The sequence below is a fragment of the Gopherus evgoodei genome, chromosome 8 (genome assembly GCF_007399415.2).
Source record: "Gopherus evgoodei ecotype Sinaloan lineage chromosome 8, rGopEvg1_v1.p, whole genome shotgun sequence".
Taxonomy (NCBI): Eukaryota; Metazoa; Chordata; order Testudines; family Testudinidae; genus Gopherus; species Gopherus evgoodei.
In genome coordinates this window covers 113,632,345-113,702,478 of record NC_044329.1, presented here as the reverse complement: position 1 = coordinate 113,702,478, position 70,134 = coordinate 113,632,345, and the positions used below count along the sequence as shown (strand labels likewise).

The 70,134-nt window shown below is 52.0% G+C and overlaps 2 protein-coding genes and 1 pseudogene across 4 annotated transcripts; 1 reads left to right on the top strand and 2 right to left on the bottom strand.

Moving 5' to 3' along the window:
- The first annotated feature begins 17,216 nt into the window (after window positions 1-17,216).
- LOC115656975 lies at window positions 17,217-17,305 on the top strand (annotated as a pseudogene).
- Window positions 17,306-32,258: 14,953 nt separating this feature from the next.
- LOC115656543 (E3 ubiquitin-protein ligase TRIM56-like) lies at window positions 32,259-42,440 on the bottom strand. Its single transcript, XM_030573361.1, is given in 3 exon segments — window positions 32,259-34,585; window positions 34,587-35,544; window positions 42,389-42,440. Coding segments are annotated over 3 exon segments (2,082 nt in total). The 5' UTR covers window positions 42,403-42,440; the 3' UTR covers window positions 32,259-33,475.
- Window positions 42,441-44,080: 1,640 nt separating this feature from the next.
- On the bottom strand, window positions 44,081-65,585 carry C8H1orf210 (chromosome 8 C1orf210 homolog). 3 transcript variants are annotated; one of them, XM_030573761.1, is made up of 6 exons: window positions 65,501-65,582; window positions 62,632-62,764; window positions 57,597-57,697; window positions 52,713-53,220; window positions 50,182-50,337; window positions 44,081-47,232 (listed from the first exon to the last, which is right to left on the bottom strand). In XM_030573761.1, the coding sequence occupies exons 3-6, from the start codon at window positions 57,681-57,683 to the stop codon at window positions 46,916-46,918; spliced, it is 1,068 nt and encodes a 355-aa protein (XP_030429621.1). In that variant the 5' UTR covers window positions 57,684-57,697; window positions 62,632-62,764; window positions 65,501-65,582; the 3' UTR covers window positions 44,081-46,915. The 3 variants fall into 3 exon arrangements, with proteins under 3 accessions (XP_030429621.1, XP_030429622.1, XP_030429623.1); XM_030573762.1 differs by having other exon boundaries at window positions 65,540-65,582; XM_030573763.1 differs by lacking the exon at window positions 62,632-62,764 and having other exon boundaries at window positions 65,540-65,585.
- Between the last annotated feature and the right edge of the window lie 4,549 nt (window positions 65,586-70,134).

Sequence of the window (70,134 nt, the reverse complement as noted above, 5' to 3'; positions counted from 1 at the left end):
AGTCAGGCTGAATCAGAAGCACGAGCTAGGATGATTTATGGCCCAGTCTAGTGGGCTGCAGTTTAATCTGGCAGTGGTTTCAAGTTGGTAAGCATGATAAAGGAAAGCCTGACTAGGGCATGAAGGCCCCATTAACAGACCTGTCTCCCTTCTCCCTCAAACACACAGGCTTGTTCCCCCCATATGCTCCCTCCCCCTTTCATCTGTGTACATGCCCTCCTTCATGTAATGCAGACCTGTGTAGATCAGGTTTCAGCTGCATTAACCTGGGCACACTCTACATGCACTTCAGCCATTGCACCTTTCCCTGCTCCTCAAGGGGGCTCACAAGAATGATGCAAAGCGGCCGGTGCTCTTATATGTGATGTTAACTGCTCTATTTATACAGAAACCCTCATGGTTTTTGTATAAATAAGGTTTTCATCAAGAAAGTTGGTGGTGATTGGACATCTAACATAGCAAATGTCAGTGAAAATGAGGTAGGATCAGAGCCTAAAATAGGAAAAGAATAGGTTAAAAATTACTTAGACAAGTTAGATGTCTTCACATCACCAGGACCTGATGGAATGCATCCTAGAATACTCAAGGAGCTGACTGAGGAGATATCTGAGCCATTAGCAATTATCTTTGAAAAGTCATGGAAGAGATTCTAGAAGACTGGAAAAGGGCAAATATAGTGACAATCTATACAAAGGGAAATAAGGACAGTTTGGGGAATTACAGACCAGTCAGCTTAACTTCTGCACCCGGAAAGATAATGGAGCAAATAATTAAGCAATTGATTTGCAAACATCTAGAAGATAATAAGATGATAAGTAACAGTCAGCATGGATTTGTCAAGAATAAATCATGTCAAACAAATCTGATAGCTTCCTTTGATAGGGTAACAAGCCTTGTGGATGGGAGGAAGTGGTAGACATGGTATATCTTGACTTTAGTAAAGCTTTTGATACTGTCTCACATGACCTTCTCATGAAAAAGCTAGGGAAATGCAACCTAGATGGAGCTACTGAAAGGTGAGTGCAAAACTGGTTGGAAAACCGTTCCCAGAGAGGAGTTATCAGTGATTCACAGTCATGCTGGAAAAACATAACAAGTGGGGTCCTGCAGGGATCAGTTCTGGGTCTGGTTCTGGTCAATATCTTCATCAATTATTTAAATAATGGTATAGAGCGTACACACATAAAGTCTGTGGACGCTACCAAGCTGGGCAGGGTTGCAAGTGCTTTGGAGGACAGGATTAAAATTCAAAATAATCTGGACAAACTGGCGAAATGGTCTGAAATAAGTAGGATGAAATTCAATGAGGACAACTGCAAAGTACTCCATTTAGGAAGGAACAATCAGTTGCACACATACAAAATGGGAAATGACTCCTTAGGAAGGAATATTGCAGAAAGGGATCTGGGTGTCATAGTGCACCATAAGCTAAATATGAGTCAACAGTGTGATGCTTTTGCAAAAAAAAGTGAACGTCATCCTGGGATGTAGTAGGAGGAGCATTGTAAGCAAGACATGAGAAGTAATTCTTCCACTCTACTCCGAGCTGATTAGGCCTCAACTGGAGTATTGTGTTCAGTTCTGGGTGCCACATTTCAGGAAAGATGTAGATAAACTGGAGAAAGTCCAGCGAAGAGCAACAAAAATGATTAAAGGTCAAGAAAACATGACCTATAAAGGGAAGATAGAAAAAAATTGGGTTTGTTTAGTCTGGGGAAGAGAAGACAGAGGGGACATGATAACAGTTTTCATGTATATAAAAGATTGTTACAAGGAGGAGAGAGAAAAATTGTTCTTCTTAACCTCTGAGGATAGGACAAGAAGCAATGGGCTTAAATTGCAGCAAAGGAGGTTTAGGTTGGACATTAGGTAAAACGGCCTGTGAGGGTGGTTAAATTCTGGAATAAATTGCCTAGGGAGGTTGTTGAATCTCCATCCCTAGAGATTTTTAAGAGTAGATTAGACAAACACCTGTCAGAAGTAGTCTAGATAATACCCAGTCCTGCCATGAGTGCCAGGGACTGGACTAGATAACCTTTTAGGTCCCTTCTAATCCTATGCTTCTACAAATACCAGCCCTTTCCCTGAGCCTCCAAGGCTGAGCTCTACCAGGTCATGTGTTGCCCCCAAGTGAGACTAGAACTAGCTCATGATTAGGGCTACAATTTTGTCACAGGGGTCATATGCATGACAAAACCTTAGCTTTATTTATGATTGCACCTGTCCCATCATATGCATCAGCTGTACTACAAACATACAGTACTGGGGGTAGAACTAGGGATCTTTGTCTGCAGATGAAAGCCTCTACCTGGTAAGCTAAAGAACCTGTGGGCTGCTGCTAGCGGTGGTACTTTGGTCAGCCCCTAGAGCACAGCAGTGCAAATATACTGTGACAAAGTTTCTCCTCTACCTTGGTGGGTCCTGCACTTATTGGCATACTTGCTCACCTCAGTGATCTTCCCCACAGTCTGGATCAACTCCTCCTGTGTCTGATCAGGAGTTCGGAGGTTTGGGGGGAACCAGGGCCCACCCTCTACTCCGGGTTCCAGCCCAGGGCCCTGTGGATTGCAGCTGTCTATAGTGCCTCTTGTAACAGCTGTGTGACAGCTATAGCTCCCTGGGCTACTTCCCCATGGCCTCCTCCAAACACCTTCTTTATCCTCACCACAGGACCTTCCTCCTGGTGTCTGATAACACCTGTACTCCTTAGTCCTCCAGCAGCACAGCCTCTCACTCTCAGCTTCTTGTGCCTCTTGCCCCCAGCTCCTCACACGCACTTCCTCTCCTCTGGCTTCCCGCCTGCCTGACTGGAGTGAGCTCCTTTTTAAACCCAGGTGCCCTGATTAGCCTCCCGTGATTGGCTGAAGGTGATCTAATCAGCCTGTCTGCCTTAACTGGTTCTAGCAGGTTCCCGACTACTCTAGTGCAGCCCCTGCTATGGTCACTCAGGGAGCAGAAGCCTGCTTCTCCTGGGGCCAGTACTGGCTCTCCTTTCTACAGCTCTGCTGTAGAGGAAAGAGGGAGAGGGCTGCTGCTGCTGGGCACTGGGCCCTTGCTGCTGCTGTTTCTGCTGCTGTTCCTGCTCCTGCTGCTTCCCTGGCTGGGCTAGACACCACCACCAGCCCCTCTCTCTGCTGTCTGTTTGCTGGCTGGCTGGTGGTTCCCCCCCCACCTCAGTTACTGCTGTTATTCCACCTACAGCCCCTGGGGGGGGGGGGGCTGCTGGCCTGCTTCCCAGAGAAGAGGGGAGGAGTAAGGGACCCCAGCTCTTGTTGCTGAGACCACCACCCTCTGAGCGGGGTCCCTCCTGCCTGGACGCCAGACCACCACCACCTGGAACTGCTGGGCCTACTGTGGCTGTTGCTGGGGAGCTGTTGGTGCCCGGAGGAGGAGAGGAAGGAGAAGAGGACCACCCGCTGCTGGAGACAGTATGCAGACCACTATGGAGGGGGCTTTTCTGGACTGAGTCTTTTTCAAACTGTGCTCTTGTGGTGGGGGTTTAGACTGTGTCCGCTGGGGCACCGGGGGTGTGGCATGGAGCCTGCCCCCAGTCCATCCGTGTCCCCTTCGCCCCCACCACCATCGTTGCCCCTCTTCCCCTAACCCCCGCTGGCTGTTTTCCTTCTGCTTTGGACTCCTGCCTCTGGGACTGAGCTGCTCGCCTGGCTCACCACGCCCACTTCCACCATTTGGGCCTGCAGCAGCAGCAGCCAACCACTGACTTTTTGGCACAAGTGCCTGTGGGTGCACCACCTCCCCCCTCATACTGGACTGACCCCCTCCCCTTTGCCACATTTGTCCACCCCACCTATTTCCCTCTGCCTGCCTGATAGTTCTGCCCCGGCCCTGTAGCTGTCCCTGTGGTCCCTCTACCCCAATCTCAGCTTGCCCTTTCCCCTCACCCTGTGCTCCCCCAGCCCTGATCGGTTCCCCCCCATGCGCCCACGCCCCCTCTCAGGCGCTTGTGCCCTTCCCCATTTGGTTTCCCCTTGTTCACTGCACTCCCCCCTCTGTCGTTGCCCCCCCGCTCCCCTAGTGCAACTGGAGGAGCCGGAACCCCCCTCTGCGTTGGTGCCCTGCAACAATCCCAACCGTAGTCCTTGGTTGCTCCCTACGCCCCTTTAGCCTTCCCCTTCTGGCGCCCTCCTCCCCTGCCTGCAGCCTAGCGGGGAGGGTGGCCGCCTCCTCTCCTTCCCCTCCCCTCGCTGTTTGTCCCCCTCCCCGCTCTCGTTATGGCGAGGGACGCGGCGGGGGATGCGGCGGGGGAGACCCCTCGCGATGCTCCCACTACCCCTCCTCCACCTGCCCCCGTGTCCACTGCCCAAGCCTCTACCTCGACCGCCGCTGCCGATCCACCTACCACCGCCCCTGCTGGGGCACCGGCGGCGGAGAGTACTGGGGAGACCTCCGTTGCTGCCACGTCTCTCGCCCCTTCTGATTCGGGGGGAGCCCCCCCAGCCGGTGGGAAGGGTCGGGGTGGGAAGAAGGGTAAGGGCCCCGCTAGAAAGGCCAGGCCCTCCATGGCGGAGACTGCCCCCGTTGCCGCAGCCCCACTACCGGCTGCGGCGTCCCTCCCCGCTGTTCCCTCCACCAGCTCTGCAGGTGTCCCTCCCTCGGCCCCCAGGGCTTACGCCCAGGTGGCGGCGGCCCCCCCGCCTGCCGCTGCTCCTCCGCCCGCTGCTTCTGCCACCATCTACAGCGGCCGGGGCCCCTTTCCCACTTTGACCAGGAAGCACGGCGTCCGTTGCCTCCTGGTGCCCGCCTCGCCCCACGTGGAGACCTACGTGCGGGCGTTGGCCAGGGTAGTGGGGCCCACGGCCATCGTGGCGGCCTCCAAAATGTACGGGAAGGTGGTCTTCTTCCTGGCATCGGAGGCTGCCGCCCAGGAGGCGGTAGAGACGGGCCTGGCGGTGGGGGGCGTGTTCGTCCCCCTGGAGCCGTTAGAAGACCTGGGGGTCCGCTTGATCTTGACCTCCGTCCCTCCCTTCCTGCCCAATGCCGCCCTGCTGCCCGCCCTTTCTGCCCTGGGACGCCCCATCTCTGTCATCAGCCCTCTCCCCTTGGGCTGCAAGGACCCCGCCCTCCGTCATGTTCTCTCGTTCCGCCGGCAAGTGCAGCTTCAACTGCCGCCGGCGGCGCGTGGCGGAGAGGCGCTCGAGGGGTCCTTTCTGGTCCCTTACCAGGGAGCCCACTACCGGGTGCATTACTCGACGGGGGAGGCCCGGTGCTACCTCTGCCGGGCGATGGGGCACGTCCGGAGGGACTGTCCCTTGGCCCAGCACGGAGGAGCGTCCGGGACCCCCGAGCCCTGGCAAGGCGCCGGCCCTGTCATCGCCGGTGCCCCTGGCTGCCTAGCACCCGAAGCTGCCCCTCCTCCTTCTTCTCGGTCCACCTCTGTGGAGGAGGGTGTGGCGGGGCTATCGCCGGCCGTGGGAGAGGGCTCGTCCCAGGGGGAATCCTCCCCGGTTTCTGCTGTCCCACCACTGCCTCCTCGAGTCCCCGAGCCATTGCCCTTGCCCCCCGAGCCGACCCCTGTTAGCCAGCCCCCGGATGATGCCATGGAGGGCTGGTCCTTAGTGGAGGGGAAGCGGGGCAAGCGGAAGGCTCGAGTTTCTTTCCATGCTTCGGATTCGGAGGCCCCCCGGAAGAGCAGGAAGGGGGGCGCCGATGTCGAGTCTTCCGCCTTGTCCCCTGATGACTCCCAGTTTGTGGTGCCGGCTGGGGATGCCGTGGCAGCACCGGAAGGTGACACCGCCCCTCCTCCGGGGTCCCTTCCCGTGGAAGCCCCCGAGGGAGCCTCTCTCACCCCCTTCTCACTTGGCGCCTCTGCGAGCGCCGCGGTGGGTATCGCCTCGGGTGCTGGCAGGGAGGGCCCTGGGGTGGTGGACTGTGATCTCCCTCCCATCTACGCAGAAATCGAGGCCCTGGGTTTGACCCCGGTCACGCAGGGGGAGGACGACCCTCTGCCGGCGGGCCTCGATCTGGGTGACCTCACTACATCCCCCCTGTCCCTGGGTTCCCTTCCCCTACCCGCTGTTTCTGCTCCCACCTCTGAGGGTCCCCTGGACTCTTCCCTCGACTCGGCTGTGGGTGGCACTCTGTTGACGGCCGCCGAGCCCCTTGGGGCGACGGCCAGTGCCCCGCTGCCGAGACCTGCTTCCCAGGGGGTGTCCCTCTTTGGTGTGGAGGACCCGCCCTCCTTCCCCAGCGGGGACCCCATTGACCACCATCTCTCTCTGGGTGCCGAGGCTGCCGCACGTGCCACAGTGGCTGAGCCCGGCATCGTTAGGGGTCCCCTGCCAGCTTCCCAGATCCTTGATCCTGGCCAGGAGGAGCCACCTTCTGGCGTCTCACCTGTGGAGGCTCCGGATCCTGCCTCTACCTCCTTCCCGGATTCTCTCCCTGATCCCCGCCCTACTCCTGTCGGCCCTGTCCTTGTCCCCCCCGCTTCCTGTGATGTCAGTGCTGCCCCTGGCAGTACCTCCCAGGGAGCGGGTTCACTAGCTCTTTCCTGTCCCGACCCCCTAGGGGCTGCTGTTCTCCTTCCACCACCCCTTCTTGACTCTGAGAGCGGGGCGGGTCGTGTGGCGTCGGTCCATCTGCTGCCACGTTGGGGATCTGCCCCCTGCCTGCCCGCCTTGGTGGGCCACGGGGCTGTGACGGGGGCCCCACTGGGGGCCAGTCCTCGATCAGTGACCCCACCCCCCCATGTGCTGAGGGAGGAGCTGCGGGAGTTCCTTGAGGACGTCCGTGGCTCCCGGAACAAAGTCCATCTTGCGCTCCAGCGGTGGGGGGATTTCCATCAGGTCCTCCGGGCCGCAAGGGCCCTCATGGGGGAGGGTAGGAGGACCGGGAAGCAGGCCGCCGTGGTCTACCGGCGGGTCCGTGCCTTCCGTGACTCCTTGCTTACCTTCGGGGTTGGTCACGGATTGCTGCGCGGCCTGCCGGAGGCCGTGGGCGTGTCTGCCAGCGAGGATCCCCCCCAGCCCTCCTCATGGCGCCGATCGTCCTTGCCACCTTGAACACCCGAGGCTGTAGGATGGGTCTCCGCAGGAGCCAGGTGCTCTCCTTCCTCCGGGAGGGGGGGTACTCTGTGGTTTTCCTGCAGGAGACCCATACGGATCCGGCCGCTGAAGCTAGCTGGCGGCTGGAGTGGGGGGATGGGGCCTACTTTAGCCATTTCTCTGTCTGCGCGGCTGGAGTGGCGACCCTGTTCTCCCCCGACCTACGGCACGAGGTGCTAGGGGTCGCCGAGGCTGTGCCGGGACGCCTGCTGCACCTCCGGGTCCGCATGGAGGGGCTTGTGGTTCATCTCGTCAACGTTTACGCCCCGACATCGGGCCCGGAGAGACTACGTTTTTATCAGCAGGCATCCGCCTTCCTTGGCTCCCTGGACCCTCGTGAGTGCCTGGTCCTGGGAGGGGATTTTAACACCACCCTCGAGGAACGGGACCGCTCGGGGACCGAGCAGTGCCCGGCAGCTGCGGACGTCCTCCGGGAGATTGTCGACCGCCACTCCCTGGTGGACGTCTGGCGCGACCACCACCCAGACGACGTCTCGACGTTCACCTTCGTCCGGGTGGAGGCCCATCGGTCGTGCCACTCCCGGCTGGACCGTATTTACCTGTCACGTTTCCACCTTTCACGGGCCCACTCCTCCAGCGTTCAGCCGGCCCCCTTTTCGGATCACCATCTTGCCACCGTGACGGCCTCTCTCTGCGCGGAGAGGCCGGGGCCGGCCTATTGGCACTTTAATAATAGTTTGCTGGAGGATGTGGGCTTTGTGGCGTCCTTCCGGGAGTTCTGGCTGGCCTGGCGAGGGCAGAGGCGCGCCTTTTCCTCGGCGCGGCGGTGGTGGGATCTGGGGAAGGTGCGCGCCCGGCTCTTCTGCCGTGACTACACTCGGGGTGCCAGCCGACGGAGGGATGCGGCGATAGGGCAGTTGGAGCGGGAGGTCTTGGAGCTGGAGAGGCGTCTGGCCGCCAGCCCCGAGGATCCATCCCTCTGCGGAGCGTGCCGGGAGAAGCGGGAGGAGCTCCGGGCTCTCGAAGACCATCGGGCCCGGGGTGCTTTTGTTCGATCCCGCATCCACCTCCTTCGGAAGATGGATCGCGGCTCCCGCTTCTTCTACGCCCTGGAGAAAAGGAGGGGGGCCGAGAAGCACGTCACCTGCCTCCTGGCGGAGGACGGCACCCACCTCACGGATCCGGCGGAGATGTGCCAGAGGGCCAGGGCCTTCTACGCCACTCTTTTCTCCCCGGATCCGACCGATCCTAACGCTTGCAGAGTGCTCTGGGACGGGCTCCCGACGGTCAGCACGGGCGACCGGGACCGGCTAGAGCTGCCTCTCACTCTGGCCGAGTTCTCGGAGGCCCTCCGTCGCATGCCCACCAATAAATCTCCGGGCTTGGACGGGCTGACCGTGGAGTTCTACCGCGTGTTCTGGGACGTCCTCGGCCCAGATCTGGTCACTGTCTGGGCCGAGGCTTTGCAGAGCGGGGTCCTCCCTCTCTCGTGCAGGCGAGCCGTGCTGGCCTTATTGCCGAAGAGGGGAGACCTCCGCGACTTACGGAATTGGCGTCCCGTCTCGCTCCTCAGCACGGACTACAAAATTGTTGCGAAGGCCATCTCGATGCGGCTAGGGTCCGTGCTGGCGGACGTGGTCCATCCAGACCAGACCTACACCGTCCCGGGCCGCACCATCTTTGATAACTTGTATCTAATCCGGGACCTTCTGGAATTGGGGTGTAGGGATGGTCTGTCGTTCGCCCTCCTGTCCCTGGATCAGGAGAAGGCGTTCGACCGGATGGATCACGGGTATCTCCTGGGCACTCTGCGAGCGTTCGGCTTCGGACCCCTGTTTGTGGGTTTTCTGCAGGTGCTGTACGCTTCCGCGGAGTGTCTGGTCAGGCTCAACTGGACCCTGACCGAGCCGGTCAGCTTCGGGCGGGGAGTGCGGCAGGGGTGCCCCCTCTCGGGCCAGCTGTACGCTCTGGCGATCGAGCCCTTCCTCTGTCTCCTCCGCAAGAGGTTGACGGGGTTGGTGCTTCGGGAGCTGGGGCTGCGGCTGGTCCTGTCGGCATACGCTGACGATGTGCTCCTCGTGGTCCAGGACCCGGGCGACTTGGCGCGGGTGGAGGCTTGCCAGGCTGTGTACTCGGCGGCCTCCTCTGCCCGGGTCAACTGGGTCAAGAGCTCTGGCCTGGTGGTCGGGGACGGGTGGCAGGTGAGCTCCCTCCCACCTGCGCTTCAGGCCATCAGGTGGAGCGCGGGTCCGCTGCTCTATCTCGGCGTTTACCTTTCTGCCACGCATCCGTCTCCGCCGGAGAACTGGCAGGATTTGCAGGGCAGGGTGACGGAGCGGCTCCGGAAATGGACAGGACTACTCCGGTGCCTCTCCCTTCGGGGGAGGGCACTGGTGCTTAATCAACTGGTCCTGTCCATGCTCTGGTACCGACTCAACACCCTGGTCCCGGCCCCGGGTTTCCTGGCCAACCTCCGGACTGTGATTCTGGAGTTCTTTTGGCCAGGGACGCACTGGGTCTCTGCAGGGGTCCTCCACCTGCCCCTGGAGGAGGGGGGGCAGGGCCTGAAGTGCTTACGCGCTCAGGTCCATGTCTTCCGCCTCCAGGCCCTGCAGCGGCTCCTGTTTGGTGCGGGTAGTCCGGCGTGGAGCGTATTGGCGCACGCCTTCCTCCGCCGCTTTCGAGGGCTCCGATACGACCGGCAGCTCTTTTACCTCCATCCGAGAGGTCTTCCGCGAGACCTCTCCGGGCTGCCGGTCTTCTACCAAGACCTCCTCCGGACCTGGAAGCTCTTTTCAACGACCAGGTCCGTGGCAGCAACCGTGGGGGTTGACCTCCTCGCGGAGCCCCTGCTACACAATCCCCAGCTTCGTGTGCAGGTGGCGGAGTCCCCCACGGTGTGCCAGAGGTTGGTCTCGGCGGGAGTCACCAGGGTCGGAGACCTCCTGGACTACGACCGGGGAGACTGGCTGGATCCCCTGACGCTCGCTCAGCGCATGGGGCTCTCCAGACCTCGTACTCCCCAGCGCGTACTTCAGGAGGTGAAGGCCGCTTTACTGCCCGCTGCTCGGGCTTACCTCGACCGGGTCCTGCGAGAGGGCACGCCCCGCCCACCCTCCACCCCAGGCCCCGTGGACATTTTTATCGGGCCCCTGCCCCGTGGACCCAATCGGCCCCCTCACCCTTTCACTGCCAGCCGGCTGCATGATCTGCAGCCGGTTTTGTTCCAGACCGCGCCACGGAAACATCTGTACTCGCTCGTGCTCCATACCCTTCACTACCTCACCCTCGCATCCCGCCCCGATACCAAATGGCGGGACCTCCTGCCGCCTCTCGAGGGTGAGGAGCCCCGGTGGGCCAACTTGTACTCTGCCCTGGTCCCGAGGCCCGCCGGGGATATCAGTTGGAGGCTCCTTCACGGAGCCGTGAGCACGGGCGTGTACCTGGCGCGGTTCACATCTGTCCCTAGCACCTGCCCTTTCTGTGGTGAGAAGGAGACCTTGGCGCACGTTTATTTGGAGTGCGCCAGGTTGCAGCCCCTGTTCCGGCTCCTCCTGAATATTTTCCTGCGTTTTTGGTTGCACTTTTCCCCTCACCTTTTTATCTACACGCTCCCCATCCGTGGCCCCACGAAGTCGCGGGATCTCCTTCTCAACCTCCTCTTGGCCCTGGCCAAACTAGCCATTTACAACACCAGGGAGAGGAGGTTGGCCGACGGGATTTCCTGCGACTGTGGGGCGTATTTCCGTTCCTCCGTCTGCTCACGCATCCGGGCAGAGTTCCTCTGGGCGGCGTCCACTGGCTCCCTTGACACCTTCGAGGAGCAGTGGGCGTTGTCCGGGGTTCTCTGCTCGGTGTCCCCATCGGGTTCCCTTCGTTTAGCCCTATGACCTCACTCCCGATCCTGTTTTTTTTTTTCATTAGTTGTCCCCCGTAATTATTTGGTGTCCCAGACCTGTGGGTCCTCCCCTTAGGCTAGGGGGAGGCCCTTTAGAAGTGGGCGGGCTTTGCCCGCCCACCCCACTGGATGCCAATAGGCCAGTACTGGCTCTCCTTTCTACAGCTCTGCTGTAGAGGAAAGAGGGAGAGGGCTGCTGCTGCTGGGCACTGGGCCCTTGCTGCTGCTGTTTCTGCTGCTGTTCCTGCTCCTGCTGCTTCCCTGGCTGGGCTAGACACCACCACCAGCCCCTCTCTCTGCTGTCTGTTTGCTGGCTGGCTGGTGGTTCCCCCCCCCACCTCAGTTACTGCTGTTATTCCACCTACAGCCCCTGGGGGGGGGGGCTGCTGGCCTGCTTCCCAGAGAAGAGGGGAGGAGTAAGGGACCCCAGCTCTTGTTGCTGAGACCACCACCCTCTGAGCGGGGTCCCTCCTGCCTGGACACCAGACCACCACCACCTGGAACTGCTGGGCCTACTGTGGCTGTTGCTGGGGAGCTGTTGGTGCCCGGAGGAGGAGAGGAAGGAGAAGAGGACCACCCGCTGCTGGAGACAGTATGAAGACCACTATGGAGGGGGCTTTTCTGGACTGAGTCTTTTTCAAACTGTGCTCTTGTGGTGGGGGTTTAGACTGTGTCCGCTGGGGCACCGGGGGTGTGGCATGGAGCCTGCCCCCAGTCCATCCGTGTCCCCCTTCGCCCCCACCACCATCGTTGCCCTCTTCCCCTACCCCCGCTGGCTGTTTTCCTTCTGCTTTGGACTCCTGCCTCTGGGACTGAGCTGCTCGCCTGGCTCACCACGCCCACTTTCACCATTTGGGCCTGCAGCAGCAGCAGCCAACCACTGACTTTTTGGCACAAGTGCCTGTGGGTGCACCACCTCCCCCCTCATACTGGACTGACCCCCTCCCCTTTGCCACATTTGTCCACCCCACCTATTTCCCTCTGCCGCCTGATAGTTCTGCCCCGGCCCTGCAGCTGTCCCTGTGGTCCCTCTACCCCAATCTCAGCTTGCCCTTTCCCCCCACCCTGTGCTCCCCCAGCCCTGATCGGTTCCCCCCCCATGCGCCCACGCCCCCTCTCAGGCGCTTGTGCCCTTCCCCATTTGGTTTCCCCTTGTTCACTGCACTCCCCCCTCTGTCGTTGCCCCCCCGCTCCCCTAGTGCAACTGGAGGAGCCGGAACCCCCCTCTGCGTTGGTGCCCTGCAACAATCCCAACCTTAGTCCTTGGTTGCTCCCTACGCCCCTTTAGCCTTCCCCTTCTGGCGCCCTCCTCCCCTGCCTGCAGCCTAGCGGGGAAGGGTGGCCGCCTCCTCTCCTTCCCCTCCCCTCGCTGTTTGTCCCCCTCCCCGCTCTCGTTATGGCGAGGGACGCGGCGGGGGATGCGGCGGGGGAGACCCCTCGCGATGCTCCCACTACCCCTCCTCCACCTGCCCCCGTGTCCACTGCCCAAGCCTCTACCTCGACCGCCACTGCCGATCCACCTACCACCGCCCCTGCTGGGGCACCGGCGGCGGCGAGTACTGGGGTGACCTCCGTTGCTGCCACTTCTCTCGCCCCTTCTGATTCGGGGGGAGCCCCCCCAGCCGGTGGGAAGGGTCGGGGTGGGAAGAAGGGTAAGGGCCCCGCTAGAAAGGCCAGGCCCTCCATGGCGGAGACTGCCCCCGTTGCCGCAGCCCCGCTACCGGCTGCGGCATCCCTCCCCGCTATTCCTTCCACCAGCTCTGCAGATGTCCCTCCCTCGGCCCCCAGGGCGTACGCCCAGGTGGCGGCGGTCCCCCCGCCTGCTGCTGCTCCTCCGACCGCTGCTTCCGCTAACACTCTGGCCGAGTTCTCGGAGGCCCTCCATCACATGCCCACCAATAAATCTCCGGGCTTGGACGGGCTGACCGTGGAGTTCTACCGCGTGTTCTGGGACGTCCTCGGCCCAGACCTGGTCACCGTCTGGGCCGAGGCTTTGCAGAGCGGGGTCCTCCCTCTCTCGTGCAGGCGAGCCGTGCTGGCCTTATTGCCGAAGAGGGGGGACCTCCGCAACTTACGGAATTGGCGTCCCGTCTCGCTCCTCAGCACGGACTACAAAATTGTTGCGAAGGCCATCTCGATGCAGCTAGGGTCCGTGCTGGCGGACGTGGTCCATCCAGACCAGACCTACACCGTCCCGGGCCGCACCATCTTTGATAACTTGTATCTGGTCCGGGACCTTCTGGAATTGGGGTGTAGGGATGGTCTGTCGTTCGCCCTCTTGTCCCTGGATCAGGAGAAGGCGTTCGACCGGATGGATCACGGGTATCTCCTGGGCACTCTGTGAGCGTTCGGCTTCGGACCCCTGTTTTTGAGTTTTCTCCAGGTGCTGTACGCTTCTGTGGAGTGTCTGGTCAGGCTCAACTGGACCCTGACCGAGCCGGTCAGCTTCGGGCGGGGAGTGCGGCAGGGGTGCCCCCTCTCGGGCCAGCTGTACACTCTGGCGATCGAGCCCTTCCTCTGTCTCCTCCGCAAGAGGTTGACGGGGTTGGTGCTTCGGGAGCTGGGGCTGCGGCTGGTCCTGTCGGCATACGCTGACGATGTGCTCCTCGTGGTCCAGGACCCGGGCGACTTGGCGCGGGTGGAGGCTTGCCAGGCTGTGTACTCGGCGGCCTCCTCCGCCCGGGTCAACTGGGTCAAGAGCTCTGGCCTGGTGGTCGGGGACGGGTGGCAGGCGAGCTCCCTTCCACCTGCGCTTCAGGCCATCAGGTGGAGCGCGGGTCCGCTGCTCTATCTCGGCGTTTACCTTTCTGCCACGCATCCATCTCCGCCGGAGAACTGGCAGGATTTGCAGGGCAGGGTGACGGAGCGGCTCCGGAAATGGACAGGACTACTCCGGTGCCTCTCCCTTCGGGGGAGGGCACTGGTGCTTAATCAACTGGTCCTGTCCATGCTCTGGTACTCCCCCCTCTGCCGTTGCCCGCCGCTCCCCTAGTGCAACTGGAGGAGCCGGAACTCCCCTCTGCGTCGGTGCCCTGAAACAATCCCACCCTTAGGTACTTGGTTGCTCACTACGCCCCTTTAGCCTTTCCCTTCTGGTGCCCTCCTCCGCTGCCTGCAGCCTAACGGGAAGGAGTGGCCACTTCCTCTCCTTCCCCTCCCCTCGCTGTTTGTCCCCCTCCCCGTTCTCGTTATGGCGGGGGACGTGGCGGGGGAGACCCCCTCACGATGCTCCCACTGCCCCTACTCCACCTGCCCCCGTGTCCACTGCCCAAGCCTCTACCTTGATCGCCGCTGCCGATCCACCTACCACCGCCCCTGCTGGGGCACTGGCGGCAGCAAGTACCAGGGAGACCTCCGCTGCTACCACATCCCTTGCCCCTTCCGATTCAGGAGGAGCCCCCTCAGCCAGTGGGAAGAAGGGTAAGGGCCCCGCTAGAAAGGCCAGGCCCTCCATGGCGGAGACTGCCCCCGCTGCCGTGGCCCCACTACCAGCTGCGGCATCCGTCCTTGCTGTTCCCTCCACCAGCTCTGCAGGTGTCCCTCCCCCGGCCCCCAGAGCGTACGCCCAGGTCCCCGAGTCCCTGAGCCATTGCCCTTGCCCCTCGACCTGACCCGTTAGCCAGCCCCCGGATGATGCCATATAGGGCTGGTCCTTAGTGCAGGGGAAGCGGGGCAAGCGGAAGGCTCGAGTTTCCTTACTTCCTTCGGATTCGGAGGCCTCCCAGAAGAGCAGGAAGGGGGGCACCGATGACGAGTCTTCTGCCTTGCCTCCTGATGACTCCCATTTTGTGGTGCCAGCTGGGGATGCTGTGGCAGCGCCGGAAGGTGACATCGCCCCTCCTGTGGGGTCCCTTCCCGTGGACATCCCCGAGGGAGCCTCTCTCGCCCCCATCCCACTCGACGCCCTGGGTGCTGGCAGGGAGGGCCCTGGGGTGGTGGCCGGTGATCTCCCTTCCATCTACGAGGAGATCGAGGCCATGGGTCCGACCCCGATCACGCAGGGGGAGGACGACCCTCCTTCCCGACTTCTCTCCCTGATCCCCGCCCTACTCGTTAGCCCTGTCCTTGTCCCCCCCACCTCCTGTGATGCCGATGCTGCCCCTGGGAATATCCCCCAGGGAGTGGCTTCACTAGTTTTTTCTTGTCCTGAACCCCTAGGGGCTGCAGTTCTCCTTCCGCCGCCCCTTCTTGAATCTGGGAGCGGGGCGGGTCGCGTGGCATCGGCCCATCTGCTGCCACGTCGGGGGTCTGCCCCTTGCCTGCCCACCTCCTCTGACAAAAGCCATTTTCCCACCAAATGCTGAGAAACATCAGAACTGTTCCTTGGAGGAGGAGGGTGATAGAAGATAAATCTCATCTGTGCATGGAGCATTTCTTGTTCAAAAGTTCCAGAACTGTAGGTCTCCCCTGCCACCACCTCCCGGCACTCAGCTGCAGCTCTAGTTCTCAATCTGTCACTCTCCAAGCCTTTTTAACCTTTTTTAGTTAGTAAACTCACAAAATAACATAGAAACTGTCTCAAGCTTTGGGAGAATTTTATACCAAGATAAACTTGGTAAGTTAAACTCATTCGTTTCTCAGTGTTGCTGTTCCTCTGGCTGCAGCTGTACCAGTCTGACTCTAGTCTAGTTGCATGGAACAGGAACTGGCACAGGGTTTTATGACTTGTGAACGTACATCAGAAATGCTCTGCTTTTCTACATCCATTCAGTAAAGGAAACATCACCACCAGTGGTCCAGAGAAGGAAACATGGCCCTGTGGTTAAGGCATTGGCTTAGGTCAGTAGAGATCTACATTCAGTTTTCTGACTTGCTATGATCTGCCTGTGTAACCTTCCTGTGGCCAGTCACTAAAGTTCCCCGTGCCAAGTACTCAACCCGTAAAATGAGACTAGTTCCCTACCTCACATTGATCAGTATTAATGAGACTTGGATATTACAGCGATAAGGGTCACATAAGCCCCAAGAGAGAGAGTTTGCAGAAACTAGAGTTGGCCAAGTCCTATTAGGTCACATAGGCTGAATTTCTGTCAGGGCCAGGTCCACAGATCTTCAGTGTGGATCATCACCTGTCTGTAGTTGTACAGGACAAAATCAGAACTGACTGGATAATTGATGAGGGACAAGTTCCCCCTCTCCTGGTTCTGCCTCCTGTAGCTACTGGAGAGAGAGAGAATTAAAACAAAACAAAGATAAACCTCAAAGAGGCAGTTTATCTCCTGCCTGGAATTACTGCATAAAAGGGCAGGGCCCAGGTAGGTAAACCATAAGCGGGACCATCTGTATCTGCCACCAACAGAGCAAGGAGTGGCCAGTAAAACTGTTTTAGGTGCACACCCTCCCGCAGCACACGTCTCATCATCCCCTCGTCTTCCTTCATCAGGCAATCTGGTCATAATCCCTTAGCTCCAGGGGATGTCAAGAATTCTGCATGGAAGGGAGAAGGGAATCTGCCCCTCAGGAAGAAATTCCTTCTTGAACTAGGGAGCTCTTGGATTTGGTGCAAAAACTGCCTGTACCTCAGATGCCACCATCCTGTGAGCCCCAGGCAACATTGGCAGTGTCCTGTTATAGTATCCGCTCTCAAAAGGGCAAATATAAAACAGATGCCTGATAGCAGAAGAGGTTTGCAGGACTCCTCATCTGACTCAGTGGAGGTGGCAATTAGGAACCCAAGGAGTAAAATTTTAAAAAAGGGAAAAGGGATCAAGAAATTACCTCGGACAAGAGAAAACTGGCCAGTTCTTCCGTGGATAGTAGTTTCTCATTCATCATGAGAGCTAATGGTTCTGCACACAAGGTTCTCATACATGGAAAGAAAAAGCTTAAAAGAAAGAATTGTTTGTGGCTGTTCTTCATTGTCTTTTATTTTAATCATAATCTTGATAGACATCAAAAAAAGCAAAAGAAGGCTGGAAAATCTGTTCAGTACAAGCCCAAGAGAGAAAGAAAGAAGTCAAGAGGAAAGTCAGGATCTTCTTTACAGGAGGAAGGTGAACTCACTCTCTCTCAGAGCCTGAATAGCAGGATGAAACAAAGCAAGAGGATCTTTTTCCACATTCCCTTTCATGACTTTTTGGAAAAGTGATTAAGGCTGAATGGGAAACACCAGCAAAGTCTATTAGATTGTCCAGGCATGCCAAAAAATTCTACAATGTGTACAACAGCAAAGCAGATTTTGTCTTTTGTCCCAAAATGGACAGAGCAGATTCAGCACTAGTCAAAGACACTGCTATCCAACGGAAAGGGGCTTTTCCCCAAAAGAACCTGACTGCAGAATAGAAATATCCCTGTGTACTATACTTTCAGGGATCATTTCTATAGTTTGTAACTAGAGAAGTGTGGTTGAAAGTGTCTGAGGCTTCATCTTCCTTTCTGAGGGTTTCTGCTGGGGCAACATGTTTTGCAAGAGCAGAACTAGCCTAGACTGACAAATTTGGCAGTTAGATCGCCAAAAAAGGCTAAAAGAACAGGAGTACTTGTGGCACCTTAGAGACTAACAGATTTATTTCAGCATGAGCTTTCGTGAGCTACACCTCACTTCTTCGGATGCACTGAATGGAACACACAGACAGGAGATATTTATACATACAGAGAACATGAAAAGGTGGAAGTATGCATACCAACAGGAAGAGTCTAATCAATTGAGATAAGCTATCATCAGCAGGAGAAAAAAACCTTTTGAAGTGATAATTAAGATGACCCATAGAAGGTGTGAGGAGAACTTAACATAGGGACATAGATTCAATTAGTGTAATGACCCAACCATTCCCAGTCTCTGTTTAAGCCTGATTTGTATCTAATTGTATCTAATTTGCATATTAATTCGAGTTCAGCAGTCTCTCTTTGGAGTCTGTTTTTGAAGTTTTTTTGTTGCAAAATTGCCACCTTCAAGTCTGTCACTGAGTGGTTAGAGGGGTTGCAGTGTTCTCCCACTGGTTTTTGAATGTTATGATTCCTGATGTCAGATTTGTGTCCATTTATTCTTTTGCGTAGAGACTGTCCAGCTGGGCCAATGTACATGGCAGAGGGGCATTGCTGGCACATGATGGCATATAGCACGTTGGTAGATGTGCAGGTGAACGAGCCCCTGATGGTGTGGCTGATGTGATTAGGTCCTATGATGGTGTCACTTGAATAGATATGTGGACAGAGCTGGCATCAGGCTTTGTTGCAAGGATAGGTTCCTGGGTTAGTGTTTATGTTGTATGGTTTCCGGTTGCTGGTTAGTATTTGCTTCAGGTTCGGAGGCTGTCTATAAGCGAGGACTGGCCTGTCTTCCAAGATCTGTGATGGAGGGATCATCTTTAAGGATAGGTTGTAGATCTTTGATGATGCACTGGAGAGGTTTTAGTTGGGGGATGTAGGTGATGGCTAGTGGCATTCTGTTATTTTCTTTGTTGGGCCTGTCCTGTAGTAGGTGGCTCCTGGGTACTCTTCTGGCTCTGTCAATCTGTTTTTTCACTTCAGCAAGTGGGTACTGTAGTTTTAAGAATGCTTGACAGAGATCTCGTAGGTGTTTCTCTCTGTCTGAGGGATTGGAGCAAATACGGTTGTATCTTAGAGCTTGGCTGTAGACAATGGATCTTGTGGTGTGTCCTGGATGGAAGCTGGAGGCATGTAGGTGAGTATAGCGGTCAGTGGGTTTCCGGTATAGGGTGGTGTTTATGTGACCATCGCTTATTAGCACAGTAGTGTCTAGGAAATGGACTGCTTGTGTGGATTGGTCTAGGCTGAGGTTGATGGTGGGATGGAAATTGTTAAAATCACGGTGGAATTCCTTGAGGGCTTCTTTTCCATGAGTCCAGATGATGAAGATGTCTTCAATGTAGCACAAGTAGAGTAGGGGCATTAGGGAACGAGAGATTAAGGAAGCGTTATTCTAAGTCAGCCATAAAGATGTTGGCATATTGTGGGGCCATGCTGGTACCCATAGCAGTGCCGCTGACTTGAAGGTATAGATTGTCCCCAAATGTGAAATAGTTGTGGGTGAGGACAAAGTCACAAAGTTCAGCCACCAGGTTAGCCGTGATATTATCGGGGATACTATTCCTGATGGCTTGTAGTCCATCTTTGTGTGGAATGTTGGTGTAAAGGGCTTCCACATCCATAGTGGCCAGGATGGTGTTTTCTGGAAGATCACCGATGGATTGTAGTTTCCTCAGGAAGTCAGTGGTGTCTTGAAGATAGCTGGGAGTGCTGGTAGCATAGGGCCTGAGGAGAGAGTCCACATAGCCAGACAATCCTGTTGTTAAGGTGCCAATGCTTGAGATGATGGGGCATCCAGGATTTCCAGGTTTATGGATCTTGGGTAGCAAATAGAATACACCTGGTCAGGGTTCTAGGCATGTGTCTGTACAGATCTGTTCCTGTGCTTTCTCAGGGAGATTTTTGAGCAGATGGTGTAATTTCTTTTGGTAATCATCAAAAGAATCTACTTGCGCTACATTGATGACATTTTGAGGACAGAGCGGTGTTGGATTTGAAGCACCTGAACAAGTTCAGAAGACAGACCAGATTTAAGATGGAGACTTTGAAGTCCACAGCAGTGGCCATCTGCCAAGGGGATTACTTTATATCAATTGATTTGAAAACCTATCTTCATGTGCCAGTCCACTGGAAGCACAAGAGATTTCTGGGATTTGCTCATGGGACCAATAATTTTCCATACAAAGCACTGCCTTTCAGACTGTCATCCTCACAATGAGTGTTCATAAAAGTCCTCATTGTTCTGGTGGCTTTTCTCAGGCAAAAGGGGACACAGGAATACTCTTTCCTGGATGACATTCTAGGCAGAGCCCTGGCCAAGGAGGGGTCCACTCAAGCAACTTAGCCAATGATCGAAACATTGCAACAGCATGAATTTACTGTCAGTTTCTGAAAGAGTGATCTTCAATCATCTCAGCACCTAGTCCATCTAGGAGTGTTGACAGAAAGATTTTGTGGGCTTTGTGCGTCAATCAGCCAAAAGACAGGGCAAGATCAGATCAGCAATTACTCTCACGATGAGGTACATGAGGACGTCAGAACACTCAGAATGCCCACGAAGAATGATCAGGTCCTGCACAAGGATAGTTCCTTGGGCAAGAATGCACATGAGGAGTCTTGTTTCCTGTTGTCCCTTCCCTGCCATTTGCTGATTTTTTAATCTCTGAAAGTGAACATTCGGTCACAGAATCATAGAAGATTAGGGTTGAAAGAGATCTCAGGTTGTCATCTAATCCAACCCTCTGCTCATAATAGGACCAACCCCAACTAAATCATCCTAGCCAGGGCTCTGTCAAACCAGGCCTTATAAACCTCTAAGGATGGAGATTCCACCACCTCCCTAGGGAAACCATTCCAGTGCTTCATCACCCTCGTAGTGAAATAATGTTTCCTAATATCCAACCTAGACCTCCTCCACTGCAACTTGAGACCATTGCTCCTTGTTCTAGCATCTACCACCACCGAGAACAGCCGAGCTCCATCCTATTTGGCACCCTCCTTCAGGTAGTTGAAGGCTACGATCAAATCCAACCTCACTCTTCTCTTCTGCAGATGAAGTAAGCCCAGTTCCCATAGCCTCTTCTCATAAGTCATGTACCTCTAATTATTTTTGTTGCCCTCTGCTGGACTCTCTCCAATTTATCCACATACTTTCTGTAGTGGGGGGCCCAAAACCGGATGCAATACTCAGATGTAACCTCACCAGTGCCAAATACAGGGGAATAATCACTTCCCTTGATCTGCTGGCAATGCTCCTACTAATGCAGTCCAATATGGCATTAGCCTTCTTGGCGACAAGGGTACACTGTTGACTCACATCCAGTTTCTCGTCCATTGTAATTCCCAGGCCCTTTTTTGCAGACCTGTAGTGGTGCATGGGATTCTTTTGTCCTAAGTGCTGCACTTGTCCTTGTTGAACCTCATCAGATTTCTTTTGGCCCAATCCTCCAATTTGTCTAGGTCACTCTAGACCCTATCCCTACCCTCCAGGGTATCTATCTCTCCCTGCAGCTTAGTGTCCTCTGCAAACTTGTCGAGGGAGGGATAGCTCAGTGCTTTGAGCATTGGTGTGCTAAACCTAGGGTTGAGTTCAATCCTTGAGGGGGCTGGTCATAGTATCTTTCCCCAATCTGAACCTTAGAGTCCAAAAGTTGGGGTACTAGCATGAATTCCTCTAAGCTTAATTACCTGCTTAGATCTGATAAGCTGCCACCAATCAGGAATTCCAGTGCCTGATACACTCTGGTCCCCCCAAAAACCTTCCCTGGGGACCCCAAGACCCAAATTCCTTGAGTCTCACAACAAAGAGGAATAAAACATTTCCCTTCCCCCTCCTTCCTTCCTCCCAGCTCTTTCCCGCCCTGGGTACACTAAGATCAGCGTGATTCAAACTCCTTGAATCACCACACAGAGAGGAATGTTACCTTCCCCCTCCCTCCTCTTTTCCCTTCACCCAGAGGCAACACAGATTCAAACTCAGTGAATCTAAAACAAAGAGGCAATTCACCTTTCCCTTCTCCCCACCAATTCCCTGGTGAGTACAGACTCAATTCCCTTGAGCCTCAACAAGGGGAAAAAATCAGACAGGTCTTAAAAGCAAAACTTTTAATAAAAAGAAAGAAAAAAGGTAAAAGTTATCTCTGCAATTTAGATGGTAAAAGTTACAGGGTCTGTCAGCTTATAGAAACTGGAGAAAAAACCTCCTCCAGCATAAATACAATTTAAAATACTTCCAGCCAAATACACATTAGAACTTTATCAGCCAAATACACATTTGCAAATAAAGAAAACCAATTAAAAAGACTAAACCGCCTTTCTACCTTTGTGCTTACTAAATTTGAACAGAAAATTAGAGAGCCTGTAGGTATGTGTGGTTACTCTCAGAACCCAGAGAAAACAAAGCCAAACCCAAAAAACACAAAGGCTTCCCTCCACTGAGATTTGAAAGTATCTTGTCTCCTGATTGGTCCTCTGGTCAGGTGTTTGATTTCCTGTTTGTTAACCCTTTACAGGTAAAAGAGACATTAACCCTTAACTATCTGTTTATGACAGGGCCACTTAGGGATCTGGGGCAAAATCAGTACTTGGTCCTGCTAATGAAGGCAGGGGGCTGGACTCGATGACCTTTCAGGGTCCCTTCCAGTTCTATGAGATAGGTATGTCTCCATATGTTATTTATTATTATTACTAGGGTGCAATCCATCCCATCATCCAGATCATCAATGAAGATGTTGAACAAAACCAGCCCCAGGACCGACTGCAGGGGCACTCCGCTTGATACTGGCTGCCAACTAGACACCGAGCTGTTGATCACTACCTGTTGAGCCTCAGGATCTAGCTAGTTTTCTATCCACCTTATAGTCCATTCATCCAATCCATACTTCTTTAATTTGCTGGCAAGAATAAAGTGGGAGATCGTATCAAAAGCTTTGCTAAAGTCAAGCTATATCGCATCCACCAGTTTCCCCTTATCCAAGGGCCAGTTATCTTGTCACAGAAGGCAATCAGGTTGGTCAGGCATGACTTGCCCTTGGTGAATCCATGTTGACTGTTCCTGATAACCTTCCTCTCCTCCAAATTCAAAATGGATCCCTTGAAAACCTGCTCTGATTTTTTCCAGGGACTGAGATGAGGCAGACCAGTCTGTAATTCCTTGGATTCTCCTTCTTCCCTTTTTAAAAGATGGGCACTATAATTTTCCTTTTCCAATTGTCCTGAACCTCCCCTGATTGCCACAAGTTTTCAGTTAATGACCAATGGCTCTGCAATCACATCAGCCAACTTTCTCAGCACCCTCAGATGCACTGCATCCACCTCCATGAACTTGTGCATGTCCAGCTTTTCTAAATAGTCCTTAACCTGGTCTTTCACCACTGAGGCTGCTCACCTCCTCCCCATACTCTGCTGCCCAGTGCAGCAATCGAGGAGCAGACCTCGTCTGTGAAGGCCGAGGGGAAAAAAATCATTAAGTACTCCAGCTTTATCCACATCATCTATCACTAGGTTGCCTCCCCCATTCAAAAAGGGTCTCTCACTTTCCCTGACCACCTTCTTGTTGCTAATATACCTGTAGAAACCCTTCTTGTTACTGTTCACATCCCTTGCTAGCTGCAACTCCAATTGTGCCTTGGTCTTCCCAATTATACCCCTGCATGCTTGAGCAATATTTTTATATTCCTCCCTAGTCATCTGTCCAAGTTTCCACTTCTTGTAAGCATTCTTTTTGTGTTTAAGTTCACCGAGGATTTCTCTGTTAAGCCAAGATGATCACCAGCCATATTTACTATGCTTTCTGCAGATCGGGATGGTTTGTTCCTGCACCCTCAATAAGGCTTCTTTCAAATACAGCTAGCTCTCCCAGACTCCTTTCTCCCTCATATTAGCCTCCCAGGGGATCCTGCCCATCAGTTCTCCGAGGGAGTCAAAGTCTGCTTTTCTGAAGTCCAAGATCTATATTCTGCTGCTCTCCTTTCTTCCTTTCGTCAGGATCCTGCAATCAACCATCTCAAGGTCATTGCTGCCCAGGTTGCCAATCACTTCTACTTCCCCTACCAATTCTTCCCTGTTTGTGAGCAGCAGGTTAAGAGGAGCACGGCCCCTAGTTGGTTCCTCTAGCACTTGCACTAGGAAGTTGTCCCTAACACTGTCCAAAAACTTCCTGGATTGTCTGTGCACTGCTATATTGCTCTCACAGCATATGTTAGGGTGATTGAAGTCCCCCATGAGAACCAAGGCCTGTGATCTGGAAAATTCTGTTGGTTGTCTGAAGAAAGCCTCGTCAGCCTCATCCTCCTGGTCTGGTTGTCTATAGCAGAAGCCCACCACGACACACCCTTTGTTACTGTCACTTATGTTGAAATCCCTGGGTTGATGGATGAGTTCAGAGAGGGATGGAAGTGGCAGAGCTAGAGAGGTCTATCATAACAGATGCCAGTCTGAAAGGCTGGGGAATGTTCTCTGGAAATTGGTGCTGAAGGGACATGGTCTTTCTTGTAAAGAAAATTATACATTTTCTAGAACTGAGAGCAGTGAAGTATGCTTTTCAACACTGCAGAACAGTCATATTCTGCTAATAATGGACAATACATTGGCAATGGCTTATCTAAACTATCAGTGGGTACAAGGTCAAGGGATCCACAAAATAAAGCAGCATCACTGATGCGGAGGCTCATCTACAGTCTATCAGAGATCTGCATATCAAAGGCACCAGCAATGCAAAGGCCAGCTGGCTGAACAGAAGGGAAAAAAATAATCAGGCAGAATAAAGTCTTAAACAAATCCTTCCAGTTATCATTACAAATTTCAGAGTTCTAATGCTAGATATTTTATATCCAAAGCAAACTGGAAGGCTCACCAATACTTTGCAAGAAAAAGGGAGCCCTAGACATAGATGCCCTGTTGCTTAAGCGGCCAAAGGGTTTACTTTATGCTTTTCCCCCAGTGCCCATCATCACCAGAGTAATATAGACAATCAAAAAGGGTGATCTTAGTGGTTCCCCTCCCAGTGGCCCAGGAGGCCTTGGTTTCATGCCAGTGGAGCTATCATTGTTCCTGAATCTAAGGCCAGATTTGTTATCCCAAGGTCCAGGTCTTCACCAGGATCCAAGTAAGCCCTCGTCCAGACTAACCCGCGGCATCGGCGGGTTAAAATCCATTGCTCGGGGATCGATATATCGCGTCTAGTCTGGACGCGGTGTATCGATTCCCGAGCGCGCTTACATCGATTCCGGAACTCCATCAATCCGAACGGAGTTCCGGAATCGACACGGAGAGCCGCGGACATCGATGGAGCCCCGTCCAGACTGGTGAGTACCTCGATTTTAGAAATTCGACTTCAGCTACGTTATTCTCGTAGCTGAAGTTGCGTATCTAAAATCGATTTTAATTCCTAGTCTGGACGTGGCCCAAGTTAAATCTAGCAGTTTAGTATTTGGAAGGAAGTTTCTAGAACAAAAGAGTAACTCTGCTGGTCTCACTGTTAGCATCTAGGAGAAAAATCAACAAGCAGGACTTACTCAAGGATCTGGTCTAAAGTCAAAGCTTGGTATAGAGAGAGAGCTATTCAGGATCACATAGTCAAAGTATCTCATGGTCTGGGCTTTCACAATGTTTTGATACTGGGTTGCATGCTAGTACCTTAAAAGTACATGTTTCCACACAGTCTGCAATTTTGAGTGCATCCAGAAAAACCTCCATTTCCCCCCATAAGGACATGTTGCTTCATTAGATCAGTTCAGCTATTGCATTTTCCTAAGGTGCATAGAGCTCCATCTTGAACATTGTGCTCAATGCCTTAATGCAAGTCTCCTCTGAACCTATTTAATCAGCTTCATTGTGTTATTCTAATATAAAAATGAGCTTTTTGATTGCTGTCACTTCGGCACAAAGGGTGTCAGAGTTTGGAACTTAGTTGAGCCATGCTTCCGCATCTTTCACAAAGATACGGTGGTTTTGAGCACAGATCTCACCTTTATGCCAAAAGTAAATACAATATTGCATTAAGCACACAAGAGCTCATTGCCATTATTTTTGTCCACATCCTTCTTACTGAAAGGAGATGCTATGGCATTTGCTGGAACTAAGGCGAGTCTTAAAGGTTTATCCGAAACTAACTGAGCACATAAGAAAAGCAACAGCCTTATTGGTCATATTTCACCCAAGAAAAAGATGTGCTAAGCATCTCAATCATCAAACTCAGGGTGGAAATACAGGTGCATTGCTGAGGTGTATTGTCAGTAATGCGGGACTACACCAGAGATAGTGTCCAGGCAGTTTCATCAGTACATCAATCTGACTGGCTGCTGAGGCCAGCAGCTTGCTGGCTTCTCAATGCTCATGCCCACCACGCCACCACCTAGTTCCTGCTGTTCCCACCTTGCACCCAGCCTTGCCTGTTCTGCCCCTGCCTTGAAACCCCTCCCCCGTTGCCTTCTATCCTGCCCGTTGGCTTGACCACCAGCTCTGGCTCCTGATTCTGGTTTGACCCCCAGCTCTACTATCCAGTTCCTGCCCTCTGGTTTGACCCATGGTTTTGGATCACTACGGCTCTCACCCTAGCCACTAGGCATGATGCCCGCTCTGACCACCAGACTACACTGCCCTTGTCCTGGCCAGCTGACAAATAGAGCAAAAGGACTCAATCCTCCAATGGGCACCGGAGCTCAGTCAGTTTGAGCAGTGGGCTGAGAAAGGGCAAGCCCCTTACAATGAAATCTGTAAAGCGGCAACTTGATTATCCCTGCATACATTTTCTAAGTTTTAGAAGGCACACACTCAATCTTCAACTGATGCAGTCTTTGGCAGTTGGGTCCTGAGCCCACACTTGCACAGTAGTCCAGCACAGAAAGACAACAGCCTATTTGAAGGAGCCACACGAACCTATTCAATGAGATTTATAGCAAATATGTTTTAAATTCCCTATCCTGGGCTCCAGGCACTTTTGTAAACATTTAAAAATACAATCAACAAAAGTAAAGCCAGCAGGTGATCTCTAGCCAAAATAAACAACCACCACATACCCCAAAAGCCTAGGTGAATTGCAGAGCATTGAGCAAGGTGGGTGTTTGCAGCCTGTCTCCCCTCCCAGGAATTGCAAGGGATCGAGGGGCTGGCAAATAAAGATAGTAGGGTGGGAATGAGGGGTAATGTTGATCTTATCAGCCATAAAGTCCCTCCTACTGATTGGCCAGCTCCTTTGCTTGGCACCCAGTATGACACCTGGCCACAAAAAGAGGAGAGAAAGTGTACTCCATTGGCATAAACAAAGGACACCTGTGTTCTAATCCCATTTTTTACATTGACTCACCTTGGGGGCCCCTTGGCTTCCCATCTGGGAAATTCTCACCTACCTGATGCCTACCTGGCTGTGAAGCTTGCATACATGTAATTAATCTTGACTTCTTTAAGATAGTTGCATGACATTTTGATTTTAAAAAATAGCCTTATACAATATCAGTAGTGCAGGTTACGTGGATTAAGAACTGGCTAACTGACCGATACCTAAATGTAATTGTCATTGAGGAATGATTGAATGTATGTGGGGAGGAGGAAGTTTGAGGTAAATCTTCAGTGCTGTCCTGCAGGTATCACTTCTAGGCCTGACATTATTTAACGTTTTCATCAATGATCTGGAAGTAAATATAAAATCACTGCAGATAAAATTTGTGGATGACACAAAAATCTGTGAAGTGGTAAATAATGACATGGCAGTCATACAGAGCAATCTGGATTGCTTAGTAAACTGGGCCCATTCAAACAAAATGATTCTTAATATAGCCAAAGGCAACTTTATACATCTGCAAACAAGGAGTGTAGGCCATACCTACTGAATGAGACTGTACCCTGGAAAGCATTGACTCAGAATTATTTAGGGGTCATAGGGAAGCAGCTCAAGATGAGCCCCGTCTGATGCGCTGGCAAAAAGGGCTAATATGATCCATGAACATATAAACAGAGGAATAATGAGTAGCTGAGAGATTTCTACCTCTGTATATGGCATTGGTGAGACCAGCACAAGAATACTGTCCAGTTCTGGTGTCTATATTATTTAAAACATGTTGAAAAATCAGTGTGTGCAGGAAAGAGCCACAAAAACTATATAAAGGTTGGAGATGTACGGTTCTTTTACAGTGAGACTTAAATAGCTCCATCTGCTTATCTTACTTCAAAGAAGATGTGAGTGGTGACTTGATTAGCATTTAACTACCTCCATAGGGAGAAAATACAGGGTGCTAAAGAATTCTTTAGGAGAAAGGAGTAACAAGAAGTAATGGTTGGAAGTTGATGCCAAACAAATTCAAATTAGAAATAAGGCAGTTCTTTTAACAGTGAGCGTGATTAAACATTGGAACCAACTCCATCTCTTGCTGTCTTCATATTCAAAGTGGATGCCTCTCTGGAAGATGCTTTAGTCAAACAAAAGCTATTGGGTTCAATACAGGGGAAAGTGGATGAAACTGAATGGCCTGGATCACAAAGGCCAAACTAGATCTAATAGTCCCTTCCAGCCTTAAACTATGAATCTATTAATCTAATGAATGAACATGTCTAGTGTGCAATATAAATGCTATTCTACTATAATAGAGAAATGTGCAGGTTGGTATTTTAATGCTGGAATAAAGGTGGCAGCGAGGGTGGGGAGAGGCAGAGGGAACAGGTGGGGAGTTAATGTGAAATGACTGAAATATAGCATAAGGCGGTTTTGGGCTCCATCCGCAGAGGCATGACATCCTAGACCATGGCAGGAACAGTCCCTAATTCTCAGGTTATGACACTTTATTACCGGTGAAGAGCTGCTGCACACTAAGCATTTTCACAGACTCTACAATGTTGAAAAGTATGAGCCTTCCATAACAAATCTCAGCAAAGTTGGAGGGTGGGTTAATGAGGAAATGGGGGACGGGGTAACAGAAGGGACGCAATGACGAATGATTCTGGAGATACTATCATGGAAAGAAATGAGGACAACATACTATTGGACCAACATATGGACTGTGTGCACAACTGCATTTCTGTGTACAAGGACACATGAGAATGTGTTGTACATAACATAAGAATGGCCCTACTGGGTCAGACCAAAGGTCCATCTAGCCCTTTAGCCTGTCTTCCAACAATGGCCAATTCTGGGTACCCCAGAGGGAATGAACAAAACAGGTAATCAAGTGATCCATTCTGTCGCTCATTCCCAGCTTCTGGCAAACACCATTCCTGCCTGTAAGGAGGCACCCTGGCTCCCCGCCGCGCCTGAGAGGGACGAGCCAGAGCAGGTGCCTCAGTGAGCGGAGTCAGCACGGCCTGTCCCCGCCCCCCGGAAGTCAAGGGGTGGGACAGGAAGTATAAAAGCCCGGCCCCAGCGCTCAGTTGGGTGCAGGCTGCCGGAGAGGACAGACGCTGGTGCCTGGGCTCCCGCCGGGCCGGACCTGCCCCGCGCCCACTACCCAGAGGAGCGCTGGCCTGACCTGCCCCGTGCCCATTACCCGGAGGAGCGCTGCCCGGACCTGCCTCGTGCCTGCTACCCAGAGGAACGCTGGCTGGACTTGCCTCAGACCCGGTACCCGGAGGAACGTCGGCCTGACCTGCCGTGTGCCCGATACCCCGAGGAGTGGCCTTAGCTTCCCCACGACCGGTACCCGGAGGAACCCATGATCTGGGACCCACCAGATGACGCTGGCAAGGACCAGGTACCCAGAGAGGGGGAGGTTGGAAGTAGCCCGGGGGTAGCCGACCCTGGTTTGGCTGCTGAAGAGCCCGAACCCATGTCAGTGTGTTGCGGCCAGGATCCCCACTGACCACAGCGGGTCTTGACCTCTGCTAGGGCCCCGGGCTGGAACGCAGAGGAGTGGGAGGGCCTGCGTTCCCCCTGCCACCTGTAACCGGGTGGCAGACTCCCCCTCTTCCCGCCTATTGCCACTGCTCTGCCTTGACCCAAAGGGCCAGAGCTAGTTAGACTTGTGTTTGGTGCCCCGCCCGGACCAAGGGCTGGGTCCCTTTGACTTTGCCACTGCTCTGCTCTGCCCTGACCAAAGGGCCAGAGCGAACTAGACTTGTGTTTGGTGCCCCGCCTGAGCCAAGGGCCCTGGGCTGATACTGTGTTTGCTCAGCCCCTGCTAGAGGCCTGAGCCTGAACTATTACTGCCCGCCCTGTCCAAGGGCTGGGGCTTATCTACTTTGAGAGCCCCAACCCCGGCTAGAGGGCCGGGGCTCTACCTTGTTTACAGACCTTGTACCCCACTCAACACCTGCCGAGGGGCTAAGCCTACCCGGACTGCAGTGCGTAAGGAGGCGCCCTGGCTCCCCGCCGCGCCTGAGAGGGACGAGCCCCGACACGACCAGCTTACACTGCCCATCCTGGCTAATATCTAGTTCTTTTTTGAACCCTGTTATGGTCTGGCCTTCACAACATCCTCTGACGAGGAGTTCCACAGGTTGACGGTGAGTTGTGTGAATACTTCCTTTTATTTGTTTTAAACCTGTTGCCTATTAATTTCATTGGTGACCCTAGTTCCTGTGTTAAGTAGTACTAAACAACACTTCCTTATCTATTTTCTCTACACCAGTCATGATTTTATAGACCTCAATCATATCTCCCCTTAGCCGTCTCTTTTCCAAGCTTAAAAGTCCCAGCCTTATTAATCTCTCCTTATACGGAAGCCATTCCATACCCCTAATAATTTTTGTTGCCCTTTTCTGAACCTTTTCCAAGTCCAATATATCTTTTTTGAGACGGGGCAACCACATCTGCACACAGTATTGAAGATGTGGGCATACCATGGATTTATACAGAGGCAACATATTTTCTGTCCTATTATTTATCCCTTTCTTAATTATTCCCAGCATTCTGTTTGCTTTTTTGACTGCCACCGCACATTGAGTGGATGTTTTAAGAGAACTATTCACAATGACTCCAATATCTCTTTCTTGAGCGGTAATAGCTAATTTAGACCCCATACTTTTATATGTATAGTTGGGATTATGCTTTCCAATGTGCATTACTTTGCATTTATCAACATTAAATTTCATCTGCCATTTTGTTGCCCAGTCACCCAGTTTTGATAGATCCTTTTGCAGCTCTTTAAAGTCTGCCTGGGTCTTAACTATCTTTAGTAATTTTGTATGCACATACATGAATACTAATGTGTGTGTGCATGAGTGCGTGAGAGAATGCATGTCTACACAACAGTGCACGTGGCTAGGTCCTTGAAAATCTGTGTCAGAGAACACATTTGCCAGCAAGTGTTAAAACAAAGCCCAAAGACAAATGCCTAAATAGCTCCCACAGAGTTCATAAGGGAAAGCATGAGCAGGGCCGTCCTTAGGCATAGACAGCTGCGTAGGGCACCTGAAAATTTGGGGCACCACTGGGTCTTAGTGTCCACCCTCTTGTTTTCCTATCCCTGTTCTGACCCTTCCTGCAGGCTCCCACAGATGGCTGCTCTAGCCTGGTGAGTCTTCCTTGGGAGGGAATCTAGTAGTTAAAAGTGAAAAAACCTCCAGCCTGCCAGACCTATTAGCACAACATTGAAACTGTTAAAGAGATATTCAAGGGGTAATAAAGCCATTTAACAGGCATTTGCCAACCCCAAGGTATATACTGACAGGTTTCAGAGTGGTAGTCCTATTAGTCTGTATCAGCAAAAACAAGGAGTCCTTATGTCACCTCAAAGACTAACAAATTATTTGGGCATAAGCTTTTGTGGACTAGAACCCATTTCATCAGATGTCCACGAAAGCTTATGCCCAAATAAATTTTTATACTGTCAGTTTCTGACTTTACTGACAAAAACAGTTGTGCATTAATATAATATTTACACAGCACATGTCAGTCTACAGGATCTTAGTTTAAAATTTGCTTTAAAAATATTTAATTAGTGAGCTGGTGAAGATTATAAAATCACATTTCTAAAAAATGCTTGCATAGAGTTTTAGATGCACAATCATCTTTAGCCTTAAATGTGTGGATCTTCACACATAGTTTTTTAAATAAATCCTTCAAAAGACTCCCTTATCTAAAATACACATTTTAATTACTATAGTTAAAAAAAAAAAGTGCTTCCAAGTCTTCCTGTCCTTTCTGTCCATCCCTTCACCACTCCTCCCCCCACTCCCCACTGAAGAGAGCCCTTAAAGGGACAACAGTCCTTCCCTTCCAGATAGCTGGACAAAGAGTTCCCTTTCTTTACTTCTGACTATCTGACAAACTAGTTTTAAAAGAACCCTCCAGCAAAATCAGTAACTTAGTAAGACAAAATACTTGTTATACCTAAAATCTTTGGAAACATATTTTTTTAAAGTTGGTGAAATTTCATAACCATGTCTCTTGTTATGGAGATCACACAAAGTAAATTACTGTTCCCTTTTTCTAAAAGCAATGAACATTGTTATGAACACACTAAACCTCTCTGATTAATTTAAAAGAATGTCTTTGTTTCAGTGAGTTAAATATGTAGTAATCTGGAATGCTGGCTTAAGATTTGAGTACATTTAAAATATAAATTCAACTTAGAAATACTGATGAAGAAAATGTAAAACAGAGAAGAGCTGCATCATGTATTCCATTATATGTAATGTTGTATTCAGCAGGAGAGCTGACTCACCCTTACTATGAAGTTTTTGCAAATAAATCTCTGACAAACTTCAGGGCATATCAAAAAACCTGTGACTGACATTTTTTATTCACAAATTTTAGTGCTTTTAATTAAGTACTTTCTTCATGTCCATTCTGCATGAGGGAGAGTGCATGGAAGTCTCTGCTGGGAACTGTGACTCTCCGCCACCATGAGGCAGGCTGGGCATCTCATTATCCTTTGCTCTCAAGTCCCTCCTCCCCCTCCCCCACCAGGCTGTGAGCTTGGGTTGCCATCCGGCATGGGGCACCAGTTTAATAATACTGCATAGGGCCCCATAAATCCTAAGGACGGCCCTGAGCATGAGGCTCTATTAATTATCCAAATGCATAAAAGTGTTAGTGTAAAACAATCATTTCTGTTTGAGTGTTAACAGTAGGATAAGCTGGAATGCAATAGGAATCATTAGTCTCTATCCCTAAATATAAACAAAAGCTGAGACGTGCTCAAGCACTGACTGCTCTGCCTGGATTCAACAGGCTAAACAGAAAAGGAATGTAAGAGGCTGCATCACCTATTGAGCTGAGGTGACTGCCACCGCCTTCCCAATGGATGCACTAACCAGTCCTTGGCTGCAGCAAGGCTGGGTGCTTTCTGCTTGGGATCTTTAGATACAGTTCTAGCCATTTTACCTTTTCACACTTGTGGGGCTGGTCAGGTTCCCTGGATACTTCCAATGCTGAGACCAGGTTCCCACAGCCTCTGGCAGGTGTAACGTTCCTTTGTGATGTTTGCTCATCCTGCTCAAGGAGGACTCTGACTTGTATGGGGGGGTGGAAGAGAAAGAAATTCAGTGGCTGGTTGGGCTAAGATGGCAAAGGGGATGCTGAGAGACAGAAGTAGGTCATTTTTCTGAACATTCCCTTAATCTGGGACACACTCCAGAAGAGTGAAAGTGGAAATCAGAGTTCTATTAGCTCACATCGCTGATGCAGAGGTAAGAGATGTTACTGTAAAGTGAAACAGTTAAAAGGCACCTGTCATCCATCAGTGCCAACTACCAAATGCACATTAAGCAAAGGCATTTCCCTTCTGCCATTTCTTTAGAGCTGGCCATTATTCCCAGCTCTCCAGCTGTTCACCTCAGGCACTGATAGCACTGACTATAACATTGCAGTGTCCCCCGCATAAACTGGCAAGTGAGCTGGAAGAGTGTAGAATGTTTTGGCAATATGGATCTCATCTCAGTTAGTGAAATATTATTTCTACCTCCAGCTCCCCTGGGCTCTGATTATTTTTAAAACCCTTGGAGCACAAAGACTCCTGCCCAGACATGTCTGCTCCACTGACACCCAGAGTCAGGGCTAAAGCTCTGTAACACATCTGGAGGTGACAGTACTAGTGGGATTACTCTGGCGCTCTATTAACACAAGGTTTTGGGACCTGAGGTTACAGAACCAGCTACTTTGGGGCACTCAGACCACATGCTCCTAGGGTGTGAACTAGAAGCAATAAATGTGGACGTAACCATCCTCCTGCATCAGAACATGGCGCCCGCCATCATCCACAGCAAGGACACGGGGTCTCTTCTGCCGAATTTGGTTGCTCAATACTACCTCCCCCATCTCACCATCTGGGGAAAATTTAATCACCTTCAACTGATCGACCACAAAAATGTTACTGGACATGTCCACGCATACACTGAACGGCTTTGTCAGCAGCGAGGGTGAGGTTTTCAGCACATTGAGGATCAGCCCAGACTTCTCAATGATGACGATCTGCTTCTTGATGAAGTCTGAGACAATGAATTCCTCCCAGTCATTGATGGCAATGAAAAGGAACTTCCCCCCATGGTAATCTGTGGGTGCCACCCTGCCCACGCAGTGTCCTGAAGAGCTGTAAAGGGAGATGGAGCAGCGTGTGCCCTCACTCACCACAATATAGGAGTCCTCATAGGAGGTGATAGCATAGGAAGACTCAGATCCCCTTAGCAGCAACTTGTGCAGAAACTTGCCCTCAAGGGTCAGGAAGAAGAGGAAGGAATCTGAAGAGCAAGCTAGAACATCTCCACAGAGCGAAATGCCACAGAAGACACCGTCTGAGTCTGGCAGAGGTATTGATTGCTGAAAGTGCTCACCGGCACTGTACTGCTTTATCTCATCATTCTCCTGATCCAACAGGAGAATGCCACCAGCATGAGGCAGAACAGCAATCCCTGTGATATTGGGCTTTACTTGGGAGCAGCACTGGTCTACCTCGAAAGTGCAGACACGCTTAGGCCTTTTACTGCGTCTGCTACAACAAGAGGGGTTCTTGTTGGGAGTGTCAGAAGCACTCTCTTCAGAGCTTGGACAGGAGTCTTCTTCCGAGTCCACAGGCAAGACTGAGTCATCTTCAGACTCCTCACTGGGGGAAGCAGATGCCTCGCTATCTGGCTCAAAAACAGTTTCCATGTCTCCTTTAGGATGTTCCCCAGGAAACACTAGACTGAAAAGTGCTGCCTCAGACAGCATTTCTGGCTGATCCCAGGCTATGGCCAATTCAGGGATTTGGCTCTCTAGTTTCCCTGGCATATATGTCTGGAGCTCCTGAATCCGATTCCTTATCATGCCCCTCCAGGTGTAAGATCTCATAGTCCTTTCCCACATAGAGGACCCTTTGAGAGAACTCCTTTGTGCTGATTGCTTTCTCTCTTTGGTTCTGGAGCTCCTCTTTCACCAGGCGACAACTTTCCATTTGCTGAGTTAGAAAAGCAGACAGCTCGCCCAGAATATCTTCTTTCTGGGCCAGGAGATAGTCAATAAAATCATCCACATATCTGCTGATCCTCTCCTTTATGTTCTCTCCTGATGTTTTCAACTTATCTACTATCTCCTCCACAGCTTCTTCCTGCTCAGAGATGCATGTTATCGTTCCTGCCAGGCTGTCAATTAGCTGCTCAACAGAAGGCTTTTCCCGCTGCACAGCATTTGCCATAGAGACCACCTTGTGCTGGAAATGGTCTAGCATGCGGCAGTCCCTGCAGATGGGAGCACTGCAGGTGTCACAGAAGAATCGCAGAGCTTCCTGCTGGTGGTCCTGGCAGCACAGCTCCTGAAGCAGCCTCATCTCAGCATCATACTCCCCAGCTAGAAACTCAAGCTTCACCACCTTGTGATGAAGAGTGAGACGGGAGCAGCAATGGCCCTGAGTGCATGACTGGCACAAGAAATCCTTGCAGTCTAGGCAACGGGCAGTGGCAGTCAAGATCTTCTGGGCATCTGAGCAGACTGTGCAGGCCAAGTCCCTGTTGCGTTTAATCTGGAACAACTCCAGTAGGCTGTCGATGAAGAAGTTGGTTTTCAGAGATGAGGCACCTCCTGGGACATCTGTTTGCAGCCGGCACTCAAGACACTGGAGGGCTCTGTCCCTCACTAGTGGTTCCCGGCAATGCTGGCAGTAACTGTGCAGACACGGAAGGATCTTTGGCACTGTGTAGAGATCATAGCAGATTTTACAGGTCAGGAAATCCTCCTTGATTAATTCTTGTAAGGACATAAAGGTTAGAGCCATTGCTCCATCCAAATGAGGCCTGGAAACAAAACAAAGAGAAGAGTCAAAATGCACTCATCTTATTTCTACACACACCATCTGAGTGACAGTCCTGCTGAAGGCTGCAATCCCAAGAAAAAGCCAGAGTGACACATGGGAGGAACAAGGGGAAGGAGAGAAGCAGATATATGAGGAGTGGGAGACAGGGTCAGGCCTGCATCATATATCTGTCCTTGTGCATGCTTCTGTTTAGCTGGATGAGTATCTTTAGTGAACACCTATGGAAATTTTTGCTTCCTGACACTGCAGAAATGTTTGAATCTATTTGCCCTGGGGACATAGGCAAGAAATTGTTGAGCATCCAGGAATTTTATCCCCAAAATTACTAAAATGTATAGTCTAGACAGACACAAGGAATGGCAGGTGAGAGAACTAGGCTAATTTAAGGAAGAAACTATCTGGGATCTGAGTTGGATCAGCTGACACACTGAAGTTCTCTAGTACTCTGACCCAAATTACTTACTGAAGGAACTCTGTTTTTTATGAATTTTAGAACATACCACAAAGATTAGGCTATTACAAATTCTAACAAACCAATTATGGACAATACGATGCAATTATCATATTAAGGTCAGAAATAAAGTTTGTTAGCAGCAATACTGGCATTAAATCATCAGTTTAATCAAACCATCAAATTAACACAGCAAATAATTACTTCATCCCAAAACAAAGTTCAAGGAGTTGTGTTGATGCTGTGAAACTAAATTAACCACCTAAATCTTTAGTTGGGTGAATATTTCAGTATAAAAACCAATTTGACTTATGTCTATAGCACACCCTCAGAAGCCAATTAGTGCTTTCCTCCCAGAACTTCACTGTAAGGTAGTGGTTTCTGGCGCCTAGTGTTTTTTGCCAGTGGATGTAAAATAAAAATGGGTACACCTCTGATGGAGACACTTTTCTCTAAGTAAGTGAAGACCCAAATAGATTATTCTTCAAAATCTATAGTGAATCCTGTCTTGGCGTATCATAGATATCTGGGACAACTTAAAAACAGGCACATTAATTTTATTTTGATTCATCACAAAATACTTTAACTTATGTCATGACAAAACATATGGTTAGTGTAAAATGGTAGCAAGCCCATTTAAGGGCTAGAGACCTAGGTCCAGCCAATCCTAGTTACTAGACAGGCACACCTGAGCAGGGATCAGCTGATTCCCGGGGAGGGGGGGGTGTATGGAAATGGGATGCTCAGGGAGAGAAAGCCATGGGAGGCTCTTGAAGGAAACCCCAGATCATGCAGTATGATTTGAACCTCAGAGCCAGAGGAGCTGAAGAAAGCTGAGGGCCAGAGAGAGCAACCTCCACAGCAGTTAAAAAAAAAACAAAAACAAAAAACCCTCCAGGCAGGTAGGTCCAACAGTGGTCTGCCAAGGCAAGAAACAGCTTCAGAGAACAGACTCCAGGGATAACGAGAAGCCCCACAACTGAGTTTTGTTTTGTCTCTTATGTCAATTAATTAGACCCTGGGAGGGAAGGCATTACTGGGCAAAAAGCCCCTGTGGAGTTTATTTAAGAAGCCACCTGAAAGGGGAAGTTGAAGCATGGCTGCTGCAAAGCCATCTCAAGCCACAAAGGGGCATTTGAGAGGCGGTCTGCCTGTGACAGCAGTAAGGCCTCGTCTACACTACGCGTTTAAACCGATTTTAGCAGAGTTAAACCGATTTAACGCTTCACCTATCCACACAACGAGGCCCTTTATATTGATACAAAGGGCTTTTTAAACTGGTTTCTGTACTCCTCCCCGACGAGAGGAGTAGCGCTGAAATCGGTATTACCATATCAGATTAGGGTTAGCGTGGCTGCAAATCGATGGTATTGGCCTCCGGGCGGTATCCCACAGTGCACCACTGTGACCGCTCTGGACAGCAATCTGAACTCGGATGCACTGGCCACATAGACAGGAAAAGCCCCACGAACTTCTGAATTTCATTTCCTGTTTGGCCAGCATGGAGAGCTCACCAGCACAGGTGACCACGCAGAGCTCATCAGCACAGGTAGCAATGCAGTCTCCTGAGAATCGAAAAAGAGCTCCAGCATGGACCGCACGGGAGGTACTGGATCTGATCGTTATATGGGGAGAGGATTCTGCGCTAACAGAACTCCGTTCCAAAAGACAAAATGAAAAATACATTTGAAAAAATTTCCAAGGCCATGATGGAGAAAGGCTGCACCAGGGACTCAGTGCAGTGCAGAGTGAAAGTTAAGGAGCTCAGACAAGCCTATCAGAAAACCAAAGAAGCAAACAGAAGGTCCGGGGCAGGGCTGAAAACATGCCGCTTCTACGCTGAGCTGCATGCAATTCTAGGCGGGTCTGCCACCACTACCCCACCCCTGTCTGTGGATTCCGAGGTGGGGGTGGTAATCTCAGCCATGGCTGAGGATTCTGCGGAAGGGGAAGATGAGGAGGAGGAGGAAGAGGAGGACGAGCTTGCAGAGAGCACACACCACTCCGTTCTCCCCAACAGCCAGGAGCTTTCTCTCATCCAGACGGAATTACCCTCCCAGCTCTCCCAAGCCAGTAGCCCAGACAATGAAGCCATGAAAGCGACCTCTGGTGAGTGTACCTTTGTAAATATAAAACATGGTTTAAAAGCAAGCGTTTTTTAATGATTGATTTGCCCTGAGGACTTGGGATGCATTCACGGCCAGTACAGTTATTGGAAAAGTTTATTAACATGTCTGGGGATGGAGCAGAAATCCTCCAGGGACATCTCCATGAAGCTCTCCTGGAGGTACTCCAAAAGCCTTTGCAGGTTTCTGGGCAAGGCAGCCTTATTCTGTCCACCATAGTAAGACACTTGACCACACCATGCATGTAGCAAGTAATCTGGTATCATTGCATGACAAAGCCTAGCTGTGTATGGTCACGGTGATTGCTGGCATTCAAGCAACATCTGTTCTTTATCTCGCTGTGTTATCCTCAGGAGAGTGATACTGTTCATGGTAACCTGGTTGAAATTCAGGAATTTAATTAAGGGGACAGAGATGGCCATTCCTACTGGGCTGTTAGCCTGTTGCTTAAAAGAAATCCTTCCTTGCAGGTAGCCAAGCGGCGGGGGGGGGGGGGAGGAGAGGGGAGGGGAGGTAATGGTGCTGAGCTACCAGGGATCTTCCCTGCTACCAGCCACACGATGGGAGGGGAAGGGGGGTGATTAGCAGTGATCTTCCATGATACCAGCCACGCGGTGGGGGGAGGAGTAAAGCGATCATCCCAGAGAATTGGATGGGGGGGGGTGGTTTCTGCTGCTGCATGTTAACAGGAAAGCAGCAGCACTGAACGGGATTTGCTTGGTATTTGGGAAAGGAGGGCACTGTGTATATGAAGGCTGCAGAAGCCGAAAGACAATGGCTTACCATGGCTGCACGCAAGCTGAATTCTGTTGCCCGGACCTGCGTCTGTGAAATCTCTAACACCAGAGCCGCAGGCACTCAAGATTAAGATGCAAAATGCAACCTTTAGTGAAAACTCATGTGCTATATTGTTCACTGTGAAAGCGTATAACCATTGTTCTGTAAAATGTATCTTTTTAAATACTTCTCTCCCTTTTTTACCTCCCTCAGGCAGCTGCAAATTTTTCAAGCCTCCCTACTCCATCCCGAAGGCTATCTCAGATAATGCGGAGGAAAAAAAAGACATGAGGCGAAATGTTCTCAGATATCATAGAAGTAACCCGCAGTGAAAGAGCTCATCTGAATGAGTGGAAGGACGTGGTATCAAATTACAGGAAAGATGCCAGTGAACGCCAGGACAGCAGGGACCAACGTGAGGAGAGGAGAGACGCTCGAGACGAGAGGTGGCGGCAGGAAGATCAGAGGTGTAGGCAGGAAGATCAGCAGTGGTGGGATGCAACGCTGGGGCTGCTGCATGATCAAACTGACATCCTCCGATGTCTGGCGGAGCTTCAGGAACAGCAGCAGGGTCACAGAGTGCCGCTGCAGCCCCTGTGTAACCACCCTCACCACTCTCCACGTTCCATATCTTCCTCACCCAGACGTGTAAGAACACATGGGGGAAGGCTTCGTGCACCCGCCCACTCCACTCCCGTTGACAGCCCAACCAAAAGGCTGTCATTACTTTGAAATATTTTTAGTGGCCTTTTCCTTCCCTCCTATCCTCCTCCCAAACCATACCCAGGATACCTTGTCAGTTCTCTCCCTCTTTTTATAATGACTTTTTAATAAAGAACATGATTTTTAAACAATAGTGACTTTATTTCCTTAAGTAAGCTGTAATCAAAGGGGGAGGGTGGGTTGCTTGCAGGGAATGAGTCAATCAAGGGGGGGGGGTTCATCAAGGGGAAACAAACACAACAGTCACACCGTACCCTGGCCCGTGATGAAACTCGTTTTCAAAGCTTCTCTGATGTGCACCGCTTCGTGGTGTGCTCTTCTAATCGCCCTGGTGTCTGGCTGCACGTAATCAGCGGCCAGGTGATTTGCCTCAGCCTCCCACCCAACCATAAAGGTCTCTTCCTTACTCTCTCAGAGACTGTGGAGCACACAGCAAGCAGCAATAACAATGGGGACATTGGTTTGGCTGAGGTCTAAGCGAGTCAGTAAGGTGCGCCAGCGCGCCTTTAAAGGGCCAAATGCACACTCTACCACCATTCTGCACTTGCTCAGCCTGTAGTTGAACAGCTCCTGACTACTGTCCAGGCTGCCTGTGTATGGCTTCATGAGCCATGGCATCAAGGGGTAGGCTGGGTCCCCCAGGATAACAACAGGCATTTCAACATCTCCAACTGTTATTTTCTGATCTGGGAAGTAATTTCCTTGCTGCAGCCGTTTAAACAGAGTAGTGTTCCTGAAGACGCGAGTGTCATGAACCCTTCCTGGCCATCCCACGTGGATGTTGGTGAAACGTCCCTTGTGATCCACCAGTGTTTGCAGCACCATTGAAAAGTATCCCTTGCGGTTTACGTACTGGGTGCCCTGGTGCTCCGGTGCCAAGATAGGGATATGGGTTCCATCTATCGCCCCCCCCACACACACACACACAGAGTTAGGGAATCCCATTGCAGCAAAGCCATCCACTATGACCTGCACGTTTCCCAGAGTCACAACCTTTCATAGCAGCAGCTTAATGATTGCTTTGGCTACTTGCATCACAGCAGCCCCCACAGTAGATTTTCCCACTTCAAATTGATTCCCGACTGACTGGTAGCTGTCGGCGTTGCAAGCTTCCAGAGGGCTATTGCTACTCGCTTCTCCACTGCTAGGGCTGCTCTCATGTTGGTATTCTGGCGTTTCAGGGCAGGGGAAAGCAAGTCACAAAGTTCCATGAAAGTGCCCTTACGCATGCGAAAGTTTCGCAGCCACTACGAATCGTCCCAAACTTGCAGAACTATGCAGTCGCACCAGTCTGTGCTTGTTTCCTGGGCCCAAAATCGGCGTTCAATGGCTAGAACCTGCCCCATTACCAGCAGGATCTTCAAAGTGCAGGGGCCCACGGTTTGAGAGAATTCTGTGTCCATGTCCTCATTCCTCTCATCACCACGCTGCCGTAGCCGCCTCCTCCTTGCCTGGCTTTGCAGGTCCTGGTTCAGCATAGACTGCACGAGAATGCGCGAGGTGTTTACAATGTCCACGATTGCGGTCTTGATCTGAGCAGGATCCATGCTTGCTGTGCTATGGCGTTTGCACAGTTCACGCAGGAAAAAAAGGCGTGAAACGGTTATCTGCTGCTTTCATGGAGGGAGGGGTGAGGCTGCACCCAGAACCACCTGTGACAATGTTTTTTGCCCCATCAGGCACTGGGATCTCAACCCAGAATTCCAAGGGGCGAAGGAGACTGCGGGAACTATGGGATGGCTATGGAATAGCTACCCACAGTGCAACGCTCCGGAAATCAACACTAGCCTCGGTACATGGACGCACACCGCCGAATTAATGTGCTTAGTGTGGCCGCGTGCACTCGACTTTATACAATCTGTTTTACAAAACCGGTTTATGTAAAATCGGAATAATCCCGTAGTATAGACGTACCCTAAGATTAATGCTGCATTAAGCATCACTCAGTAGTTCATAAAAAAATTAGGCTGTGCTCTGTTAAGGCTATTTCTGCCCATTGTTTATCCAGCCATTTGCATGGGCGGTTACCTGATCCATGCATGCGCTGGCAGCAGTTAGATGCACACACGAGACAGGCACCTATATTTCTAAATCTGGTCATTCAAGTTACATTGTAAACTGTGTGTAGCGGGGATTGGGGCCATCCTGTGTGTCCACAGCCGTGACTCTGCAGCGGGATCCCCAGCGCCCCCCGCTAAAGCAGGGAACTGCCCCGAGAGCCCCTGGTTCCCCCCGCCTGCACCCTCAGCGGTTTTCAGGCTTTCTGAGCTGAGTGCCCCGCTTGAGTTGTATGTTTGGTTGTGGCCCCGTGGCTGGGGGTGGGGCTCCCTGCCTGCGCCCTGCTGTGCACAGCTGGCTCGAGCCCATCAGCCCCTGCCCCCCCCGACAGAACTAAAATTATGCCCCCGCCCAAGGCCCCCCCAGCCGGGCCCTGGCGTTTTACAGCCTGTTGAGGGGCCCGGCACGAAAAAGGCGGCGACCCCCCGCCGTACAGCGCCCGCCGGGCGGCACCTAGTCCCGAGGCAGCCTCCGGCCACGGCTGAACCGGTCCAATAAACAGCCCCGAGGGGCTCGGCTGGCAGCGCGCGGGGTCACCCCACACGGGCCGCCCAGCGCCAGCGCCGCTTCCCGCCCGCAGCGGCCGGGGGGGGAGAGGGGGGCGCCGCACACGGCAGGTTCCAGGCTCTGGCCCCGCCCCGCCCCGCCACACTCCCTCCCTCCCGCGCGGCCGCCGCGCCGCGCGCTACCGGGGCAGCGCCATTCCCGCTCCCGAGCTGCGCAGGCCCGGCCGGCGGCGGCGGCGGCACCGCACTTCCGGGAGCCGCTCCGCCTCCTCCCGGTCCGAGTCTTAGCGCCCGGCGCCCGCCGCCCGCCAACGGCGGGGCGGGGAAAAGCTGCGTGGGGAGGCCTGGGGGCGAGGGAGGAAGGGATGGGGGCGGGGAGGACTGGGGGCAGGAGGGTGGCAGGGCAGGGGAAGGGATGGGGGAGGCAGGGAGGGAAGAAGGGCAGGGGGGACTAGGGGCAGGAGGAATTAGGGGAGGAAGGGCAGGGGGTGGGGAGGACTGGGGGCAGGAGGGTGGCAGGGCAGGGGAAGAGATGGGGGGAGGCAGGGAGGGAAGAAGAGCAGGGGGGACTAGGGGCAGGAGGAATTAGGGGAGGAAGGGCAGGGGGTGGCGAGGACTGGGGCAGGAGGGAGGCAGGGAGGGAAGAAGGGCAGGGGGGACTAGGGGCAGGAGGAATTAGGGGAGGAAGGGCAGGGGGTGGCGAGGACTGGGGGCAGGGCAGGGGAAGGGATGAGGGAGGCAGGGAGGGAAGAGGGGCAGGGGGTGAGGGGTGGGGGGGACTAGGGGCAGGAGGAATTAGGGAAGGAAGGGCAGGGGGTGGGGAGGACTGGGGCGGGGGGCGAGGGAGGAAGGGATGGGGCAGGGAGGGAAGAAGGGCAGGGGTAAGGGGTGGGGAGGAAGGGCAGGGGTTGGGGAGGACTGGGAGCAGGAGGGAGGAAGGCAGGACGGGAGGGGGGCGAGGGATGAATGGATGGGGGCAGGGAGGGAAGAAGGGCAGGGGGTGGGGAGGACGGGGCAGGAGGGAGGCAGGGCAGGGGAAGGGATGGGGGCAGGGAGGGAAGAAGGGCAGGGGGTGGGGAGGAAGGGATGGGGAGGACTAGGGGCAGGAGGAATGAGGGGAGGAAGGGCAGAGGGTGGGGAGGCCTGGGGGCAGGAGGGAGGAAGGCAGGATGGGAGGGGGGCAAGGGAGGAAGGGATGGGGGCGAGGGGAGGAGGCAGGGAGAGAAGAAGGGCAGGGGATGAGGGGTGGGAAGGAAGGGCAGGAGGGAGGAAGGGATGGGGGCGAGGGGTGGGGACGACAGGGGAGGGAAGAAGGGCAGAGGAAGGGATGGGGAGGACTGGGTGGCAGAGACTTGCTGGGCAGGGTTAGGGTTAGCAGCTGCACACCAAGGCCTGGTCTGTACTACAAGGTAAGGGTGGCAAGCTGCCTTGTGTTGGCCTAGCTATGAAGTCTCTTCTCTTGAATTTGGCTCCCAAGTGTCTCTCAGCGCCGAGGCATGGAGTCAGTCGATGCAGTGTCAGTGTAGATGCTGCTTTGCTTAGGTTGATGGTTGCTGGCCTCAAGGAGCCATCTCACAATGCCCCACACTGACAATCCAATCAATACAAGCACTCCTGGTGAGGACCTGCCTCACCAAAGCAAAGCACCAAGTGTGCATGCACACAAGAGACTTAATAGCTATGGGGGCTGTGAGCTGACTTAAGTTAGGTCTATATAATTTCGTAGGGTAGACATAACCTAATTAGAGCACCGCTAAGGCTGTTTTAATTCATGCCTGTATCTTTCTCTTATTTTTTTTCCTATTTGAACAGTGCCTTAGAGGGTAAGTGAGCTCCACTCTCTCCTGATTACAGTGATTAGAGTTGCAGTGTTTCCAACTCTTGTGAGTCACATGATCTTTGTCTAGGTTTCTGGCAGAGAGGGGTAGGTGGACTGCATGGGACATGCAGGCCAGGAGAAGATTGGGGTAGGAGGGTTATGGTAGAGGAACAGAGAGTGCAGAACTGAGGTGGGGGTGATTGAGAAACAGGGAAGACTTCTGATAATGAGGAGGTGGGGTCAGTGGTGATTGGTTCCGGGGGAGACTCACATAGTGCACCTACCTGCAGGGATATCTCATTTGTCCCCATTATGGTCAGCCTCAGACAGTCAAAAGTTATGAGTCAGGTCCCAAAAAAATCATGTCACTTGTTCTAATTATTGAGGTCTTGTAGGGCTATCCTCACTATGAGCTCAATTGTTGGGAAGTGGATGAAAGCTCATAAAAATGTTACAAGAATCCATAACTATTAATGTTATAGAAGGGCATATATGAAAAAGAGACAGCCTGGTTTGGTATAAACAGAAAAGGATGACTGATATGACACAAGGATTATGGTGAGGTCAAGACTGTAAACAAGAGGGGATAGGAACCAGAAAATAATAGGCCTAATTTCTGACACACCCAGTTCTGGTCCAGTGGAGGTTAGAACAGTAAGGACCTATTTGACCCATTGCATCCCTCACAGACTTCTAAAAAGAGACTTTGGGAAGAAAAAATATGGACTCCTGGGGGATTCCTTGGGGAATGGTCAACAAACTTCTGCTTTGTTCCAGACACTGTCCTTTGATGATGAACTTTAAGGATCATTGGAGATGCCCAGACCTCAGCACACCAGTGAGGACATTTGGGCATCACAACTGAGCCAGCGAGCAACCTAGGTTGACACATGTGAAATCCTGCTTTGTCTTCCCTTTCCTTGTATGATCTTTCCAGGCCCTCACTATCTTCCTCTTGTCCCTTTCTTCCCTCTGCATGCTTTTGACCTGACCCAATTCACGTGATTCTAGGAGCTGGGACCTTAAGGAAAACACCAAATATCATGAGTCATGATAAAATCAGGATAGTTGGCACCAATGCTTTCCCAGCAGTTAAATTATGTTGGAACAAGCCAAGCTGGGAAAGCAATTTTAAGAGTAGAAACACAAACTGATTTTGAATCCCAACCCTGTAATCCTCTTTCTGACGGAATCATGCTAAGGTGAAATGACAGGTCAGAGATGAGGTCAGGATCACAGGTCTGTGGAAAGAGGGGATTCCAGCTGGGGATAGTTAGAAATCCCTAATAGTGTCCCTAAACCCCTAAAATTTGGCTAGTTTCTTGGTGCTATCCTTCCTGGAATCAGCTGATTTTTTTCCCCCAAAGAATTTAAGATTTCAGAACGCTTTGTTTTAAGGAATGGAGTATTAACCCGAGTGTTTTGTCCCCGTTCTAATTCTGGGACTTCTATCCTGTTCCATGAATCTGTTTGATTATTTAATATTTGCATATAACACTCTACAGAGGAAACAAAGACATAAGGAGTTTACCAGGTGTGATACATGTGAACAGCATAACACTAGTGAGGAAGGAGGAGGTTTGCACAAAATAAATAGAGAAAGCTGCTTGTCTTCACCCTGCACACAAAGTTTAAAAAATGTGTATTTTATTAGGTTGACATATGCTTGTGCAGTTTCTACTAGACCCAGGATTCTCCTTTGCCTCCTGTTCTCTTAAAGAGATGGCTGCATTTCACCCTTGGATGAAGCATCCCCACAGATGCAGCCTGTAAAGCTAGGACCCTTCAGGATAATGATAGGCACAATGATAACATCACTGTGTGTTAGAGATTTCATTAATCTTGTTTCAGAACTCAGCAGCCAGCTCACACAGCAAGTGCTGGGGCTTGTAACCAGGAGGGCAGCCAATCAAAAGGAATAAACTCAAAGTTCAGCTCTGAAGTGGAAGGAGCCATGACAGTGAGACAAGCTGTGCAGCCACATACATTCAGGTTAAACAGCAGAGCCCATTTGGCACCACAACCAGACTGCTTCCCAGATGCTCCTCTTATAACTGTCCCTGGCATTTCCCCTCCTATGGCTTCTGAGCTCTCATATGAGCTAGGATCGGAAAGCAGGCTTGATACACAGGTTAGTGGCTTTGTCGTGTTGATGGGCAGTACCTCCCTCTCCAGGGCAGAGTCACTGGAGGCTACAGAGAGTCAGGGTTTCATGGGGGATGTTCTAGTCTTTGTCTTCTCTGTGTGATGTCACCAGGCTCTCAGAATCAGAAGTGTCTGTGCTGGAGTGTGTCTATCTCAGTGCTGGTCATTTGGAACTCTGGCTCAGGCTAGGGTGCGTGAGGCTAGTGCTGAGGGTGGGGTTTCTCCCTGGCATCATGCTAGGAGCAAAGGCTGCACCAGGCTGGCTTTCACTGTGCTTTATGGCATTTCAAATACTGAAGCAAAGATGCAAAGAGCAGTTTGTTTTCAGTGCCAAGGCAGACCTCCCTGCACTGTGGGCTGTATTGTTCCCTAGTGTAACACCACTGAAGTTGGTGCTGTTACACCAGAGATAAAATTGGACCCTAATAGTTTCCCAGGAAGCTCTGCTCCCATTATCCCCTCTCCCATGCTGACCCCTTCCTCATCACACCCTTCTCTCATGTCACTTCTCAGCTCCTCCTTTTTTCATGTTGGTCCCACCCCCTAAGTTAACAGTGGAAGCTAAAACAAGAATAGTGACAACTCGATGGAGAAGGAAGGCTCGGAGTGGAGGTGGGGGTCCTGGGCTTCCGAGAGCTGAAATGACAGGCCAGGAGTTGAAAGCCCAGGCCCCAGAAAGTGAAGAGGGATGGCTGGGAGGGGAGCCTGGGTGAAGTCCCAGCCTCAGAGGGAGAATGTGGCTCCAATTAGTCTTCCTCCTGCAGCCGTTCACTTGGCTGGATGTAGTTATCTTCAATGAAGCCATCATCATCCTCCAGTTGCAGCCCAGCAGCACTAGGCATGGATTGATTCTCCCCCCAGGCAACCCCGCTCTCAGCATAGCTGCCTCCCATCGAGCTGGTGTCAGGCAGTGGCTGGTGGCGGTAGCTGGCAAAGTTCTTATGGAATAGTTTGCACTTTGCAGCCAGTGCAATCAGGATGGAGATGCCAATAGCTGATACAAGGAAGCCCACCAAGTATGGCCAGCTGTTCCCTCCCTTCCCTGCAGGCGACGTGGTGGTTGCTGCAGAGGAAAGAGAGACTGAGTAAGTCAGGGAATCCCCATGTCTCACCAGTATCTTCCTGATGGGTGAGGGATTGCCAGGACCTACTACCACAGACACAGGGTGAATACTTGGGTTGGTGCTCCATGAGCCACAATGGTGCTGCTTAATGGTGCCTATCAGAATGGTAGCATTTTACACCTACTTCACATTCTCTTTGCATGAGTGCAAATGATTGCATGGTGAATTGGGCCCAGTGTGTTCAGACCTGTGATTCTGAAGTTGCCTGTGCTTTTTAAATTTTCAGCCTAACAGAAAACACCATTAAAGCATGTACAGCTTTGTATGAAAGGAAATTGAGGGTTTGATTATTAAAGGGGAACAAGGGAGTTTATATATCAGTGAATTTGGAAGAGTTACTAATAGTTAAAACCCTCAATCACTTTTTCTGACATAATTTGGGTTGGGGACACACAATCTCATGACTGGGAGACAATTTACCAAGGCTTTGGCTCGGTTAGGATTTAAAGGTATGTTAGATCACGTTATCTGGCTCCATCCATAAAACCTTATAAAACTTAAGTCAAGACAAAGCAAATAGTTCTTTAGCAGGTGCAAGCTGTGCAAGTTAAGGTCTCAGCGGAGCAAGTGTTACAGTTTGCTTTGTCTTTAGCTTTGAAGGTTTTAATTAGATGGATCCAGCTAATCTAACACATCTTTACATCCTAATTTTGGCTGTGTCTTCACTGTTAAAAATAATAAATAAGTGAGGTCAGTCACAGGCGAGGGTATAGCTTAGCTGCCTTGTGGTAAATACTACAATGCCTTGTCTCCACTAGGATTTTAAGGTTGGATGATTAATGTGCCTTAGTTAACACTTTTTGTGGGGGGGAGGCAGTGAAGATAAAGCCTAACAAAATTGGGAAAGAGGGACAGGGGATGGATCACTTGATTACCTGTTCTGTTCATTCCCTCTGGGACACCTGTCACTGGCCACTGTCAGAAGACAGGATACTAGGCTAGATGGACTTTTGGTCTGACCCAGTAGGGCCGTTCTTATGCTCTTATGTTATGTTCTTATAACTTGAATGTAAAGCGCCAGGATTTGTGTAAATGGAATAATCCTGAGAAAAACAAAAGGATGGCTCTCCACTCTGTTGAATGGAATACTGGAATTTGCAAATGTTTTGTCTAGGAAACAGTGTGATGAGGAAGGTATTTATTTCATTAAATACCGAGAAGCTGTTAAATGGCAGCTGTTCATTGGAATAAGTGGTGTAAACTGCCACAGTTTTGCTAATGTAAATGGTTTCTCTCAAGCACTAACACTGGGTAGGTTCTGACCTTTCCTGAAGAATTTTCTTTAAAACTCTAGAAGAGGATAATCTGCAGCTCAGCATAAGGTCTTGGGGGAGGGATAGTTAACCTGCTCAGATGGCAAGAGATCATTCAGATTTCATAATTCTCCCACTAACTAACCTCTGGGCTCCTGTATTGCGTTGGTGCCTGTCATGTAGTATCTGAGTCTCTAATAACTTTGATGAGGTTAGTAACCTTTTTTTGTTGCGTAAAATTATCTCATGCTTTATCTGACAACAAAGTGTTTCTCAAATGTGGCCACTGGGGGCTTTTCCTGTGGCCACAACAGCCTCCTGTGCAGTGATGGGGAGGGGAGTGGGGAGGCACAAAACAGCAGCCCTTCTCCTTCCCTGTTGCTCCTTGATGCCCCGCCCTGCACCACCTCTGGAGACAGGTAGGGCACAACACTGCAGGAGCAAGGTGAGTTCTCAACCCACCATGGGTGAAGGGGCAGTGAAGCTTGCGTGGTTGGGCAGCAGGCTCCACTGACGGGACTTTGGGAGCCTGGCTGCAGGGCTTCGAGAGCGGACCCTGGCTCCAGCCATGCACTCTGGCCTCCGGCCACATGGGAGCAGGCACCAACTTCTGGCTGTGCGGTGGCGGGGCTCACCCCCTTCCCCCATCACCATGGGCCCTGGCTGCCTCCCCCTACAATCCCCCCCATCCAGGCTTTAATTTGTCCTGGTGCTTGCTCAGAAGAGTGATATGAACAAACATGTAAGTATCACTTTTCACAGCACACTTAGTAGCTAGCTGGGAGGCTGTGATAAGTGATATTAACAAACATACAAATATCACTTTTCACGGTGTTATTTTTAATTATTGAGTCTGCAGTAAAAAAACCCTACATAAATAAATTACAATGATTTGGACGTGTATTTCTGATTCTTTCATTTGGTTTTCCTAAAATACTTAATAACTTTAGGGAAAAGTGTCATTGTGGCCAGCAGTAAGAGTTGGTGGCTGCACTCTGAGGCCACCAAAAATTTTGTTGTGAAAACCCCTGCCCTAAGATTATGTCTACACTGCAATTAGACACTCAAGCTGTCCTATGCCAGCTGACTTGGAGTCAGGCCAAGGAGCTGTTTAATTGTAAAGCAAATGTTCCTGCTCAGGCTGCAGCCTAAGTTCTGGGACCATTCCCCATTGCAGGGTCCTAGAGCCCAGCCTCCAGCCCAAGCCCAACATGTACACCAGAACTGAACAGCCCATAGCTGGAGCCAGTTGACACAGGTCAGCTGTGGGTTTTTAATTACAGTGCAGACATACCCTATGTGACTGTTACAGCCCTTGTCCCCAGCCAGGACACCACACACTCACTCTGACAAGGTCCAGAGCAGAACTCAGGCAGTCTCTCTAGCTATTGATGCTGCCAAATGCATGTAGCTGCCAGGACTGTTAGTTACATTGCAGAGCAATCCAAACCTAGCAGAACAAAGTGAACCAAAATCTTATGATGAGTTAGTTAGGAGGCAGAGCAGGAATTCAGACCTCACATACTGGATCAGTGGGGTATATACTTTGGGACTATGCCACTGGTAGGAAAACTGATTAAATAGGGAGTTAGAGCATTCACATGGGAACAGAGTTCCTGTAGCTGCACAACTTACTGTCATTTCTCTGCACTGTGGCCAGCAGTTTTCTTCTGAGTGAAGGCTGAGCCTGAGGAAACCACTGTTTTCTCCTGCAGCCCAGATCCTGAAAGTTCAGGGTCTTGACCTCCTGGCCCTGGAGTTCTGGTGGAGAGGCACAGAGTACTTGCACACCTAGGAGACAAAACCTGACTCAGTTGCAGGGAAGGGGGGCTCCACCTTCCCACCCATTCCCATTTTGGAGGGAGGTCTTCTTTATTATATAAAGAGCACAAGAGGGTGCACCTGCTAATGCCCACCCACTTAGTCTGTTCTCAGCTTCTAGTGAAACCTAATGGAAGAAACAAGAGAAGAAATCACTAAATATGGAGCCATCGGCAACAAGCAAAATTAGTGGGAGGAGTTGCTGTGAAAGTGAGCTGCCTGTTACCTGTAAAGTACCAAATATATTTAGGCTTGGTCTCCACTACAGATAGGGTTGCCAACTTTCTACTCACACAAACCTGAACACCCTGTCCCACCCCTCCTCTGAGGTCCCACTCTCAGTTCACTCCATCCCCTCCTCCCTCTGTTCACCAGGCTAGCTCAGGGGGTTGGGATGTGAGAGAGAGAGTGAGGACTCTGGGGTGGGGCCAGGGATGAGAGGTTTGGGTGCAGGAGGGGGCTCCGGGCTGGAGGGTGGAGCCAAGGGGTTTGGAGTATGGAAGGGGGCTCTGGGTGGAGGCAGAGGGTTGGGATGTGGGAGAAGGTACAGGTTCTGGCCTGGGGGTGTGGGTTCCAGGATGGGGCCAAAAATGAGGGGTTCAGGGTGCAGGTGGGGCTCTGGGCTGGGGGTTAGGGTGAGGGCTCCTGCAGGAGGTGCGGGCTCTGGTGTGGGACTAGGGATGAGGGGTTTGGAGTGTGGGAGGGGGCTCTGGGCTGGGCAGGGGGTTGGGATGTGGGGGGGGTGAGGGCTCTGGCTGGGGGTGCTGACTTAGCTGGGGATGTGGGGCTTGGGGTGTAGGAGGGGGATCTGGGCTGGGCAGGGGGTTGGGATGTGGGGGGGGTGAGGGCTCTGGCTGGGGGTGCTGACTTAGCTGGGGATGTGGGGCTTGGGGTGTAGGAGGGTGTTCTGGGCTGGGACCAAGGGGTTCAGAGGGTGGGAGGGGGATCAGGGCTGGGGCAGGGGGTTAAGATGCAGGAGGAGGTCAGGGGTGCAGGCTTTGAGCAGCACTTACTTCAAGCAGCTCCCAGAAGCAGTGGCATATCTCCCCTCTGGCTTCTACGTGGAGGCACGGCCAGGTGGCTCTGCGCACTGCTCCCTCTGCAGTCACCACTCCTGCAGTTCCCATTGGCCATGGTTTCCTGCCAATGGGAGCTGCAGAGCCAGCTCTTGGGGTGGGGGCAGTGTGCAGAGCCCCATGGCTGCCCCTACACGGAGGAGCTGGAGGGCAGACATGTCGCTGCTGCCAGGAGCCGCAGGGAGCCTGTCTCAGGCCCGCTGCGCCACCAACCAGACTTTTAAACGGCCTGGTCAGCAGCCCTGACCAGAGCTGCCAGGGTCCCTTTTCGACCAGGAGTCCCGATGGAAAACCAGACCCCTGGCAACCCTAACTACAGAGCTAGGTCGACATACAGCAGCTTACGTTGACTAAGCCCTGTAAACATCTATGCTACAATGTAGCTCCCACCAATGTAAGTCGCTTGGTAGGTCGCCTTAATAACTCCACCTCTGCAACAGGCATAGCGGTTAGGTTGAGGTAGACAGGGCAATGCAGTGTCAGTGTAGACACTGGGTTACTTACATTGCTTTTTGGCTATCAGCCCCGCATGGGGCTCACAGCCAGAGTCCCCCGCTGCCCAGCACTGACAGCCTCGGCTGCGAGACCTGGGCAGCGAAGGTGAGAGGCTTAGGCACTGACTCCATGAGTGCTCTGGGGCTGGAGCACCCACGGGGAAAAATTAGTGTGGACCTGAAAAAACACACTAATTACTGTGGTGGCTACATATCGACCTAACGTAGTTCAACTTAACTTGCAGTGTAGACAAGATCTCACATTGTGATAGAAATGTCAACAGTTAAAGGGACACTGTCACCATGAAATCTAGTCCATTTCAAAAACGGCTCTGAGGTTTGAAGTCCTGCTCCCACTGAAGTGGATAATAGGAGCTGTTGAGTGATTAGCACTTTTGAAATCTGGCCATTTATTCAGATGCCAAAATGTGGATTAGGAGGTGAACTTTAGGTGTCCATTTCCAAAATCTTAGCCAAACTGAAAAAAAGCCTTTTCTCCAACACATCATTTCTAGGAATCTTGGGCATTACTTGTAACCACAATAAATAAAAGCTTTCAGAGTGATTTTTCAGTTGATTAAAAAAGATTAGAGAAACCCTAGAAAATAGTCTGCTGAAAATAAGCCTGCATTAATCAGAAGAGATGGAATAAAATGACCAAATAGGGTTTCTACAGCTATTACTTCTGTAATTCTTCCATGAAGCCTTCCAGGGCATTTACACTTCAGTCCCCCCTCTTTACCTATGGTAGCCCTGCTCTCAGTCCTTCCCTCACCTTTTCTTTGTTGTAGCCATTGCTGGAAAGGATACATGGAACAATTACAGACCCAGGGGTTCCCCTGAAGCAGGATCTGATGGGTTCTTTCCATCAGCTGCAGGACTAGTGCATCCATAGAGAGCAGATCATTGTTCTGCAGATCCAGATGGACAAGGGCCCCGAAGGCAAGGAACGCAGGCAGCTGCAGAATCTGAAGCTTATTGTTTTTCAGGAGCAGCGTGTGCAGGTTTCTCAAGCCCTGGAAAGCTTCTGGGTGAAGGTGGGAGATGTTACAGCTGCTCAGGTCCAGCAGATGAAGTGCCCAGAGGTTAGAGAAGACTGCTGGATACAGCATGGGAATGATGTTGTTGGAGAGGTTTAGAACACGTAGAGAAGGGAAGTGTATCAAGAAAGTCCCACTTCTGAGCATTGCCAAGGAGTTGAAGGAAAGGTCCAAGCTGGTGATGTTTCCAGGAAGGGAATCTGGAGTGTGTAGAAGACTCTTTCCACTGCAGTCAGCCCATCCCTAAGAAAATATTGTTATCTATATGAGGGGGTTCTGCATCCCTGGTAGGATTCTCCAGTGAAATTCAAAAAATTCAAACATAATTCATTACTTTAATTGTTGCAGAGTTTTACAGAAAAACAGATAATTTTAGGAACATAGGAGCTACCAGAGCAGATCACACCAATGGTCCTTTTAGTCCAATATCCAGTCTCTGACACAGGCCAGTACAATTAGATAAAAACCAGCACAGATTGGGTTGCTGTGGGTCTATAATCACAACACATTTTACATAGTGAGATGAACATGAGAAGAAAGGGGTGGTGGAGGAAGAAGCCCAGATACTGTAGATGGGTGGGATGTGCAAAGTTGCTGGACATCCCCTCCAGTGGTATTTATCATTCAGGATCATTTCCAAACCTGTGACCATCTAGCACTGGAATGTGTGTCCCCTCCTTCCTCCCCTTGGATTTTCAGACTCTGCCTCTGTCCAGTGTTCTTAATTCATTCAAGGGTCTCCAGCTTCCTGAGAAGTGGACTGCACTGCTTGATTGCTTGGACCGTGTTTCTTACAGGGGCTGTTGCACTTCCAGTTCCCAGGTGAGGGCCCACCAGCAGACATCTGCCTGTGCAGACTGAGTAAGCAAGCCAGAGTGGCTGACGTGTAGGAGTGCATCTATCTAACTATTTATGGAAGGGTTTTAAACCAACCTGGCTTAGAGGGGAGGTGAAAACAGATATATAAATATAATACAAATGGAAGAAAGGGGAAGGTCATGATAATATAAAACAGAAGCTAGGAATGGTAGAAAATTGATAAGGGAAGCAAAGCAACACGAGGACAAAGCTATTGCCAGCAGAGTTAAGGACAAAAAGAAGAAAGTTTTTAAGTATATAAGGAACAAAAAAGAATCCTAACAAAGATACTGGCCCATTACTAGATAGACATGGTAGAAGTATCAATAGTTATATAGAAAAGACAGAAGTGTTCAATAAATATTTTTGTTCTGTATTTAGGAAAAATCAGATGATGTAGTCCTCCAATGATAACTGTTTCCATTCCACTAGCATCTCAGGAGGATGTTAAACAGCAGCTATTAAAATTAGACATTTTAAATCTGCACTCCCAAATAACTTACATTCAAGACTTGTAAAAGAACTGGCTGAGGTCCTTGCTGAACATCAATGTTGATTTTCAATAAGTCTTGGAACATTGGGGAAGTTCCAGAAGTCTGGAATAAAGCTAATATTGTGCCAATATTTATAAAGGGTAAGTGGGGTGATCCAGGTAATTATAGGCCTGTCAATGTGACATTGATCCCAGGCAAGATAATGGAGTGGCTGATAGGGAACTTGATTAATTAAGAATTAAAAGGAGGGTTATATCAGTAATGCTAATCAACATGGGTTTATGGAAAATAGATCCTCTCAAATTAACTTGATATCTTTTTTTATTAGATTACAAATTTGGTGGTTAAAGGTAATAGTGTTGATTTAATAGACTTTTTCTGTAAGGTATTTGACTTGGTAATATGACATTTGGATTAAAAAAATAGAAAAATATAAAATTAACATGGCACAAACTAAATGGATTAAAAGCTGGCTAACTGATATGTCTCAAAATATAATTGTAAAGGAGGAATCATCGAGTAGATGTGTTTCTAGTGGGGTGCCTCAGGGATCAGTCCTCGGCCCTATACTATTTAACATTTTAATCAGTGACCCAGAAGCAAACATAAGATCACTGATAAAGTTTGCAGATGACATAAAAATTGAGGGAGTGGTAAATAATGAAGAGGACAGGACCATAGGCGCCAACTCCGTGGGTGCTCTGGGGCTGGAGCACCCACAGGGAAAAATTGGTGGGTGCTCTGCACCCACCGGCAGCCAAGCTCCCCGCCCCACCCCCTGATCCAGCTCATGTCCACCTCCACTCTGCCTCTGCCTCCTCCCCTGAGCGTGCCAGAGCCCCACTTCTCCTCCTAGCCCTCAGCACTTGCCGCCGCAAAGCACTGGGAGGAGGGGGAATGCGGCACGCTCAGGGAAGAGGCGGGGCTGGGGATTTGGGGAAGGAGTCTGATAGGGGCAGGGACGGGGTGGAGTTGGGGTGGGGGCTGGGGAAGGGGTTGGAATGGGGCGTGGCAGGGGGCATGGGGAGGGGGTCGAGCACCAACCGCTGGGAAAAGTTGGCGCCTATGGACAGGACAGATTGCTTGGTAAACTGGGTGCAAGCAAACAATATGTATTTTAACATGGCTGAATGTAAATGTTTAGGAACACAGAATGTAGGCCCTACTTACAAAATGAGTAGAACCCTGTGTGGATACAAAATTTTTATCCGCATCCAATCTGCAAACATGTCCTGTGGATATCTGCAGATTTGCAGGGCTCTAAAGATTGGGGTCTCTGTCCTGGGAAACTTATGTGGAAAAAGATTTGGGTATCATGGATAATCAGTTGAATATGAGCTCCCAGTGTGACATTGTAGTCAAAAAGGCTAATGTGATCCTTGGAAGCATAAATCTTGAGTAGGAGTAGAGGTTATTTTACTTCTGTATTTGGCATTAGTGAGACTGCTGCTGGAACACTGTGTCTAGTTTTGGTGTCCACAATTCAAAAAGGATGTTGATAAATTTGAAAGAGGTTCAGAGAAGAGCCACAAGAATGATTAAAGGATTAGAAAACATGTTTTATTGTGACAGACTCCAGGAGCTCCATCTATTAACCTCTCTGTTAAGTTAAAGGGGTGACCAGTACCTACATGGGGAACAAATACTTGATTATGAGCTCTTTAAGCTAGCAGAGAAAATCGTAACAGGATCCAATGGCTGGAAGTTGAAGCTAGACAAATTCAGACTGGAAATAAGGCAATTTTTAACGGTGAGAGTAATCAAACATTGGAACAGTTTACTGAGGGTCATGGTGGATTCTCCATCATTGCGATTTTTAAATCAAGATTGGATGATTTTCTTAAAGATCTGCCCTAGGAATTATTATGAGACTGTTCTCTGGTCTGTGCTATACAGGAGGTCAGACTAGATGATCACAATGGTCCCTTCTGGCCTTGGAATCGATGAATGGCCATTTCATTCTAAGAAATGCTCTAATCTCACTGTACAGCAGGGGTCCCAAACTCCCGGCCCATTGGCCATCTGCGGCCTGACAACTTCCCCAGTGTGGCCCGTGGGGCTCCAGCAATTTTGAAACCGGGTTTCTCCCTTGGCCCCACCTGCTGCCCACGGGCCCTCCCCGGGCGATTTAAAATGGCCTGGGGCCCCACCCACCACCAGCAGCACAACCGTGCTGAGCGGCTTCCTACTTGCTCCACATGGCTGACAGCCCCTCCCTGTGGCCCTGGGATGGGGCAGGGCTGTGCCTTCACACGCTGCCCCAGTCCCGAGCACCCCTGTGGCCAATGGGAAGCTGCAGGGGCGATGCCTGGGGGCAGCAGTACATGGAGGCCCCCTGGCCCACCCCGCCTTGGAGGCCAAACTATGCACGGCACCTCCTGACCCCCTCCCACCCCCAAACTCCCTCTCAGAGCCTGCATCCCCTCCCCCTTCCACACACCCCCATCCCCCAAACTTCCTTCCAGACCCTGCACCCTCCCATACACACACAGCCCCCAAACTCTCCCAGAGCCTGCACCCCCCCTCGTACACACACCCTCCCGCCCCAAACGCCTTCCCCAAGCCTGCACCCCTCCTCCTTTCCACACCCCCTTCTGCCCCAAGCTTTCTCCCAGAGCCTGCACCCCCTTCTCCCACACACTCCCATCCTCCAAACTCCCTCCCAGAGCCTGCACCCCTCCCCCTCTCCCGCCTCCCTCTCAGAGTCTGAAACCCCACCCCCTGCCCCATCCCAGAGCCTGCACCAAGCACCCAGACCTCCTCCCCCACCACCACCCAAACTCCATCCCAGAGCCTGCATTCTGCACCCCAGTCCCCTACCCCAGGTCTCCTCCTCCACCCAAACTCACTCCAAGCCTTAGGCAGGTTGGGGGTAGAGTTTGGTGGGGGAGCAGGTTCTGGGCGGCATGAGTGACATTATTGGCCCACTGGAAGGATTTGAGGACTGGCACTGGTCCCAAGGTAAATTGAGTTTGAGATCCCTGCTGTAAAAACTCCAAATGATGGGGAATCCACCACACCTCTTGGTAGCCCTCCCTCCTCACATGTATCACTTTACACATTTCTGTATGGAACTGCTTCACGCTGCACGCAGAACCTACTCTAATCTCTCCTGGTCCCTTTTGCAGTTTGGGTCAGCTTTCTATGGTATTTTTCATTGTCTTGCATTCAGCTGATTGGGCTGGACAGGACCTCCTGGGTCACTGAGCCCCTTTCCTGGGTGCTTTTAGACTACCCTGAGTCCTGTGAAGAGTCCTCCATACCCACCTTACTGTCAATGCTGCAAGGATGTCCTGCTGCCGCAGGCCAGACACAGAGAAGGCTGCAGACACAAAGGTACCAGACACATTCCATTTGGCTTCAGGAAACTGCACAATAGAGAAACGAGTCACAGGGAGGTTGTGGGGGACAGAAGTCTCCAGGCCCTGCCTCACTGAAATGATGGTGTGACCATAGGAGGCAAGTTTGTAGAAATTTTGGTGGTACCCAGAAGCCGCCCCCCAACTCTGCCCCTCAAACTCCGCCTCCACCTGCCTAAGGCTCTGGGCGCGTTTCAGGGGGAGGTCTGGGGTGCAGGTCCTGGACTGAGGATTAGGGTGCAGGAGGGGTGCAGGCTTTGGGAAGGAGTTTGGGTGCTGGATGCAGGCTCCATGCTGGGGCATGGGGTGGGTCTGCAGGAGGGGGTGAGGGCTGCAGGCTTTGGGATGGAGTTTGGGTGCAGGCTCTGGGCTGGTGGTGGGGGTGTAGGAAGGGGTGAGGGGTGCACACTCTGGGAGGGAGTTTGGGTGCAGGCTCAGCTGGGGGTGGGGGTGTAGGAAGGGGGAGGTGGTGCATGCTGGGGCAGAGGATCAGGATGCAGGAGAATGAGGGTTGGGGCTGAGCATGAGGGGTTCATGATGCGGGGGGGCTCAGAACTGGGGCAGAGGGTCAGGGTGCAGGGAGATGAGCGCTCTGGCTGGGGCTGAAGATTCGGGTGCAGGGGGATGAGGGCTCTGGCTGGGGCTGAGGATCAGGGTGTGGGGGCATGACTCTGGCTGGGGCTGAGGATCACCATGTGGGGGCATGACTGGCTGGGGCTGAGGATCAGGATGCAGGGAGATGAGGGCTCTGGCTGGGGCAGAGGATCAAGGTGCAGGGGGATGAGGGCTCTGGCTGCGGCAGAGGATCAGGGTGCAGGGGGATGAGGGCTCTGGCTGGGGATGAGGATCAGGGTGCAGAGGGGTGAGGGCTCTGGCTGGAGATGAGGATCAGGGTGCAGGGGGATGAGGGCTCTGGCTGGAGATGAGGATTAGGGTGCAGAGGCGTGAGGGCTCTGGCTGGAGATGAGGATCAGGGTGCAGGGGGATGATGGCTCTGGCTGGGGATGAGGATCAGGGTGAGAGGGGATGAGGGCTCTGGCTGGGGAAGAGGATCAGGGTGCAGGGGGATGAGGGTTCTGGCAGGGGCAGAGGCTCAGAGTGCGGGGGGATAAGGGCTCTGGCTGGGGATGAGGATCAGGGTGCAGGGGGATGAGGGCTCTGGCCGGGGCAGAGGCTCAGGGTGCAGGGGGATGAGGGCTCTGGCTGGGGATGAGATTCAGGGTGCGGGGGATGATGGCTCTGGCTGGGGATGAGGATCAGGGTGCAGGGGGATGAGGGCTCTGGCTGGGGGTGAGGATCAGGGTGCAGAGGGATGAGGGCTCTGGCTGGGGCAGAGGCTCAGAGTGCAGGGGGATGAGGGCTCTGGCTGGGGATGAGGATCAGGGTGCGAGGGGATGAAGGCTCTGGCTGGGGAAGAGGATTAGGGTGCAGGGGGATGAGGGCTCTGGCTGGGGATGAGGATCAGGGTGCAGGGGGATGATGGCTCTGGCAGGGGCAGAGGCTCAGAGTGCAGGGGGATAAGGGCTCTGGCTGGGGATGAGGATCAGGGTGCAGGGGGATGAGGGCTCTGGCTGGGGATGAGGCTCGGTGCAGGGGGATGAGGGCTCTGGCTGGGGCACAGGCTCAGAGTGCAGGGGGATGAGGGCTCTGGCTGGGGATGACGATCAGGGTGCAGAAGGATGAGGGCTCTGGCTGGGGATGAGGATCAGGGTGCAGGGGGATGAGGGCTCTGGCAGGGGCAGAGGCTCAGAGTGCAGGGGGATGAGGGCTCTGGCTGGGGATGAGATTCAGAGTGCGGGGGATGAGGGCTGTGGGTGGGGATGAGGATCAAGGTGCAGGGGGATGAGGGCTCTGGCTGGGGATGAGGATCAGGGTGCGAGGGGATGAGGGCTCTGGTTGGGGAAGAGGATTAGGGTGCAGGGGGATGAGGGCTCTGGATGGGGATGAGGGCTCTGGATGGGGATGATGATTAGGGTGCAGGGGGATGAGGGCTCTGGCAGGGGCAGAGGCTCAGAGTGCAGGGGGATGAGGGCTCTGGTTGGGGATGACGATCAGGGTGCAGAAGGATGAAGGCTCTGGCTGGGGCAGAGGCTCAGGGTGCAGGGGGATGAGGGCTCTGGCTGGGGAAGAGGATTAGGGTGCAGGGGGATGAGGGCTCTGGCAGGGGCAGAGGCTCAGGGTGCGGGTGGATGAGGGCTCCGGCTGGGGATGAGGATCAGGGTGCAGAAGGATGAGGGCTCTGGCTGGGGCAGAGGCTCAGGGTGCAGGGGGATGAGGGCTCTGGCTGGGGATGAGGATCAGGGTGCGAGGGGATGAGGGCTCTGGCTGGGGAAGAGGATTAAGGTGCAGGGGGATGAGGGCTCTGGCTGGAGATGAGGATCAGGGTGCAGGGGGATGATGGCTCTGGCAGGGGCAGAGGCTCAGAGTGCAGGGGGATAAAGGCTCTGGCTGGGGATGACGATCAGGGTGCAGAAGGATGAGGGCTCTGGCTGGGGATGAGGATCAGGGTGCAGGGGGATGAGGCCTCTGGCTGGGGATGAGGATCAGGGTGCAGGGGGATGAGGGCTCTGGCAGGGGCAGAGGCTCAGAGCGCAGGAGAATGAGGGCTCTGGTTGGGGATGACGATCAGGGTGCAGAAGGATGAGGGCTCTGGCTGGGGCAGAGGCTCAGGGTGCGAGGGGATGAGGGCTGTGGCTGGGGAAGAGGATTAGGGTGCAGGGGGATGAGGGCTCTGGCAGGGGCAGAGGCTCAGGGTGCGGGTGGATGAGGGCTCTGGCTGGGATGAGGATCAGGGTGCGGGGGGATGAGGGCTCTGGCTGGAGATGAGGATTAGGGTGCAGGGGGATGAGGGCTCTGGCTGGAGATGAGGATTAGGGTGCAGGCAGATGAGGGCTCTGGCTGGGCATGAGGATCAGCGTGCGGGGGGATGAGGGCTCTGGCTGAGGATGAGGATTAGGATGCAGGGGGATGAGGGCTCTGGCTGGGATGAGGCTCAGAGTGCAGGCGGATGAGGGCTCTGGCTCGAGCAGAGGATCAGGGTGCGGAGGGGTGAGTGCTCTGGCTGGGGATGAGGATCAGGTTGCAGGGGGATGAGGGCTCTGGCTGGGACAGAGGATTAGGGTGCGGGAGGATGAGGGCTCTGGCTGGAGCAGAGGATCAGGGTGCAGGGGGATGAGGGCTCTTACTGGGGATGAGGCTCAGGGTGCAGGGGGATGAGGGCTCTGGCTGGGATGAGGATTAGGGTGCAGGGGGATGAGGGCTCTGGCTGGGGATGAGGATTAGGGTGCAGGGGGATGACTGCTCTGGCTGGGGATGAGGATTAGGGTGCAGGGGGATGTGGGCTCTGGCTGGGATGAGGATTAGGGTGCAGGGGGATGAGGGCTCTGGCTGGGATGAGGATCAGGCTGCAGGGGGATGAAGGCTCTGGTTGGGGATGAGGATTAGGGTGCGGGGGGATGAGGGCTCTGGCCGGGGATGAGGATTAGGGTGCAGGGGGATGAGAGCTCTTGCTGGGGCAGAGGATCAGGGTGCGGGGGGGATGAGGGCTCTGGCTGGGATGAGGATCAGGGTGCAGGGGGATGAAGGCTCTGGTTGGGGATGAGGATCAGGGTGCAGGGGGATGAGGGCTCTGGCTGGGGATGAGGATTAGGGTGCGGGGGGATGAGGGCTCTGGCTGGGCATGAGGATCAGCGTGCGGGGGGATGAGGGCTCTGTCTGAGGATGAGGATTAGGGTGCAGGGGGATGAGGGCTCTCGCTGGGGATGAGGATTAGGGTACAGGGGGATGAGGGCTCTGGCTGGAATGAGGATCAGGGTGCAGGGGGATGAGGGCTCTGGCTGGGGCAGAGGATTAGGGTGCAGAGGAATGAGGGCTCTGGCTGGGGCAGAGGATCCGGGTGCGGGGGGATGAGGGCTCTGGCTGGGGATGAGGATTAGGGTGCGGGAGGATGAGGGCTCTGGCTGGGGATGAGGATCAGGGTGCAGGGGGATGAGGGCTCTTGCGGGGGATGAGGATTATGGTGTGAGGGGATGAGGGCTCTGGCTGGGGATGAGGATCAGGGTGTGGGGGGATGAGGGCTCTGGCTGGGACAGAGAATTAGGGTGCAGGCGGATGAGGGTTGGGGCTGAGGATCAGGGTGCAGGGGGATGAGGGCTATGGCTGAGATGAGGATTAGGGTGCGGGGGGATGAGGGTTCTGGCTGGGGCTGAGGATCAGGATGTGGGGGCATGACTCTGGCTGGGGATGAGGATCAGGTTGCAGGGGGATGAAGGCTCTGGCAGGTGCAGAGGATTCGGGTGCAGGGGGATGAGGGTTCTGGCTGGGGCAGAGGATTCGGGTGCAGGCGGATGAGAGTTGGGGCTGAGGATCAGGATTTGGGGCGTTGGAGAGGCTCAGGGCTAGGGCAGAAGAGCAGGGTAAAGGCAGCCTGCCTTGCCATTAGTGGATGGCAGGCACTAGCACCCTGGGGCAGCAGACAGCAGTTCTGCTGGGAGCCGATCTCTGGCAGCGTGAGGAGCAGGCAGAGATGCGGCGGAGGGGGGACGCAGGGGGAGGTGTGGAAGGCAGAGGCCGGGACCCACTCCAGGCAGGGACGCGGCGGGGTGGGGCGGTGGGGGGAGACCCGCCGGGGCCGGGGCCCAATCCAGGCACGGTCATGGGAGAGACTCAGCTCCAAATATTGCTGGAGCAGGGCACCCGGCCCTGAATATTTCTAGAGCCTGGGCACTTCAAGCTCATATAACCCACCGCCTCTGGGTGTGACATAGCCTGTGCTGGGAAGAGACCAGACTATTTCCTCCCTGGATCCTGTCCCATGGCAGGGACCAGTGTCCATTGACTCCAAGCACTTCTGGTACATCTGCCTTTTTTTTTTTTTAAATAAAATCCAAATAAGACATAACGTTGACAACTACAAACTACTACAGCCACTTAATAAAGCTCACGAGAGAGAGTGCTTGGTCCAGCAGGCTGAGCACAAGGGCAGAAGGCAGGGACACCTGAGTTCTAATCCTGGCTCTGGGGTGGACTTGCTGTGCAGTCTTGAGCAGCTCAATCTCTCTGCCTCAGTCTCTCCATCTGTAAAATGGAGATAAAACCCACTCATAAGAATGGCCACACTGGGTCAGTCCAAAGGTCCATCCAACCCAGTATCCTGTCTACTGACAGTGGCCAATGCACAGTGTTCCAGAGGGAGTGACCCTAACAGGTAATGATCAAGTGATCTCTCTCCTGCCATCCATCACAGCTCTCTGCCTCTTATAGCTGGTGTGAGGATTAGGCAATGTCTGTACAATGCTTTGTAAACCTAAAGTACTCCATGAAAAAAATGGAAGCAGTGGAGATCATCGCATTGGACATCATCTGTCAGAGTCGACAATCTCTGAACCTCAATGGCTTTTCTGGCTGCTGCTTGCTCTCAAAAGTTCTTTCTGCAATGACCTGATCTCCTGCTGGAGTGCAGGTCAGCTGCTCTTGTCTGTGTTACTGCTGGCTGTGCCTGTCCCAAGAACCGGAGAGCCCAGGGTCGTGGGGGAACCTGTTTGTCATTCTGCTCAGAGCATTGCTTTTATTGAAGCTTCTTGGCACACAGGCTTTTGTAACTATTTCAGGGTTAAATCTCTTTGGCTCACAAAGCTCACGGGATATAGGCGGTAAGATTTTTGTCCTTCTGTCCATGAGTGGGTATCTGAAATCATGATCCTAAGAAAGCATTGAGAAGTGGATTGTGAGATCCAAATGATGCTACGTACTAACCTCTTGCATCTGGAAGAACTGTGCATGAATTAGAGGTGGGAGGTGGCCAGGGCATATGTGGAAGGGCAGGTGATGAGGCAGGATATATCCAGGAGGATTAGAAGGACGGAGAGCATTGGGAGATACCCAGGGAGAGGAGTACAAGGGCAGGGGGCAGTGCTGGGGTGGGAGATGGAGGAGGTAGTGCTGAGGGGAGAAGTGCCAGGGGGTGAGTAGAAAGGAAGGAGTAGATGGGCAGTGGACAGCACTGAAGGCGTGGGGCAGGGGGCAGTGCAGAGAGGGAGGATCAGGGGAAGGGGTCAGTGCTAAGGGGAAGGGCTAGGGAGCAGCAAATGGGGGTCAGTGCTGAGGAGGGTGGGTCGGAAGGACAGCGCTGAGGGAGGTGAGGCAGAGGAAGGAATCATTGTGAAGAGGGATGGTATGTTCAGGGGGCAGCACAGAGGAAGAAGGGTCAGTGCTGAGGGGATGGTCAGGGGGCAGCACAAAGGGAGAGGGGCAGTGCTGGGTGGTGAGGCAGGAGGGTCGCACATAGGGGGAGGGTCAGGGAAAGGTGTCAGTGCTGGGGGGAGGGGCAGTGGAACAGGGCAGCTCTGATGGGGGAGAGTCAGAGGAAGGAGTCAGTGCTGAGGGGGGAGGGTCAGGGAGCAGCACAGAGGGTGAGGGGCAGTGCTGGGGGTGGGGCAGGAGGGTAGCACTGAGGGGGTGGGGGAGGGGCAGTGCAGAGGAGGGATGGGCAGGGGGCAGCATGGGGGGAGGAGCAGTGCTGGGGGTGGGGCAGGAGGGTAGCACTGAGGGGAGTAAGGCAGGAGCTGCAAAGGGGGGCAGGGGGCAGTGTTGATTGGGGAGGGTCGGGGCAGCACTAAGGGGGAAGAGTCAGTGCTGATAGGGCAGCATGGGGGGAGGGGCAGGAGGGCAGTGCTGAGGAGGGGTTAGGGAGCAGCACAGAGGGAGGGGCTGTGGCAGGAGGTCAGGGAGCAGTGCTGAGGATGAAGGGCCAGGAAGCACCAAACTGGTCGGTGCTGAGGAGGGTGGGGCAGGAGGTCAGGGGTCAGTGCTGATGGGGGCAGCACAGGGAAATAGGACAGCACTGAGAGGGAGAGTAAGGGGGCAGCAATGTTGCTAAGTTTCAAGGTCTGTGGGGCTCAAGCTCTAGTCCAGGGGTCTCAAACTTAAATGACCATGAGGACCAGTACATTGGCCTGAGGGCCATATTACTGATACCTCCCCCCTCAGCCCTGCCCCCACTCCACCCCTGCCCCCATTCCAACCCCTTCCCCATGGGGCTAGACTCCGGTAGAACTGATGTTGGGGCTGGGTAGTTGTGGGGGCAGAACGACTGGGCGGGGGGCAGATGTGGGGTAAGAGCTCCTGCTGCAGGGGCCAAAATCCCCGGAGTAAGTTTGGCAGCATTAACCACAGTAATTCTCACACATGCTGCGGGTGAGCATGGGGAGTTCAACAGTCGAACGACAGATCTGAACACAAATGGTATTTGTTCTTAAGTTTCAGAATTTTGGGGTCCAAGCCCTTGTTTTTTGAGCCTCTGGTGGGGAAGAGCTAAGGCAGGAGGTGCCCTGCTGGGTTATGTGTAGAAGAGAAGGGGGTTAGAAGAGTCTTGGATCCAGGATCTAGGGGACAGGCCTAGCTTACATTGAATGCTGGAGGAGGCTTCCCCTGGCAAGCTGCAAACCTAGCTGGTTACAGAGCTAGGTTTGCAGATGTGGACTCTAAAATTGTGCCAGCCTGCACAGACCATGGTGCTGTGGTTGCAGACTGCATTTGCATCAGCAGAGCAGGTGGTCACACTCCCTGGTGTAGTTTGAACCCATAGCTGGGAGCCTCAGCACAAGCAGAAATGTAGAGGCTGCTTTGTCACTGTGCTGGACAATGGACCTCAAGCACAGGCCACTGTCACCTTTACTCCCAGAACAGATGCCTGCCATTTCCCCAGCAGAGAGCGCCCACAGAGGCCATCAGCACTAGGGATCTGACCAGGAAACCAGAAATGAGCTTTGTCCTTCCTCCTCCTCCCCCCCCCCGCCTGACACCCCTACTCACCCCAAATGTTCCCTGCTAAGGGGAAGGCCAGGCAGTTACCTTAGGAGCTGAGCCTGGCCGCCTGCTGCCTCTTGGTTTCTTCTTGGGTCTGTGTATTGTGGGAGTGGAAGGTGGAGTCTCAGAAAATAGAGAGTGAATGTGAAAAGGTGAAAGGTAAATGGAACTGGTTTAAAGATTAACTGTAATCAGCCTCTCCCCTGCCTTCTTGGCACTTAAAATCTGCACGTTGCCTGGCACGCAGCAGAGGAGTCCAGTCTAGGGCAGGTAACAGGGAGATAGGGCTGCAAAATGAATTCATGCTGCCTGCTGAGGACTCTGAATGCACTTTTCATCTTTAGATCTCAAAGTGCTTTACAAAGAAGGTAAATATCAATTGTCCTGTATCTTGTGCATTCCTAGGGGCTGGGTGAAACCTTGCAGAAGATGGTGGGTGTAACAGCTGTCTTTCATTCAGGATAAATGTAAACACCAATTATAGATTAGATAGCTAACACAATGGAAGTCACTGCCCAAAACACAGGCCACATGCAAGGTCAGTCAGGAATTTGAGCTATGCAGAGGGAGGGGTTTCACTGGGGGTTGAATACAAATGCAGGGAGCTTGGTGTATTGTTTGACTGACAGGCACACGTTCAGCAAAACACTACAGAAATAGACGGAGAAGGTATGTGTGTCAGAAACAGTACAGAAGTAGATAGAGAAGGCAGCAAAGAAGGCCCAGAAACAACCAGAGAGAAGCATTTATAACATGACCCTGAGGAAAGCTGAGAGAGCTTTTGGGCAGTATGCTGACTAGAAAGCGGCTTGGAATGATGAGCAAAGCAATTGCCTCCTGCTGTTTGATTCCTGCTGTATTCAGAGAAACAGGACTTCATATATTCCATGTAAATAAACAGGATTGCATCAAAGAAGTACCCAAGTCCTTCTAATGGATATAACCCACAAGGTCATGAATATTGGCTAACTGCTCAGGACAAAAGGAGAAACAATAGAACTGTGTGTGTATAATTTTGATAACGTGCACTTCGTGTAATAGTGCTGTAACAATTGTGCATCTGTGTGTGTGTGTTTTGAAAAATGTATGCTGTGTGGACCTGCTTGAGAGAATGGGATTGTGAGGACCTCTGATTAATAATTAGTCATTTGTTAATAATCAATAACCAATTGACAACCAATAATACAATTTTACTGTGATTATATATTTAATGAGAGGGATTCTCCCCTGCCTGGTTTAGTTTAGTTTAAAAACAAACCTCGAGTAAGCCAGCTTTGGTTTTGTTAGGTAATAAAGCAAGTCCTCACTCACCTCTCCAACACCCAAGCTCGTGCGGAGTTGGAATTTTGGGCACACAATTCTGTCAGAGACCAGACACTAATGCGTTGATCAACGGGCTCACACTACCCCAAAAGCTTTAGAATAAGTGTGGCCCCTTTATTAGGGGTGAGCATTAATATTTATACACAGAAGTAAACAAAGTGATTAATAAAAGATAATGGTCATGCATAATCAATTAAGATTTTACAGGAAGAGCAAGTTTAACAAGTAAATGCATAGAGATAAAGGCTAATGGCTACTTGAGGAAGGGGGTGTCATGAGTAGTTTGCAGGTCAGTGCTTTGTTCAAAAAAAGGTTCAGAAAGGATTATGCAGAGACGGCCAGTCTGGGTGTTTTTTGGCTCCAAAGTTCACCAAAAGTTTAGACCCAACATTCCTCCATTTGTAGCTTTGAGATAACTATTAATCAAAAAGCTACACCCTATTTCAAGATCTCAAGGGCCGCTTGGCAATTTTAGCCTGGGCCAATTCGAAGAGAGTAAGGCTTTTAGCTGAAGTGGGAAAAGAATAAACTGACTTACATGAGTTTATGAGGGAGGGGACACACTGAATACAGCAACACAGTATTATAAGGACTACCATGGCCCCAACAACACCCACCAAGAGGTTTTTAACCCACCCAAATTCGGGCAGCCAATTTCATAAGGCTCCCCACCAATTATAAGGTGGCTGGCCAGAGGAGTAGTTTTTAGCCATTTCCCTTAGGTGTTTGGTACGTTGAAAAGTGTTAGAGTAGGTGTCATTTACAAAAACACAGCATTCTTCATTTATGAGGGCGCAAGTTCCTTCCTGGGCTGCTAACATTATATCTAAAGCCATTCTGTTTTGCAAAGCCAACTGGCGCAGCTGGGACATTTCCCCGGCCTGGTTCTCAAATAGGGTTGCAGTTTTATTGGTCAAAGATTTTAATAGTCCCTGTAGACGGATGATGGCACCCTTTAAGCTAGTGTGACCAGCCCACCGCTGCCAGGACAAACCATCACGGAGATTAATATCTCTGTCAGTTTCACGGATGTTACGAACGTGGGGAAAATGAGGGGGAGTGAGGGAGATCCGAGAAGGCGGTGCTAGCCATGCCAAATAACATGACCCTGCCCAATCAGGGGAGAGAAAATAATAAGCCTTGGGCCCGCACACCCAGTATGTTCCATATAATGCGTTTTGGGTATTCCATTTCTCAAAGTAGGAGGTAACCCACCACCCGTTGTACCACTGTTCCCCTGGTAACGCAGAGGGGTCGTTGTGTGAACTGCAGAGGCACAATTTGGTAGTGTTGTCCTCAAAGGGCAGTGTAGTACTGCTTGAGCAGTTGTAGAAGGCAATTGTGTATCCTTTAACAATTAGTTGGACACCCTCGAGATCTGAGCAGGGCTTTTTAAAAACTGACTCTGAAAACCTGCCCCTCCATGAAAAAGTTGAAAAGGTTGGATCGGGGTGAGGGATCCACATATGGGATAAGTCGGATGCGCAAGGCTTGAAGCCAAGATTTTTACTAAAGGCGGTGCCATTAAAATATATGTTGCATTTACTTGTTCCCACAAAAGTTGACCCTTTTTCTTTAACAAAACACAGTGATCCTGTTTGATTGGTTACCCTGAGATATTTGTTAATTGGCACTTCTGTTTTGTCCCATGTAAGATTGGGTTGGACTGGATCTTTTATTCTAGTCGGTGGCATCCAAGTCATATTAGCAGTGGTTAGGGGAATGGGTGTGAAGGGGAGTCCCTGTGCTGCATTTACTGGAAATTGAGTACATACCCAGCAATCACTTCTATTTCCTAAAATACGAGTTTTAACCTCGTGGGAATATCTAATAAAAGCATTATCTTTATAAGCAGAAAATAAACTGAAAAAGCATAAAAAACATACAGTTGTCAGAATAAAGGGTCCTCTCATTTTTTCTCGCGTTAATTTAAGTCTAATGTCTGAGAGAGGTAAGCTGGTCCACTGGTCGAAGGCAGTGTCCTCAGTGGTGACAAGAGCTGCTGGTCCGTCACTGTGGTCCACTACGGCTGGCTTGACGTGGGAGTGGTGGATCCAAGATTTGCGTCCTTCCAGGAACACTGCAGTCTGGGTTGTCAAAAGAACCTGGTGGGGTCCAGTAAACCTTGGCTGGAGGGTGTCGTTACGAACGAACTTTTTGGCCCAGACGAAGTCCCCTGGTTGGAACGGGTGGATTTGTTCCTCCAGCGGCACGGTCTGGGAAAACTGCGAGGCTTTCCAAAGGGTACGGAGGCGAGCCTGTAGGGAGAGAAACTGACACGCAGTCATATGATCCCCTCCCAATAGTGAAACATCAGCACGTGATAGCGCCCCGCCTTTGAAAGGGGGGTGTCCATAGAGCAGTTCAAAGGGGGATAATCCCAATGCGCGGGTTGGGCGAGTACGAAGGTGAAACAGGACCAAGGGAAGTACCTGAGGCCACTTTAATCCTGTTTCCTGACAGTATTTAGCCAATGTAAACTTAAGTTCCCTATTCATACGCTCAACTTTTCCGCTAGACTGGGGGTGGTAGGGTGTATGAAAGGAGTGTGAAATGCCCAGTCCTTGTTCTAAACGGCCAAGGACATGACCAGTAAAGTGAGGTCCGCGATCTGAGTCGAGCACAAGAGGGATGCCAAAACGGGGTACAATATCTCTAAGGAGAATCTTCGCCACTGTGGCAGCAGTACAATTAGCAGTAGGAAAAGCTTCGACCCAGGAAGTCAGAGGGCAAACCAAAACAAGGAGGTGCTTTTTCCCAAAAGCCTTTGGCATATCTGCAAAATCAATTTGAAGATGTTGAAATGGAGCAGCAGGCGGAGGTCTTCCACCCTTAATTTTGTTAAGAGGTGGAGCAGGTCCATTACGCTGACATGTGCTGCATGCTTTTACTATTGATAGGCAATAGGGTTGAATGCCTGGAGCATACCAAAAGCGAGCGATAGTGTCCACGAGGGCGTGCGTGCCGTAGTGACCCCCTTTATCATGGTGCCAGCGAACTGCCACGGGGTATGTGGAGCGAGGGAGGCAGGCTCGGCCATCTGGCATAAGCCAGGTCCCTTTGACCAGAGTGGCCCTGAGGCTTTCCCATGATTTTAGTTCAGCAGCGGGTACTGGTACGGGGTGCGGTGGAGTAAAGGAGGAGGTTGCAATAGCCAATGTGGGCATGGCTAAAGGTAAGGTGGCAGCCTTCTTGGCGGAGGCGTCAGCCAGGGCATTCCCACGGGTAACGGGGCTGCTATCTTTAGTATGGGCCCGGCAGTGAACTACAGCCAGGACAGAGGGTTTTTGGAGGGCGTCCAAAAGCTTGTGGATGAG

What these genes read in the sequence shown, in the direction of transcription:
- C8H1orf210 (XM_030573763.1), bottom strand. Translation starts at nt 57,683, where the DNA reads ATGGAATGTGTCTGGTACCTTTGTGTCTGCAGCCTTCTCTGTGTCTGG. An exon ending in ATGGCTACAACAAAGAAAAG is followed by an intron (nt 50,338 to 52,712) that starts GTGAGGGAAGGA and finishes TTTGTCTCCTAG; the next exon opens with GTGTGCAAGTACTCTGTGCC. An exon ending in CACAGTGCAGAGAAATGACA is followed by an intron (nt 47,233 to 50,181) that starts GTAAGTTGTGCA and finishes TTTCCTCTGCAG; the next exon opens with CAACCACCACGTCGCCTGCA.